Raw genomic sequence first — 60,948 nt, forward strand, 5'->3', positions numbered from 1 at the left:
GCAGATGGGAGAAAAAAGTGATAAATAAAGAGAAAGAAAGAACAAGAGGTTATAGAAGAATGCTTTTCAAAGAAACAGACAGAAGATGTAGAACCGGATGTAGAAGGAGGCAGAGAACATGCTTGATAAAAAGGATAAATATAATATTAATAAATAAAATATTGAAATCATAAAATGTGTGCTGGAAATTGATTGCATGAGAATTGCTGAGAGAGGCATTACAATAAGCAGAAAGTAAATTTTAGATATAATTTTGAAAAACCAAGTTGCGACGTTTACTACTTTAAGAGTAGAGGCTGGGCAATCAAATTTACTTTAGTTTCCAGAATGGTGGAATTCATCTACTAATACAATTGTGTATGCATCTGTAGATGTGTATGTGTACATATGTATTTCCTGATTTCAGATCGCCCTTCGATTGATCTGCGCCATGTTGCAATGAGTTGAGCAATGGCGTTCGTGAATGTTGCGCCATTTTACGTTGCATTCGATTCAAGTTGATCGTAAATGGAATATCGTACGCAATTCAATGAAATTGTTAGCTCAGCCAATCAGCGTGGCGGCAGCCAGCCAGCTAGAAGCAGAAGAAGCAGCAGCAGCAGCAGCAGCACAAGCAGCAGCAGAACAACCACCATTGACAGCAACAGCAGCAGCTAGAGGCAGCACTTTAACTTCATTTTGTGCAAAAATCGAAACGAGTTTCAGTCGCAGCCGCTGAAACTTCATTAAAGATGAGAAACGGATGGACGGACAGGCGAACAGACGGACGAACAGCCGGATGGACGTTTGGCTTAGGGAAAATGCGACAGCTGTGCCAGCTGACCCTCAGTGTGGGCGTCTCGCCTGTCCCCGTCTCTCTAACTGTCTCTCTGTCTGTCTGTCGGTCTGTCTCTCTGTCTGTCTCTCTGTCTCATCTGCTATCCACTCACTCGCTCTTCCGCCCACCCTATGCGAATGGGGCTTGCATTTAATAAATAAATAGACAGCGACAACGCATGGCATTTTCATTATTCGAGAGAGACTCCCACCCCGACCTCGACTCCGACTCCGACTCCTACTCCGACTCTGACCCCGACCCAGATCCAGATTCAGATCCACGTTCATGGCACATTGAAAGGGTTGCGCCTGCTTTGGCTGTTGCTTAATGATAACAAACCGGATGGTCGTGTCATGGTTGGGAAGGGGCTCTGCCGCTGCTGCTGCTGCCTCTGCCGCTGCTGCTGCTATGTAGAGGCTCTGCGCGCAATGCTGACCGCTGTTTTGGTCACTTTTGGCAATTTCCCAACAATTGTTGTCAATTCCCAGCCGCAACCCCTTTATGCATTAAGCCCGCAGCATGCTGCCCATGTGGCGGTGGCTGTGGCGGTGGCTGTGGGTGTGGGTGGTCAGGGCCCGTTACCACTCCAGTGGGCCATCTGCGGAATGGTGAGTAAGATTTTGCGGTTGACCTTTTGTTGTGGCCGGATGGACACAATGCGTACGCATTCATCAATTTGACGCGTTGACACATTTATAGCGCAGACATCTCGTTGAATTAGTTTGCCCAAAATTAGGTTGCCCCCAAGCACTCAGCCAACTAGCCAACTAGCCAACAGGCAACTGGCAACTGGCCCAATCCCCAAGCCCACAATTACGAACCAGAACCAGAGCAGCCGCAGCTGATTTCATGCGCAGACATGTCTGCAGCTGGAGCTAAATAGGAGCCTATTGGGCAGAGGATGAAGCGGGCACAAAACTGGGGCAGCAATAGAATATTTAATATTTATTTATGGCGGAGATATTTTTAGAAACAGAAAGGGGTTTTTTTTTATCCCTATGTATACATATATACGAATTTGTATATATCCTAGTTTGTATATATGTAATGGGCAATAGGAGGTGTGGCAGAGCTTTTAAATCCTATACGCTCTTGAACAACATTAAGAGACGACTCGTTTTTATACCCTGAACCCATTAAAAATGGGAAATCAGGGTATAATGGTTTTGTTTTAGTCACGTCCTTATGTTCATCAACTCCCTCATATAAGCGTAATTGCGAATTGCAACTAGAGACTTGCAATCTTGAATAGCTCCTCCTGCCAACAGCATAAACTCATAAATCTCTTTTCCGATAAAACTTTACTTATCCTGTTTATCGATAATAATCGATCATTTTATTAAATTTTTTTTGCTACAACTACAAAAGCTACAAAAGATGAACATTTAATTCTGTGAATGATGTTCATCCAAAGAATCCGAAATGAGGATAAGATCACCTTATATAAACTGGACAAATAAAATGCCCAACTCCCCAGAAAGAAACCGAGAATATGTATGTATACCGTATGGGGGTTTGTGAAGCCCCGTTTTACATGTTCTCAGTTTCATTTGCAATGGTTTCGGGGATAACTCTTTATTGATACTATTCCTAAAAAAAAGTAATGGAGGCCATATTTCCTAGTTCAAGTCCAACATTCATACATCTAACATGTTTTCCCTTCAATATTGTTTTGATCTGTGGGCTGCAAATGATTAATAGATTTCAACAGAAAACGTTTTGCTAAAGTTATTCTATAATTTTCAGATTTTTTCTAAGCCATTCATATAAGAAACATCTCGAAATGAATTATTTTGAGCAAGCCAACGCCTGAGAAAATTTCATGATTTTCTCAAAAATAGTCGCCTAAGAAATGATAGCCTTCTCAATGAATGAAAAAGAGGTACTACGATGCTCAAGCCCTTTGGCAATGGAAATCGCACTTGTGTGTACAGTGAAACCTGTGTAGATGCGGCCACAAACAATTGCAGTTGTTGCCATTGATAGACGAGGCAGATAGGGCACAAATAGAAATTCGAAATGTCTTGAGAAATATTTGTCAATAAGCTAGAAATTCGAGCACGGTTCGTATTCTTTTTTGTTGTATCTGGCAAATATTATAAGATAATCGATGGCGGGTCAAACCAAAATATTGTGGCCAAGCAAGTGGAATTGATGCGGTTGGACGGACATTGAGTTCCTTATGGCCGGACCTGGGCCCGCACTTCCTGCCCGTTTGGGCCCTTTTATTTATTTTTTGGTTCATTCACTTATCTGGCTGTCATTATCGGGAGAGCAAAGGCATTCAGTTGTTTGCCAAATAGAGCACTGAGGCGTATCAGCTGCTCGACAAACCGAGGCAGACAACAAAAGTCGCTAAAGAAAGAGTTTCGATTTGGTCCATTCAAGATGTTAGAGGCTCTGCAAATGGAGGAACCAAAGCAGCAACGACAATTAGCATCGGGGTTTTCCAGCAAATTATCTGACAAAAGCGCAACTGTACAGGACTGACTACTCGACTAATGATCATTGCCCGTTGATTAATGAACTTTCTTTACTCAAATTCAAATGCAAATGCAAATGCAAATGCCTGGGCTGCGTTTCATGTTGCGAGGCGCTCAACGTTCGATAATTAGTGCAAATGGTTATAGGAATTCAGTTTGAGCCAGGGACCACTCGCTGTGGAATTGTTTGACAAGCACGAGCCAGAGGCATCTCTCTCTCTCTCTCCCTATCCCTCTGTCGCTCTCTGCGTCACTAATTGTTCGGGGGAAATGCAAACTTCAGCCCATAAATGCTGCCAATGTGGCGACTGCAATGATTTTCGTCATATATGCGTCGGCTCATATGACATAGAGAGAGAGGGAGAGAGAGAGAGAGAGAGAGAGAGTGAAAGATGGAGAGAGTGCTACTTGAGGTCCTCATTTATCATTGCGACAAAGCGAAAAGGGCCAACTCATGCTTAAGTGGAATGCAGCGTAATGAGCCCAGTGCCCAATGTCCAGTCTGGTCAGCAGCTGAAAACCGAGTCCATACGGCCGCATGTCAAAGGATTCAGTAGACGCTTGGGCACATTGAATAAACAAATGACGAGCACACACACACACACACACACACACACATTCGCACACACATTCTCATTAATCTCGAGGGGGCGTATTCCGCTGCTCGCTGCCCGCGCACGCGCTCTTCCCTTCTGCCCATTGACCGAGCCGGACATGACCCGAAATCAGCTCTGGGCTGATCTCTGGGCACGGTCCATGTCCACTAATACACAACATATTGCAACTTTATGTAGGGGAAAACGCATAGGCACATCAGATTGACGACGCGACGACTTCTGTTATTCTAAGATGAATGAAACGTTCCACCGATCTGTGCGCCCAGCAACCAAACACACAGAGTCGACTCACTATATAGGGATTGGGTTAGGGAACGGGTACAGTTATTAAGTGGGCACGTGTTTCTTTTACCGATTTGTTTTCCTATGTTGGCCCTTGGGAAATACTAACATACGTACATACATACATATATACATTTCTTTATATGGCCAGCGTTTGTTTTTCAAAATAAATATTTATTATTATTTGCTTAAGCGCAAAATTTGTGTCGTCGTCTATATCTACTTCTGCCTCTTCTTCTCTCTCTCTTCGTCTTCTTCTATTTGGATTTCTTGGTAACACACATGCCACATCCTCGCACAGGCGCCAATGGACATGGCCCCTTGTGGCCTAGTCGCAGCCTCCTAAGCCCTTTCAGCTGCACAGCGGAAGTGGTTAGAGTATTGACTCGAACATATTATTGTTATTATTACGATTATTATTGTTATTGCTGGTCGTAAGGCCTTGCATATGCGAGATCGCTTCTGAGAGCGTGTAGAGAGGCCCTTTATTATCTAAGTCGGAACTGAAATATGTCTGCAATATATATATATATGGCAATGCCAATGAATCTAGCTAAACCAGTTGAGCTGCAGAAATCCTAAGGAATATAATTGAAAATTTATATTTTTTTATTTATCCTACTTTTCAAGATTTGGTATCGAATCTAAAGTCCCTAAATATTAAGCTAAATAAAACCCTCTTAAGTATTGCAAAATAAACTCCTTATAATTATTTATTTTTCAAAAGATAAATTTTTGCACAAAAAATCTTTTTTTTTAAATCATAATAATGTTGAAAGTTAAACCAAAAATTACCAAAAACAAATTTTTTTTTTAATTATATAATTTTTTTCTCTAGGAGGTTTAGATTTAGAACCAGAATCAGTGAATCCTTAGGGCGGAAAAATCATTTCAATTATTCCTTTTCAACAGACTAATATTAGCATAAGAATCAAATTACTCAATAATAATAATAATAATTATAACAAGTAAGAAAGCTCTAGTCGAGACTGCTCGACTACGAGATCCCCTGAACCCTTGGAGCAATAGATATTTCAATACTTTTTCGCGACTTTCAGCTTACACAAAAAACACGCACACACACACACACACACACGCACGTACGCACACACAGGTATACATACACACACACGCATACAGACACACATACACACACACACGCATACAGACACAAACGCATACACACACACACACACACACACACATACACATACAAGCAACCACGCATAAACACGCATGGGCTGCAGTGTGCGCTTACTATGAGAACTTAATTGTTTAATAACTTTTTTTATGGACGTACGATCTTCATGAAACTTTTAGATTATGATTATAACATGAATATGCATGTTATTGCCAAAGCACAAGTCTCTAGTGTTTGAAATACGCTTTTTACAAAAGTGAGGGTGAGGGGGTGAATTTAGAGGTGGGGGGTAAATTTTAACAAAAACCGAAATTGTATAAATTGCATATAAGCATACATTAAAAATTTGGAGACTCTAGCAATAAAGGTGTAGAAGATATAATTTTATAACTGGGTTTCGATAAGGTTTTTTATCGATAAAAAAGATCGAGAGGAGTTATCGATTTTTAATGATAAACTTGATATGCGCGCTGTAATTACGGACATTTTAAAAAAAATTTGAAGTCTCTAGCTCTTATATCTTCTGAAATCGACGCGTTCATACATACGGACAGACGGACAGACGGACAGACGGACAGACAGCCGGACAGGGCCAAATCAACTCAGCTCGTCACCCTGATCAAGAATATATATACTTTGTGGGGTCTGCCACGCCTCCTTCTCCCTGTTACATACATTTCAACAAAACCATTATACCCTGATTTCCCATTGAAAATGGGTTCAGGGTATAAAAACATGTATAAAATTAAAAATATATATTTTAATGTGTAAATTTGATTTTGACGCAGTCAAAGGAAATCGATTCCTGATTAAGACACAAAAAATAGCAGATTCTATCTCAGATCTCTGTAATATTCTACATAACAAGTTGAAGGCGCCAATATAGAATTTATTTTTTATAGAGTAGAATTAATATAAAACTAAAACGAAATTAAGAATCAAAATTCTTATGTAAGTCTTAGGTCCATTAGACCTATCTTAAATTAGAGTTAGTCTTAGATTAATCTGCGAATCTCTAATAAATAAATTATATATATATATGTATCTATTTATTTAGTAGTCTATAATAAACGATCTACGATCATTTAACTTTTATTTAGTATATACTATTCGATATTTATACTAAAAGCGTAACTTTTATTAAGTTGATTGATTAAGCATATATTAGCTATATATACCTTATATTATACAAAATATTGTATTTCACAGATATGTAAATAAATACAAAATTAAATACATTTGTATTCTGGTACTGTCTAAAAGCTAACTCGATTCAAATTTTTAGATTAAAACGCTAGGGTAATGCTCAAACAATAATATTGTATAACAGATGAAGGTAGATATACGATTAATTCCGACTAAAATCAGATGACGAATGTATATTAATATACATTTATTCCCAATGAAATTCTAATAGATTCTTCGCTATTTGCGCAACTATGATCTAACTATGAACAATAAAAAAAAAATGGGGTCAATAAAAAAAAACCGCGCACCTTTTGTGGAGCGAAGGTCCTTTGTAGTGTCTGTGGGTTCTGTGGTTCGAAAGGTACTTGCATAAGCTAATTGCTTTTAAGGGGAATGACAAGAGGCAAACAGGGAAATGCGAGCAATAAAGAGCCGAAGCGAGACAGACAGACAGACAGAGACGGCGCAGGCCAGGTCAGGCGAGTCGTGGCCTGGTCGGCAATTTGATGCACTACTTTCGGTAGTATCTGGCTGTGGATTAGACTAATTTTTAAATAGAATTTCAAGCTGGCCGGTTCACACGTTGCTGGCCTGGTTCATGCTGTGGGCGTGTGCGTGCAATGGATTTCACACAGTGCAGAGGCACGACAAGATCTGCAACAGCAGCGACAAATAGAGATAGAGCTATAGTGTTAGAGAGAGAGAGAGAGAGAGGCAGAGCGATGGGTCGACAGCATGACGAAAGGTAAATTTTGTAAACAATTGTGCTAATTAAGCCAGCCCAATAAAAATCGGCTCACAGGCGGCTCAATGCATTGGCCAAAGGGCCAAGTTTTGTGGGCCTTGTGCGTGGCTCGCTCTTGAACTAAATCCGGTAGCTTAAACGAGTTAAAGGAACTTGAACGGAACTTAATCCCATAAATTTGGGAAAAATACAATTTTAATCAGGTTAATTCGTGTGTAGCGCGCCTGTTGCATGGCCTCGCCGCCCTGGCCCCGGGCACACGGTGAGCGAGAGAGCGCGCGCAGGTAGCTCTAGTCAATTGAGTCGGCGAAAGGATTAGGCCCGGAGACGCTGGATTATGCAGCAGCAAGCAGTGTTTCATGGCCCCGATTATGAATGCGCGCCTGCGACATTTTAATTTAATCTCAGATTACGCTCAAAACTGCAGACGGGGAGAGTGGCCCGGATCAGGCGCGTACTTAAGATTAGGCCACCAGTTTTGCTCGTATATTGCCAAATACACGCAAAATAAGTTCCAATTTATTGTTATGCACTGAGACGATTGCAAAAGTTTCACGTAAATCCTATAGATTACCAGCAACAACAGCAACAGCAGCAGCAGCAGCCTACTCTCTTTCTCTGTTATCTCTGTCTCGTTCTCTAATTGTATAGTACCGTTTTCCCATCGCTTTTGTAGGTCAATTGAAAAATTAGTTGAGCAGCCTGTGACATTTACTTCGATCCGTAAGATTATCTAGCCTCGAGGTTTTAGGCTAGGTAACATTCGCTGATCAAGCCCTCTTAAAGCCTGAACTTTTGTCCTGCTTTTCGGGCGCGATATTTGCCTCTCGTGAACTAGATCAACAAGATTATCAGCTCAGCAAATTGGTCTAAGTAACGATCACCGGGCAAGCACTGATCAAGCCTCTTAAAGTAAGACTTAGTTGTCGGCTCAATAGTTCAAGCTCACCAACGATCGATGCTGGAACGATCATGCCCACATAAAGTTGATCAGCTCAGTTGACTAGAAGATCAGTTGACTATACCAATAAACTGAATTAGTTTACTAGATCAGTTGATATGATCGATTGAGCTGATCATTTGAATCGAAAAGTCGATGATATTAGTTGAATTAATCAGTTAATCTGGATAGTTAATCTGATCAATTAATAAGATCAGTTCGATTGATATGTTAATATGATCAATTATTAAAATCAGTTCAATTGATATGTTGATATGATCAGTTGAACTGATCTGTTGATATGATCAGTTGAACTGATTTGTTGATATGATCAGTTGAACTGATCTGTTGAAATGATGTGTTAATATGATCAGTTGATCTAAATAATGTATCTAATCAATTAATTTGTTGAATTTATAAGTTGATCTAATCATTAGATATGATCAGTTGATATGATTAGTTGATATGATCAGTTGAGCTTATCAGTTGAATTGAAAAGTCTATCTTTTAGGTCACTTAGACGTACGATCAGTACGAGTAATACTCACTCTACCTATGAATAACTCCAGCCAATAGTTAGCCTCGTTTCATAAGAATGTTTACTAATGATCACTGATCTCGCCTTCAGTTTTTATGCAAAATCTCTTCGAAATTGGCCCACACTAAAGGCAGAGGTAAAATTAAAAACTAACTTCATTGATCATGCCAAAGCCCCAAACTTAACCAATTGCGAGTCCTCAGAGTCGAATGCAAATACTAGGCTAGCCAAGACACGTGCTCAGCATACGTTTGGCATGCGATCGAACGAGCGATCGTGCCGCCTCATAAGGATTATGACGATGAGTAAACAAAAATTAAAATCTGTGATTCGCAGTTAACAGTTTTTTTTTTTTTTTGTGATATGTCAACATTGATAAAGGTGGCGAATCGCAGTGTATCAGGATCGGCGGGATCAGCAAAGGGGTTGAAATCGAATTTCAAATACCAGAATTCTCACCTGCCCGGCAGAAGGCACAGCATTGCCATTGGAGTGTGCGCTACACGTGACCAAGAGTACACACACGCACACACCTACACATATATACACAATTGGCTGCTGCTGCTGGTAATGGTGGTGGCGGTGGTGGTGTTGGTGTTGGTGAAGGCACACGATCGACCTTTTGTGTGGTTAACGCCCGCCCGTTGTTTGTTGGCATCTCGAAGATCTCTTGACATTTCAACTGAATGCCAGTTTGATCTCTTTTTTTACAGTGTACTCTTGTAGTTTGGCATTCTTTAGCAAATTGATTACAAGAAAATGATGTTGTTCGTTGCGGATTATCTGTGTTGCCTCATCTCCCTCTCTGTCTCTGCTGTCTATCGCCTTTCTTTTGGCACTTGCCTACCGGGTTATGCATCATTATTTGACTTGACTTGATCCATTCTTCTAGGGAATTCATAGGCATGCGGCAATTAGATCGTTCTGCCGTTGTCTCTGTTGACTCTGTTTTATCCTTTTCTGCTTAACGATCGCTCCCTCTGGACTGGAGCTTAGCGTCTCTCTCTCTCTCTCTCTCTTTCTCGTAATATGCTCAGAGTGAAGAGTACGAATCAAACGCCATTTGCACTAACGTCCCAAATTTGTGCCGTCGACTCCATTTTGTGATTGAGCAAGGGTTGTACAAGCATCGAAGGGGGTTGAAATTGCCGCACGAGCGACGGGGTTGCAATTTTATGTTCATATTCATGCAACCAATCAACCCCAAAGTCCGGCACACGTGTCAAAAATTAAACAAAACTGTTTGACAATCTGCCTCACCGCCCACAGCCAAACGAATCCTTTGTCGCTGACCCCTTTTTAGTAAACCCCTTTAGTAAACCAACGCCAGGGCCAGTCTAACCGCAATTAAAGTTTTTCGAAGGTTCAATCTACTTGTCTATAAAACTGTTCATATCTTACATATACTACCCCTTTAGTTAATTGGTCTTTCCTTAACAAACTTTGTGGATTCAGTTTCATCCTTAAACAGATATCTAGCAAAAGGCACAGTTATATACATAGCTTAGAGAAGTATTGTTTGATTTCTTATACATATTTATGCAGGCAAAGGAAATCGATTATTGTAGTCTCAAAATGATTTTCAGAACGACCATTTCTCAGCATTTAAGTTAGTGGTTTATAAATAGGGGAAATATATGTAGCATTGTGAATCGGAATTTACTATATCTTTTGTAGCGTGATTATTTAATGTTTGAGATTTATAATAGAAAATCCAATATTATAATATCAGTCTCTCTATCGTATATCTATCAACGTTCCAGATAAGCCTATAGCATCTACAGTTTTAGAGATAAAATACTCGAGTTTTGATCAATGAATTTATGTTTTCCTCCTCTTTATAACGACGAAAAATGTTACAAATCGGGTATTAATTTTAGTGCTTAGTATATATACTATACTACTTGTAGTTAAAGACAATAACTAACATACATAAATAATATATATTTAATAAATATATATTATTTATATAAAACAATTAATGTATACTTATATGTGTATTCGTTTAGGAAAACTTTATAAACATACATATTAAAGTTCTATGTTTATAAAAAATGGCGCGCGTCAGTTTTTTATCTGGAAGAGATTTACAGCTATCAAATATGAGGTGATACCATCGATCTTTGCTGCTCGTCATAACCTTAAAGAGTCAGTAATTATGTAATAATTAGGTAATGGAAACTTGAAAAAAAAAGAGATGTTCCAAAATATCAGAATTATGATCTCTTTACATTGTTAACCAACTTCCATATATGGTTATAGAAGTTTATGCATATTTAAATTTACGACTATACGAATACATTTATGTTAGTAATGCTATAAGAAAATATATTTTTCTTTTTAATTTAACAATAGCTTAGTTTGGACAGTAAAGGAATATTACGCTGTTATTACTCGACCGTAATCAAATAATGTATCTTTATATTCGACTACGACTTGAATTCGAATGTCTGAGGCGAAAAATATCCTTTAGATGTACTGAATATCTTTCGAATTCGTTTAATATATACATTAGGTATTTAACTGCTTTATAAAAATATAACGATCTCTATTTGAACTATAATATATGATAATAAATTAATAATAAATACATAAGCTAGTTCTTCGCATTTAAATTGCATTTGAAGCTCATTTTCGTCGCATTTCATTTACAGATTTGTGCCGGACAATTAGCGCGTTTCTTGTACGTTGTGTGAATATGCCGTTATGCAGCTAATCATTTGTCATTTTACTCAAATTTTACAGTTATTATGAAAAAATAATGCGACGTTGCGGTGCGTTTTCAACGGAAGTGCCAACGTGTCCAGCAGGATGATTAGTGCTTATCTCTCTCTCTCTATGTATAGTATATACTATATACATATATAGTCACTCTATGTGTGTGTGTGTGCACAATGGCATTTTTATTGATAAAAATTATGCACGCTTAAGGACAAAGGGATCTGGCAGCATGTTAGCCAACTTGACTCAGCATAAAATCAGCGAACGACGCTAAAACAAAGGCCAAGAGAAACGGCAGAAAGTGTCACTCGCCTTCATCTTCGTCTTGGTCTTGGTCTGAGTCGGTCTACGTTTACGTCTTCGTCATAATGGCTCAATCAGGCAGGACGTTTTGGCCAACGGTTAACGGTAACGCTGCTGTTGCCATTGTTGACCGACAGCCGCCTGCAAGTTTTTGGCCCAAAAGGATTTTCGCCCGGTCAACGCTCAAAATGTCATCGTGGGACCGTCGGCTGATATTAAACGAATGCTGGACGTGTGTTTGCTTAACTGTTGTTGCCGTCTACATGGTTAACGGTTAACCATTCACTATTGCTTTGATGGGCGCCGACACAAAAGGCCCTGAGAATCGACTGACCGCAGGAGACTCGGAGAAAAGAGTTGCAACAGCCAACGCAGAGCTTCCCACAGACGTTTCACTTATCCTAACTCATATGACATTCACATTTATATTTAAACAACAAATTTTACAAAAACGTTCACATACATACACACAGTGGACCGATCCATAAATATATATTTTTAGCATATATGTACGTATGTAAATATGTACCTATTTATATATTTTTATATTTATGTAACAAAACTGAATATGGCCATTCGAACAAGATCGCCGTCTTGATCGCATTACTGTTGCGTAACGTGATGATTAAGCTACTTACGTTTTGTTATTATGAATACAAATATTTTGGCATTTAAGATTAAAAGGAGCACACGTTTATGTTAGTAGCTGAAATTGCATTATTCAATTGAAATGGGCAAAAAATTACAATAAAAAAACTATGTAATAAAATACCTTGCATTTGAGCAGACATTTAAAAGGGCTGTCATATTGACAGATAATATCCAATACGCAACTGTTGCGTAACTAGTGGATCAAACGTATTGTGCGCTGCATTCATACGTATACGATATAGGAAACGTGAGTGCAACGCTTTTCACATTTAAAGTTACGTAACTGTTTCATGAAATGCGTTATGCAGAGTTACGCAAATCGAATAGCGTAAGCAGTTTCAAATTATACGTAACTGTTTCATGAAATACGTTACGCAAATGCAATAACGTAAGTTCTTCGACTATAGCTCTACTGAAGCAGTGCACACAGACACAATAACTTCATTGACTATTCTGTGCTTGTGTGTAATATTACTCTTTATAATTATTAAAAATATAATACTAACATAATAACTTGGCATAGCATATATGACAATAATAATTTAAGAAATATTTTAACAATAATTTACGAACCGGTTGCACAACTGTTCCGCAATGTCTTGTTAGCCATCAACTTACATATGTATGCACATACATACATATGTATATATGCATGCATATGTGCATGTGCATAATGACGTTCATAATTACATGCATATGTACATACACACATTATGGCGGCCATATTTATGAAGTTGCCACACAGTTTGCTGATATTTGAGTAGGCTTGATCATAAAATTGTGTTGCCAGTGCGGCAAAGAAAACGACGTAAGAACAATAAGTACATATTTTGAATTATTGCAAATTAAATTAATAATTATATTTGATATTCATTATTATATTTGATATTTATTTTATGTTCCAGCTGGATGATCATCAGAGAGCTAAGGATTTAAACCGAACCCTCATTGCAAAACTTGCATCTTGACCAAAACGTGCAGCTGTAAATTGTATTAAAAACGTAATTGAGAACTTTGCCCAAAGGCTATTTAAATTTGTCATGTTCCCTCAAAGGATACTCGGTACTGTGAAAATGTGGCGTGGCCGGCTGACGCCCATTTCGGTTAACGATTATTTGGCATAAAATTGGGCACACAAACTCCGTTAAAAAGTAGAGGAACACAGAGCCAGAGAGAGAGAGAGTGAGAGAGAGGGAGAGTTTCTCAAAAAGGGATTTATCTGCGTAAAGCGTAAAAATGCCGTTAAAACTTATTTGGAATGTGCAACAAAAATGCCAGACCCGCCCATTGCCCTTTGGCCTGTTGACTTAAGATTACGACAAGACAAGATGAGTATGTGTATAGACATGTGTGTGTGTGTGTGTTGGGCTACTTACACTAAGCCGGCTGAGCTGCATAATTTTCCATAAAAAAATAATAGTACAGACGACATGGAACAATCCATTGAAAGATTTCCTCATTTGTTTTGGCTATCTTTATTTATACAGACTATATATGTATATATATAGAAAGAGGGAGAGAGAGTAGAAGAGAATTAGATGGTTAGTTTATTGGCCCTTCTTGATGACATGCGCCAGGTCGTAGACACCGCGCACCGCCTTCAGCTTGACGCCGGGCACATCCTGCAGCCGACCGACGCGACACAGGATAATATTGTGCTCCTGCAGATTGTGTCCAATGCCCGGTATATAGGCGACCATCTCCTTGCCGGTGGACAGACGCACCAGCACGCATTTACGATTGGCCGAATTCGGTTTCTTCGGCTTCTTGATCAGCGTCTTGAGGACCACGCCCTTAGCAAAGGGTTTCCCATCCAGCGGCTGACGCGGCGGACGCGTCTTAATGTGAGGTCCCGTGCGATGCATCTGGTTCAACGAGGCCATCCCGCGCAATGCAGCCGTCAAATAGTTGCTCTGCAGTGCTGCAAAACGATTGAGAAGACAAACAAACTGATTATAGTTCACGCAAGCACAACTGTACTAATTAAGATATGGCCATATAGATAGATATGTATGTGCATGCATAGTAGCCGCAGCATGTGCGGGAGGGCGAACGAACGAGCGGCTTAGAGCATTTGACACAAACGAAAGAATAGACAGAAGAACAGAACAGACAAAAAGGGTCAGACGAACTGTTGGACAGTTGGCCAGTTGGTTAACAATGCCCATTGGCCTTTTGTTGTGGCTAATCTCTGTGAAAATCGCAAAATAATTGTTATGCTACACACACACACATACATACATATATGTATACATGCATGCATGCATGCATTTGTGCAAGGATTCATTCTGCTGCCAATAATAATTGCAGCCAAATGACGCGGCCTTTGGGTCAGCTATCAAGCCTTTTATGATTGAAAGCGTGTGACAGATCGCCAGATCGTCAAACGGGGGTTGCACCAGTGACCAAGAGCAAGAGCGAGAGCTAGATCTCATGTAGCCACAGCTTACTGTACTGTACTCTGTGGACACTCGCTGTGCTCTGCATTCACAAAACAAATCGAAAAGCGGCTACAATTTTTAATTAAATGCCACACACACACAGACACACACACTCACACAGGTATACACCCACAGGTAATAATTACCATAACGCTGGACAACAGCATACAATGGGCGCATGTGTCGCGATCCTCGGCGCACCTGTTTTTGTCCTTTTTATCTTATTGTGTACATGTCATGCAAATTCCTATTGTTAGCCACTGCCATGTCCATGTCGATGCCCTTTGACAGCATGTTATGCGCATTTGTGTGTGAATTTTAATTAAAAACCAAAAATACAAAAAAAGGGAAAATATAAACAAGAGCTAGAGATATCCTGAAACCCAACACGGCTTTCCATTTCAGTCAGCTAGTCCAATTGTGACTATTAAATGTATAAATAGATATGTGGGCCCTTGATCCAATACGATATATACATGTAACTATATTCAAATCCAGATATACCTATATATCATATATATAGTGCATATAACTGTTGGACTGAAACAAACAGACCCCTTATAGAACACTATATTAACCTAATATTTGTTTGTATCACTAATTTAATACATTTAAAATTTTCAGCAATCTAAATCATTGTCAATCAATTTAGACTAACAATATTCAAAACAGAACTCTATGTTAAATAAATATCATAAATATGTAACGAAATTGCTGTACCTTGATCTAGTAAGTCTACTTCATAAATCAGGGCATTTCATCTATCGAAACTAACATCAAATACATATTTACTTATGGTTTATAGTCCAGAAAATGTAGTGACAAGGCTATGAAAACATTTGCCTATGGCTGCATTATTAAAAACCGAGGACACATGTGAAAAGGCCTATAAAAATATTCACAGGCAGGACGAGAACGGGGAAGGCTCGCGGACAGAGCGCGTCACAAGCAAGCCGGCCACGCGCCCTTGCAAAAGAGTTGAGATCGTGGGCAAACAATCTATACAAATCATTTGACACACACGCACACAATGAAAAGCAGGATCGTTGGATAAATAGAGAAAATGCGCACAGTCACTTGACAGGGAAGAGGACCCGTTGATTGGCGACTGCAGGCCTAGTCAAATAAAAGGGAGCATGGACGTGGCGGTGCTTAGACAACTGCAATATGGACAAATACCGGAACATATATAAGTTTCGATTAAGCTTGCGGGCCGAACTTACCCTGGGTCGTCAACTGTTTCGTAACGTTGAATGTTTGGCGCAGGAAATTCATGTTGATTGAGTTCGATGCTAGGCGGTATGCTTAGCTATACGCTTTACCAGCGTTAAAAACAACAATTTAGTGGCTGCTTGTGTTAATATTCACACAACAAAAAGAAAAACAATGATAATCAAACTAAGCAGGAAAATGTAAATTGGAACTAGAAAATGCGGCCTGGTGAACAGCTGTTTGCACAAGTAGCGTTGCCACATAACAAAATGAAGAAGATGGTAAACACATGCACCTATACCGATAGCATAAATGATCGAAATATTCGTTTTTTTTTTTTTTCTTTTTTACCAACTATAAAATTACTGCACATATTTCACAGGTTAGTTTTGGTTAAATCTATAGTGGAAGGGGTTGTTGTCAGTAGACCAGAACTCGGGTTGCGTGTGGACATAATGCGGGGCGGGACGATATCTCCGTGCAACTTGGAGCGCTTTGGCAGAGTTGCAGCGCGTAAGTAGGGATTATCTATATTCGGATTTTCCAAAATGGCTTTATTTGTGGTCGAATTGGGTTTGATCTCCAGCTCGAGCTTCTCCTCCTTAGACTTGTCGCCATCCAGCTCCTCATTTTCGCTGTCACCGTCCTCGCCATCCTCTGGAAGGATTAAGTAAGGATAAGTAAAATGTCAATATATATTTAGATGTCTTGTCGACAAACCTTTAGTAGGAGCATCTTCTGTGCGATTAGCCACCAAGTAGTGATACTCCAGTTCCTCAAAGTCAAATATTTGATCCATGGGATTCAGGGCAGCTGCATATGCCGGAAAAGTGGGCTTACAGGCTATTACTGCAAAATTCAAATAAACGCACATTAAATTAAACAAATTAAGGATTTAGTAGACTTGCTCCACTTACGAGGAAACATATTATCTTCGGTGGGAAAGAGATTGTTTGTTTCCATGGTCTTGCAGAGGAACTTGGTAAGAGCCTTCTCAACGTCTCGCTTCTGACTGGCAGCCTTTTCGCGTATAGCCTCATATTCCGTAACCGGCTGCTTGTGCGTCGGTGTTCGTATGTAGGCATGAGGATCGGGCATAGGTGGCAAATAGCTGGGCACATAGTGAGGATGGGGTGCTTTGTTGCCTGCTTGGAGCAGACTTAACTGGCGTTGCTGAGTTTGCTGTGGCGGCAGAGGAATTGGCGTATGGTTGACACGGCGTGCATACGATTCCAAGCTGCTTATATTGATGCCCATGTTAATTAGAGCCAAGCTGACATCGCCCACAGTGGGCATGGTACGTCCACCTAGCTCACAGTAGCTGTGTGCCGAATTGCCAACTTCAAAAAGAACTATAAAAGCAAATATTTACATACGGAAAATTACAAACTTAAAATTAACTTACGCGCCTGCAGCATTTGGGTCAATGTTTCAAGGCATTGATTGCTGGATATGCTGGCGCCTTTGTCCAACAGCAGCTGGGACACCGCCTTGTTCAGCAAACGGCGGTATGGATTAATGTTGGGTGTTGCAATAGCTTCCATGGCCTTATCCATTATAATGCACTTTGTTTCCTTGTGAAAATGCAACTTGATAGCACCAGATTCAAGTGAAATGGCTGATGTCTTATCGATATAACGATACTTAGTATCGATGCAGTCAAAACAAACGAGTACATTGTTGCAGTAAATTTACTTCCGAAATGCATAGCATTGATAAGGCAGTAACATAGAAAAGAGAGAATAAACAAACTAAAAATTAAAAATGAAATAGTAATTTTAAATCTAAACTTAAAAACAAGTAATACTGCTTCTCTGCATATTTAGCATATTCCCCATGCGCGTATTTGAGCTAGTTCGCTCATTGATTTTATATGTTCTAAACGAACCAGCATGGCAAAGGCTAAGAATAGAATGCGGTCACACTGAGTTTAGTTGATTTTAATTATCCACAGCTGACGGAGTGTGCGGGCGTCGGGCGCTAAACAATATCTGTGTATTTTTTTTTCGTTTGTATTATGTCAACTAACAAAAGTGCAATTGTGTATTAAAAATAGCAACTAGGTTATAATAAAGAAAATAATTAAATGCCATTCGTACGCCTGAGCCGCACAGTGCAAAAGGTACGTAACAAATGTGCAAGCAAATACATATTTATTTATTAATTGAAGTTGGCGCAGCGCCGTTGCCGCTGCCGCTGCCACTGCCAATGTTGTGGTTGTGGTTGTTGTTCCACGCGCAGCAAGCTTCTATGCATTGACTTAAACTTCATTTCCCATCTTGTAAGAATGAACAGCAGCAGTGAATGCTAATAATGTGGAGCTATGTATATATGTATATATGCATGTAAGTGTGATGCTGCCGCCAACGATGCCGAATGCTACTGCGACGCTGCCTCTGCTGATGCTGTTGCTGCTGCCTTTTATTTTCAATTGGGCTCCCTACAATTTGACGCCTAAAAATTTGTGTGTGATTTGTGTGTTGCAGAACGGCCGGCACTAAAAACTCTCAACTCAATCAAATCGTTTCTATTTTTTGTGTTATTCCAATTGCGAAACACGACCCAACATTTTTTCTTTTCACTCAAAACCCGTAATTTTGAGTGCGTGTGTGTATGGCGCAGTGGGTGCGAGCGGGTGAACGGGTAATCGTATATGTATGTTGCTTGTTTATATACACATACATATGTACATATATACAGTCATATGTGCACGCGGGCAAGAGTTAGTTAACGGCTGCTGCTTTTGCTCTTTGTCTGCGTCTATTTATTCGCTTGTATTACATTCTGCTTCTAGCCCTTGTCACGTACTGCAGTTTATTCTTCATTTTTTTGCACTTCAGCCGACACTGATATTTGGCGGCGTCTTTTTTGTGCCGTTCATCTGTAACTTTTTAAAGGTTGTTGCTTGCGTGTTTTGTTTTTGCTTTCTCTCTTTTACAATTTCATTGCGATGACTCAAAGTTCCTAAAGCCGATCTATGAATGAGAGAGTATGCGCGTGTGTGTGTGTGTAACTCCTCTGAGTTATCTGCGATTTTATTATCACCTTGACTCTTAAATCTTATCAACAAATGCAATAAAAACCTACGATCGAGCGCTAGACAGCAGCCACAATGCATTGCTTGTTCTTCTTCTTAATTCGACTTTTGTCTTTGTTTTTCTGTTTTACATGTTTGGCTGGTGAGTCAATGCTCTCGTTGGCTATTGCATCAAATTTCCTACCATGGCTATGATTCCCGTTAAGTCCTTCGACATTTGCAATTATGTCACTATTTGATATTTATTATATACTGCTACTAGCAGTCTGTTACTATGTGCGGCAAAGCAACCTTACACATTAGTCCATATTGATCAAATATAAATACTTATCTATGCATTTAGCTTGTTTTTCCTGTTCGGTCATTATCAATGCGATAAAATACATACGTTTTATATGCTTTCCGAATCACGATTTCCGCTATTTATAGCATGTACCATAAAAATACCATAAATTAACATGTCTATAAGGCGAAGACAGTATGTATATAGAAAGAGCTCACTAGTCAATTGTCTTAGGGAAATCTTAATTGTGATTTATAACTATAATTTTTTTTTTTTTTTTAAGAACTGCAAAACCGCAAACCCCCAAAGAATTTGAACATAAACAAAATTGATAATTGTTTACAATTGCAAATATAGACACAGACGTCTGTCTGACTGAATGTTTATTGGCAACAGGGAATACAATTGCAATTGATTCGCATAAGAAATAAATTATGTTTATTTTGTACTTGATCCTATATGCTTTCTACTTTGCTTATTTAAGCGAATCGATAATAAATATTGAATTGATAGCGACAACAAGGGGAAATCTGAAGCAGCACATTGAAAGTTAAATACTCTTTTTATAACAGGAGATAATGTTATTGTTATCTTATATGTAAAAAGCAGTCGGAGGAGCCCCAAGAAGACCCTATATATCGCTGTTTAGATTGACGAGTTGTTTCAGTCATGTCGGCCTGTCCGACCAAGATCTCGTAAACGACAAAAGCTAGAGACTGGAAATTGTATATGAATAGTCAGTCATGTTTACCATACGCAGCACAAGCTCATCTTTTGATTTTCAATAGTTTATCCCATTGCCATAGGATCGATATTAATGTATACAGAAAAAAGCACACAATGAGTGGTATATTAGGGTTTAGGATATCTACTAGCCAAGCATTCCAGATTGGAGCACTTTTGTCCTTTAAATATGTTAGTGTTTTTGGGTCTAATACACTTGATAACAATTCTTGTTTAAATTTGTCGTTTCTTTTCCTCTTTTATTTTAAGTACGTGCTCTGCGAAGCTTTCACGTATTCTCTGTAAAAAGTTTAATGATATATTAGTAATTGAAATAATGAATAGAATTTCAATATTACATTCAGATATTATATTTATTATATTTTAATATTATATTTACAACGAGTATCTGCTTCGGTCATTTTCATTGCTGACGAATCGGAAGCATTGGGAACAGCTCGATAAGAAAGTCGAGGTGAGCACTTAGCGTGGGTTAGGGTATTTAAAAGTGTGCACTTAAGGCCGATAAACCATTTGTTTATTGTTTTCGTTCTGCTGACCGAATTGCGCCCATGTGTGCGCCCTTCTCTGAGTGTGTGCGTGTGTGTGCGTAAAAGAGAAATTTTAGCGTAAGCACAAAGAAAAGTTATTTGTTTTTTAAATTTTTATTTGAGTATGCGAAAAAAGAGAGCCAGTCGCAAGGTGGAAGCTGCAAAAGGCAACGCTTGTTGCTGTTCGATTCGATTATCGTATGAATCAGAGTTGGGGAAATGCCCGTAAATAAGTAACTGCAAATGCTTTTGAAAAATATGTGAGAGAAGTTGGCCGCGGCTACAGGCTGTATGAGTAATTTGACAGCAGCACAAATACGTATTAAAATCTATCAATTTATATATTGTATATACATATATATAGTGTGTGTGTGTGTGTGTGTGTGTGTATGAGTGTGTATAAACGTAGCTATTTTTGTGTCTATTCACAGAGCTCAGAGCGAACCAGCAGCAGCAGCAGCAGCAGCCTCTGGGGCCAGGATTGATTTAGGGATTTGAGCAACGACAGCCGCCTGGACATGAACAAGGCCGGCAAGCAATTCCAGAGCGTTGGCCCAGCTTTGGGTATTGGTCACGCCTCCAACGGACTGCTGGCGCCCACTGCTGGAGCCACGGTCACAGCGAACGGCTCGGCCACCAGCCCCAAAAATGTGTTCAACTCCATAATGAGCTTCCTGCCGGACAATCGGCCAATCACCTCGCTGCACATTGTCGAGGACTTTGAGCGGTAAGTGAAGCATTCAAATCAATAAATAAGTATTATGAAATGTGTGGTTTGCACTTGCGTATATTTAATCGAACAAATTGGGTCAACTACAGGAAAATATATATACAAATGCAAAACTACAAAATATAAATACGGGCATAACCGACTGCATAATGCTCGCTCGTTAATGGACAATATAGTGTATATACAGTAGAAACCGCTTATAACGTCCGTCGTACGGTTATTGCGACGAAAATTCTGGTCCCCAGACGAACTTATATGAGCAAGCTTATATGGGTTTAGTGTCTTCCGGATATAACGTCGGTCCCTTGAATGTCGCTGTAACCGGATTCCACTGTATTTCTTAAAAGTTCTGAGTTCAATAGATCTGTAACTATTGTATGTATTGTATTGTTATACACTGTTATACAACAGCAATTCAATAGACAACGTTTCAGCTATAAATCTGTGGAATATACACTGTATGTCGACTTTTATGTAGGTCATATGAAACTCGACTGCTCTTCCGGTCAAAGTCAAATTACATATATGTACAATTACGTGTTTTAATAGCTCAAATAGTAGTAACAATGCGGTGCATATGTCCAAAGTTGATGGACCATAGCCTAAATATAATATATATGACAAGGTAAAATAGGTTGGGAAATGATATAGAATTTTTATTATTCAATTATTCCATGTTTTATGATTTACTTTTATCGAATCAGAGATTTTAAACTACACAAACAATACTCATATATCACATATGAGTATATGTGATATATGATATCATATGATACATCATAACCGAGCTAACCTTACACAGTTTTAAGTGTGAACTGAACTAGTTCTTTGAACTACTGCAGCATCGCTGTAAGAATGCATAATTTGAACTCTTGAACCCGTTTTAACTCGCCCATTAAGCGAGCAATTCGTAGCCTCAATTATAATCAATTTATGTCTTTCCTTTCTCTTAGTTGCCCCAAGAACTTTAATGCCATACATCGGACGTACGATCAGGATGCTGACGCAGATCTGTGGCGTGAAAACAATATACTCTTTGGACGCCAAACGACGCGCTATCTGTGCCTATCCAAATCGGAGGGACTGCCCGAATACGTTGTCGAGACACTCAAGTAAGTGGAGTCCTGATCATTGAGAGCACAAGTGTAAAGTTAACGTATTTGATTCCCACTTATAGAGTCATCGCCGAGAAGGTGCCGCCGCCGAAAGAGTTCTCGCTGCTCTCTCGCACCGCAGACACCGATCAGAAGGCGTGGCGGAAGCGTCAAATCGCATACAAATTGTCCAAACGCGGCACCGTCACGCAGGCGGTTACAGATATTATACTCTGCTCCAAGCTGAAAATCGCGCCCGATGGGTTTAAGCTAGCCGGCGATATCAACGGCGTCCTAATCTGTTATAAAACTGGTGCCATTCCCGTGCGCCTGCCCCCGCCTGTGCCAGGCAGCAGCTGCGAGGTGGAGCAGGCACTGAATCGTCTCAATTTGCATGGCCAGCGCACAGCACGTGGCCCGGTGAGTGAACTGATATGGATAGACATTGCTATTGATAGAGGGATAGCACTACGACCTTGCCAGCTGTATATAAGCTATCAGAGCTTTACAAGGACAGGACTTCTAGTTGCCCAGTTGCCTCTAGTTGAATATGGAACTCATTTGAGGATAACTCAACTCTGCAGATGATGCGCTATGGACTCCCTAGGGATTAGGTGCAGAGATTCTAGGGATTGATCCTTGGTTCTTGCTATCTTAGACTTATTTTGTTCTTTAGCCATTCTAGCTCTAGCCCTAGTCGGCGACTCAACTTGATCCTCCTCTACTAAATCTAAATTTCATAACAGACAGATCTAATATAGATATAGACTAAAGATCTTCCTCGAATTTGAACTACATTTAGGCTAGCTTTATGCTAGCTTAGTACTTATTATAAGTTAGACTGTTTAATTAATTATGAAGAGCTTAAAGACTTGGAATGACTCTGGCAAATTGCCTTAAGTTAATTTAGCTGAAGGAAATTAGATCTTTAATAAAACGCTGAATCTTCAGGAAGATTGTGTTAATTTCTTAAGCAATTATTAATGCTGCCAAGGCATTGCCATGAAGTGAAGTGTGATTAGCCAAAGAATAGAAATAGCAAATGAGAGCAATATACCTGTAAATATACCCAACTTAATCTCTATAATCAATTTGATTGAATCGTTTGTAATTTCAGCTGCCGCAGTTGCCAGCCTCGAACGAACATCATGACTATGAGGAGATACAGGCGCATTATCAAATCAATTCGCCACAGAGACCAGCGCCACCACGTCCAGCGTCAATGGGCGGAGGCACAGGAGTTGGAGCAGGGGGAGGAGCAGCAGCTAATGAAAACACTGGGCGCTCTAACTATTTCGGCATTGGCACGCTGGGCACCTATACAGAGCTGGAGGGCGTGCCCTTTGCCATGCATGCGATGCTGCAGCGCAGCCAGCCCATGACTGAAGTAAGTCTTACATATATATATATCTATATTGCATATGTATTTGTGTATTAAATATATTGTTTATTCATCCATTTGATAGTTGCCCACACTGCCCGAAATCTCAACGCTGCTAAAAACGCTTGACTATGACTTTCAGCTGGAACGTCAAATCTTATGCACCATGAAATCCTCGGCATCCAAGAATCCATTCTTCAAGTAGTTCAAAAAGCACCAATAGCAAAAACAAAAATGCGTAAATCTAATTAAATCAAATGTTACAATTGGATAATACTAAAAACGAAATGTACTTAGACTTGTATGTGAAGGAATAGCACGAATATATAGCACTCACATTTGTATAATCAGTTCGATTTCCATTCGGTTCAATTCGATACGACTCGATTGATATGATAATAATAATTATATTTGCTTAAAAAGACCTCAGACCCATATGTGTGTATAGATTCCTGTGCCTTTAATATGTATCTAATTTCATGAATGTGTATGCCTATAAATATACATCCCCATTGTTATATCTGAGTCAAACAAACATGCATACAAACACATATATAAATATCTATATACATACAAATCATACTAATATAAATTAGACCCAGCATTGTGATCGTAAAACGAATGTTTGTCATTATTATTTTTAAATTGAATGCCCGAAATCAATTAATCATGATATATATATATATATATATATATATATATATATATATATATATATGTATATCCAAAAAAAATACCATGTACAACCCTCTGATAAAAATACAAATATAAATACACACATCCATATATAGGTATATATACTTATACATATGATATATATTATTTAATAGCTATAGTTAATGTTAAAGCTGATCAAGTCAAAGCGAATCAAATCAGAAAAAAGTATTGCATACAAACATTATATAATTTGATTTACATATATACATATAATACAATACATAAGCACTGTAAAACCAGTTGGTATTTTAATAACTGTATGATGGTACATACTTAGTTTTTAGAGACGCGTAGACTGTACGAATATATTAAAAGAAAACAAATCAGAGTTTCTTCCCACAAACATCATATGAAAATCACCAATGCAGCTGTTTAAAATTAAATATTTATATCAAAATATACAATATATAAACTATATATATATATATATATATATATATATAGAACAATTGTATTGCATGTTATTTACTCAAGGCAAGACAGCTGATATAGCCTCTCTCTTTGATGCTATCTCTGTTGCGTCTATCTCTCTGTCTCTGTCTGCTCTTTGTAAAGCTGTTCACATGCTGTAGATTGAATTGCAAGTGTATTTGTGTATATTTATAGCAAACATTTTATGCAGTTTATCTTTTCAGGTACTGCAGGCTGACATATTTCATTTAGACGCTTTTATCATTAACTGTTATACTGCCTGGACTCTGTTATACTTGTGGCTCATACATATACATTAACTAGATTCGCGCCATACGTTATGCGTCGATTATTGTGGCAGTACGCTTGATTTTGGATGAATTACAGACTTTGCTAATGTCTCAAGTGTTATACAAAGTGTCCTAATTAAGTCTCAATTGTATTATACTACATCTTTTGCGAAAACCATCTCGCTTAACCCAATCGCTTGTGAATATACATAATATGCAAGTAATTTGTAAGCTTCGAAACTCCATTAAGAAAGAAAAGGGAGAGATAGAGTGAGAGAGAGACAGAGAGAGAGACTCGAAGTTGAATCCACATAAAATTTAACTATATTAACTAAATAAAAATACAAACAGATTTCTAAAAAAAATATTTATCAGCATATATTTATATGTATATATTACGAATATTTACAGTATATAAAATCATTTGTGGAATATTTACAATAATTGTTATACGTTTAACATATTTGGGGTCACGTTAAGCTCAAATTGTCCGGTTAATTGGTTTGTCAGAATATATTATGAAATAGTAAATCCGGCTGGGAGAGCGTCTTCTTCAGATTGCGCACGCTGAGACGCTTTAATCCACGATCGGCCGTGCATCTGTGGTATAGAGTAGAAGCAGTGGGAGCGATGCGGAACAGGGACAGGAGCAGTGATTGGGATTGGAATTGGTTTGGGTTGGTTTGGTTTGCGATTTCGGTTTAGTTAATTAGCAACGTTCGAGTGCGAAGCAACTTTAGGATCGAAAGCATCGAAGAGCCTTGAGCTCCGTGGGGATCTGGGAACTGCGAGGGATACCAATACCAACAACACGAACACCAGCACCACATGTACAAAAGCTTTTTGGGGAGTGAGCTTTGGATTAGGCTTGGCTGCCGCTGGAGGCGCTCCACTTACTCGAATATGCGCGCATGGTACTCGATCATCAGGTTCACGCAATCGGCCAGAGTTTCGCCTTCGCGAAGCAGCTCCTGTATGTCATTCATGTGCACACCCTGTGGCACTGTGTGAAATACCGATGGTGTTATCGATATCGATAGCGTTTCGGCGCTTATTTGCTGCAGCGGGACCTTGGTCAATCTAGGTGAGAGGGAGAGAGAAAGATAACGAGATAGATTAGTTATAATCAAAGATTTCTTTTTCACAAATCACATGTATGGAAGGGTAAGGAAATCTTTATAGGGTATACCTAGGAACACCAGGGGCTTATCTAGGGATTTACTAGCTAATAACTCATAGCGGATATATTTTGTAATATATCAACAATTATTTTATTACTATGCATACCAACAGCTTATCTAGGGAATTACTAGATAAAAACTCATAGTTCATCACTTCTTGTCTATAGCGAAAGTTATTTAATTAAAATCGGGGTAATGGATCACGAGATATTATTTTTACAAAATTTCAAAATTTTCAAACCTATTCAAGTGAGCCGCACTGTATATTTGAGAATGATTCAGAGAGTCTTTGTACCATATACCATATCTGATTATTTTTTCAGTTGCCTAGGCCAATAAGCGTCTAGGAAGAACGTATATGAAGCTATGAAGGTCATTAGAAGGCAAAGTCCACATAGGCTATAACTAGGCTATCCACCTATGTCCACCTAGCACTATATTTACTCAGTGTTTGCATCGAAGCTTAGGAAATGTTAGAAAATACCTATATGGTATATTATCCAAAAATAATATAAGAAATCGAATCGAAAGCTATTTTGTGAACTGAAAGATCTGGGGTTTTGTGGAGCTGATCTAAGGCGTTTCTAGATCTGAACTCACCGATTGAAATGGCCAAAGAGATAGTCCAAGGTATCGCGATTAATCTCCGGCAGTGAGCGCATCAGTCTCTTGAGTATCTCCAGCTTCTGGTTCAGATCGGTGAGCACTGCAAGCGAAGGACAAAAGGGTTAGAGAGAGAGAGAGAGAGGAGATAGATTAAGAGGGGGAGGGGGAGGAGAACTCTTTGCTGCGACTTACGCCACTGATTGGGTGGGCCAATAAACGTTTTGGCCTCGTTGACACTGATCAGGGGGCTCTTGATCTCGCGCAGAAATAGCTTTAGTACGCCGGTGAGTGTGTGTATGTCGACGTTGGGCTGACGCAGTGCATCGTAGTCGTTGGCATCGATGTTGAAGCGCAGCGTTTGGATCTTGTTGTAGTCGCCGCACTGCCGATAGATGCCCTCCACGGGCTGGGCGGAGCGTCGATACTTCTGCTCGATCAGGTCACAGCAGTCGATCACAATGCGCGGCACGGTGCGATGATGCTCGTGCTTGAGCACCAGCTCCAGTTCCGTGTCGAAGCAGGGCTCGTCGAAGAAGATGCGCTGTTCGCGCAGCGTCTCAACGCTGGGCCGGCTCTTCCACCAGTTGGCCAGGTTCATCCAGGCGACCAGCCGGGACGGACGGACAGGTGTGCCGCCCTGGCGTTTGCCAGGTGCTCCTGCTGCCGGTGCAGCTGCAGCGGCTGCTGCCTGTCGCTTCTCCTGCTGCTGCTGATGCTGCTGCAGCTCTGCCAGCTGGCGACTCATCTCGGCCAGCTTCTGCTCCAGCTCCTGGCTGTAGCTCGCCTGCGCCTGCAGATCCTGCTCCAGCGTGTGCATGCGCTGCTTCAGATTCTGCCAGCGCTTGCCGCACACCGAGCAGCACTCGCGGTTGCCGTTGCGCGGACTGCCCGCCGAGGAGTTGCTGGAGGAGCACACGTCCAGGCTGCCATTGGACACGAGCACCGCTGTCGTGCCCGCAGACGACTCGTCCAGCAGCAGCCGTGTCAGGTCTCGCGTGCTGCTGCTCTTCAGCAGCGTCAATTTGTTCGGCTTGGTGCGCAGCTCGCGGAGCAGGACGACGGCCTCCGGGCGGCCAGCGCCGACGGCGAGCCCCGCCTGATCCAGCGTACAGTTCGATCCGGCGCTCCCCTCCAGCCGCAGCAGCGCCGTCGATGTGGAGCTGTGCGCGCGCCCATAGTGCGCCGCCGCCGAGGGCGACGACGACGTGGAGGTCGAACGATCTCGAAAGCAGTTCATCAGTCGCTTGGGCTGGTGCCTCCGCTCGTGGGCCACGTAGCCAGCTGCGCCAATCATCAAGTGCGCCGAGTCCGGTGTTCCGGGCGTCACTGGCCTATTACTTGCCCTTGCCTCCATTGCACTGCCTTATCCGAGCTGCAGTTCGACTTCGACTTCGACTTCGACTTCGACTTCCACTTGCAATTCGAGTTCGACTCGTGAGCGTCGATGCTCCGATGCTCTCAGCTTGGCGGCTTATCGTAGCTGAGTCTGTTGTTGGTTCTGTGCGGACAACTGTGACAGTGACTGCCCCTCTCCCACTCTCCCACTCTCCCGCTCTCTCTTTCTCTCACTTCCACTCTCCTCTCTCTTGCTCTGCCTCAGCTCATGCACTCCTTCCGCTGCTGCTTCGACTTTGCCTTGCCGAGCGCGTCGATGACGTCAGTGGTGCGAGCGACTTATCGTCGCGCCGTGGTGCGAACTATGCGAAAAAGAGAAATAAAGGCAGACATATAGTTATATACATACATATATGTATAGACATATACAAAGTGCATATTAAGTGCTTCATTGTGCTGCCAGCTGCCTTAAGTGAAGACTGACTAAATCGAAGGCTGGTTCAATGATATCCGCCTTAATGACGTTTTTATTATCATTTGACTAAAATATTGATATGCATTGCAAACCAATTTTATATTCTAAATACACTAGAATCCGGCTATAACGACCCTCAATGAACCGTCGTTATACCGAAAGGCGCTATAACCGTACAGACGCTATAAGCGGAGTCGTTATAACCGGATTCTACTGTAATGCATATTTAATTTACATTTCAGATATCGCAGATTTCGTTAGTAATCAAAAGTTTTACTGTGCCATATAGTATTTCTCTTAGTTTTCCCAAAAATGCTGATGCCTTTAAATAAAAGCTAAAAATTGTTAACAAACGGTTTCAGTTATGAAATCTATTAGCAATAGCAAATATATAACTCATATATAGAAAAAATAGTGCGACTCGGAACTAAATATATGTAGCAAAAAGCTTAGTGGTAAACCCAATATTAATAACTATATATGTTTACTTCAAATTAATATATTCAGTTACTCATTTAGTTTTTTGTTTAATGTAAAATTTAGTATATTGCACTACTATTTGCATAGCTCGACCTCCACTAGTGGTTCACTCTAGCTAGACATCACTGTTCGTTGCCTTACCTCTGCTCTCTGCTCCTCCGCCAAGTGCCAATTTCCGTTAGCTCTCATCCAGCTCGCATAACTTGCCCCACTGTGCGCTCTGTTCGCCTCTTACTCTTTCCCTGGCTCTTTCTCTGCTTCAGCTTCAGCTTCTGCTTCTGTTTCTGCTTCTTCGCTGTTGCTTGTGACCGCAAGCTCTGCCCGGTCCTTCGGTCGAATGCGCTGACCGTCCGTCGGCCCGTTAGTCCGTGCTGCTCTCCAGTTGGCGAAACTATGACGCAGTGGGATCAGGCAACATTTCCATTCACATGCAGCTCGGATTTCAGCGCGCTCTCCCACTCGAATCGAACTATTGAAATTCTTTTAGTGCTGTGTGCCGCCTTATCGGCAACGCTCGCTCGCCAGCGGCCCGATAAGATAAAAAAAAAATAAATACACACAATATATATAATAAAAACGCACCAAAACAAATGCTCAAATAAATCCAGCACACAGAGTTCTGCATGAGCAGAGCTGAGACGGCGACTGTGAGAGCGACAGCAAGGGCGACGGCGACGGCGACAGCGACGGCGACAGCGACAGCGACGGCGACGTTGATTGGGCGCCCGCAACAAATTGGCGATAAAGCGCTAAACAGTTGACTGCCTGCCGCCTGCTGGCGCCGTTCGCACTGTCCCTCCAGCCACCCTCGCCCCTTCTATCACCGTCCCTCTCTACCCCTCTGTCAATCTCTTCGCAATCGTCTCTTTGTCTCTCTATGGCATTGCACTATCCCTTCAGCCACCCTTGCCAACTCTATTAAGCTCCCTCTCTACAGTCCCTCCAGTCACCCCACCTCCCTATATCACCCTCCCATTCTGTTCCTCTCTCAATCTCTTCGCGATCGTCTCACTTTGGCATTGCATTATCCCTCCAGCCACCCTCGCCTACTCTTTTAACCTCCCACCCTCCCATTCGCCCCCTCTCTCAATCTACTCGCCACCATCGTCTATGGCACTGCCCCTCCAGTCACCCCACCTCCCCATATCACCCTCCCATTTTGTCCCACTCTTACACTGTCTCAATCTCTTCGCGATCGTCTCACTATGGCATTGCACTATCCCTTCAGCCACCCTCTCTCCCTCTATCGCCATCCCACTCATTCATTCTCTCTGTCTCTCATGCACTCACTGTCACTGTAGGCAGCGAGTAGCCCATATCCATTTGCACCCATATCAATGTTTACACTGGCAGCTAAGCAAAGCAACTGCCGCTCCACTGAGCAGCCACTCGGACTAGGCCAGAGTCGTCAGCTACTGCAACGGCTGCCAATCAATGGGTAAGGCATTAGGGTAACGGTAGGGCACTTCTATATGTTCATTCAATTTGAAACATTTAATGAGGACCTAACTTTTTCTAACTTTCCAATCTGCATAATGATGGGAAAGTTAAGTCGGCAAAAAAAAAAGCCAAAGTACACTCCAAGCGTAAATTAAAAATTAATAATAATAATAATAATAAAATTAATAATAATAAGAAAAGAATAATTATAATATGACAATAATATTATTGCTTGATAGATCTTATTTTGCATTGACGTAGTTTTTTTTTAATGATTCTTTTGGCTTTTCTTCAGACTCATCTAATCAGACAGGCCAACAAAATTACATGTTCTTTAAAAATTAATACAAATCATATCGAATTATCATACAGGCCTACAACTTTGCTCCGTCATAACTGATTAATAGTATTATAAATATATATAAAATAATAATGATAAAATATCATAATAATTATAATCTAGACTATGCAAATAATTCTATTAATTCTATTATAAACATACCATATACCATAAACAAGATATTTCATAAAAATACCTGATTTAGTTCTTCAATACTAATAGAAATTTCTTGTTTGTATAAAATGAAACTTTTGCTATTATTGTTTTAATTTTTAACATGTTAAAGTAGATAATACATATGAACAATATCTCTTCTAAAGCATCTTCGATTATATATTACATTATTTCTATATCTAACAGAGTGTATTATATTCGGCTATCGGCATATAATATATATATTTATATCTCTTTTCGTTTTTTGTGTTAGTGGAACGAATTGTCCCTGTCTTATCTGAGAACCTTTAAAAACTAATTTGATCAATTTGATCTTTTTTCCTAACCCTATTCCAAATATATGTGATAATTCGTTCTCTGACGACATACTTATATGCAGGCATTCTCTTTTTTTGTGGAATTTATATATTAGTCTTCTTTACCATAAAAGAGGATTGAAGTTTCTCCGATTTTGACATCTTAGAGAGAAATGGATTCTTCTTTATATGTAGATAGTGAAATTATACTTCGATTACTCTATATCTAAAAAAAAAAAAAAAATTAAACATTTAGTTAATCATAAAAAAAATTATAGACATGGAATACTCCCTAAGAGATTACGTTTCAATCAAGTCCGATGATCAGAGATTTAGTATACATTTATTCGGTTCTCCTTTGCCAATTTGTTTGGAATATTCTGAGGCTTTGTTGCCCGGCTTCTGCTTGGCTAGATTATGTACTTTCGTTTAGTGTGATTTCGGGTAACTGTATATTCCGGCGCATTGGACAAAGCAATGTAGCTCGTGCTACGGGTGTTTAATTAAGGACTTATTACTAAAATGAGATTTTTCGCTGGGCCGCCGACATCACTCAAAGATCATGAATGTGGTAAACCTTCGTTCTCATCCATCCCAGCTATAGCAGATGTTAGTCGCTGCGCCCATATTCTCGTTGGCCCATGCAACAGATGAAGGATAAGCCGCGATCGTAAAGCCGTTCACTCTGTTCAGCATCTTCCCGCAGAGGATTGAAAAATTCTGCTCATGGAAAGACTTGAAGCTTGATCTTTATACATAGTTTTTGCTTGGCGTAGATATGGGGAATGTAATAGACTTTTCCGTTGCAGCTGTGTGGGCTGCAGTTGTTCCTTCAGCTGAAGCTAAAGCTCGCTGCTCCAGGTCATCTGTTGCTCAATTGGCGATATCATATAGAGCCCATCTGGCTGAAACGAATTGTAAAAACAACCTTAAGATTAGAATTTGAAAACAAAATATGACTTACCGGCTGCTCGCTGTCATTGCTGCTCCAACTACAGCAGCCTGGCAATCCACGATCCGCAATTTGCAGCTCTGCATCGTTCCAGTGAAGCTGTCATTGCAGCGCGTTCAGACTTTTCTCAGCTTACTGGCCTGCTCCACTTGCTCATTTGTTCGCGATTCATTGGCAAGTAAACAATAATGCAGTAGCGTTTATTTAGTAGCGACATTTAATAATTACAGAAAATCTGCGCTTCTTTTAAAATACGTATTCGCAATATTTACGATTAAAATTCGACAACAGCCCAACACACAGACTTATCGATGTATCGCTTAAAAGTATGCTACACTCAGTCTTCATTTGTATAGTAATGATTTAGTGTTTTCAAACACTACTCGACAAATAGCCGCGCCTATTTGCATTTCCATTTAAACTGAAATCTTCATAACTGCTACTTAAGACAACGCAGACAAAGTTAAATATTTGTATATATTTGTATATGTATATATATTGTATAACTGTGCACACTGCCTAAATATTGCTATTGACTGTCAATCTGTAATGCATTTTCATTCAATCCAAAGCTCTTGGACTTCAAAATTGCCATATCATGCTAATTAAACATTTCGTTGTTGGTTTTATGTTTACTTTTACAGCATTCGCCTGAAAGTTATAGAAATTTAACTGTATAGCACAGCTGACGTCGACTTTATCTCTTTCACACGCGCTTTGGCGACTTTCGTGCGCAAGGGTCTTCGCTGTGGGTCAACTATGCACACAAACAAAATTATTTCTGTACATGTATATGTGTGCGCGCATATGTTGGATGCGTCGTTGTTGGAGGCGTTGACAGCGACGCGACGTTTTCGGCGCTGACCGTTGCGGTCACCTGTTACTTTCACTGCGTCAAGCGCAGCTGCGAACACGTTTTCTGTGTTTGTCCATTGGCCAAACAATGCAAAGTTATGAAAATTACAAAAAACGCGGCGACAGGGCAGCCGAATTGTTTTTTCTGCTCTTCATTTAATTTTTTTTCTTGCCTTACCAATAATCGCATAAATTAGCGATTCTTTCGGCAATCGCCAGCGGAAGTCTTTTCACTTAGCTCTCACTTTCATTATCGTTGCCTTTGCCATTGTTGTTGCTGTTGCTGTCAAATATTTAATAATTTGTGCTAAAATGTGAATTAAATGCCCCCATCGCATACATAATAACCTAGTGGCAACGACAACAACAAGCCAAAAGTGGCAGCAATCGCAACAACAACAATAACAGCAGCAGCAAAGTTGACGCTGTGGAATGCAAACGGCATGCGAAAAGAAAACGAAATAGTGGACAAATTGACTGACTGACAAGCAGGCAGCGACATGTTTAAGCTAGCCTAACTACAGCAACAACAACAATGGCAGAGACAATAATCAAGAATTGCCTATCCTGGTATTTGGTCACACAAACGCACACATTGAACAGTCGTCGTGCTGTCGACGTCGACGTCCACATCGACGTTGAGAGCGCGCCCAAAAATGCAATTGAGAAAAAAAAACCCACGCAATAACAAAAACCCAAAATAGAAGACAACTACAAAACTGATGAAAACAACAACGAAACGGCATGCCAATGCCAAGACAACACACACACACACATACATCGCACTCATACAAACCCATACCACTTGCTGTGCTGTTGTTTACCTGCGCCGAATGGCAGCGACGTTGGCGTCAACAGCGCAGTCGCAGCATCATTCCAATGCACACAGCTGCAGCGCATTGCATTATTTGGCAGCACACTGAAAACAAATATTAACATGTTCATATGTATGTACACAAATCTTCATAGACATTTAGGAAAGTATTATCAGCTTATTTTAAATTGTACATATGTACATATATTTAATATATGTATGTAGGTACATACGTATTTTATACATAAATTATTAAAGTTTAAATATGAGGCAAGATTTATGTATGTATATTGTAAAAAAAAAACACATTGAGACAATTTAACAGACACAAAACAAAATTTTTAAATTTTAATATTGCTTATATTATACATTCATATGTATGTATGCATATATGTATGTACATTATATTTCGAAATAATTAACTTAAATGTTTTGAAAGGAAAAAAAAAACGAATAATATAACATAAAATACATAGACAACTTAATATATGTATTTTTCTTTAATTAGACAAACTTGTATATCGTAAAAAACAGTAGTTAACATTCATATGTACATGCATAAATAAAATAAAATCACAAATTTTCAAACGTCTTGGACTTTTGATTTGTTTCACTTTATATAATTTAAAAATTTTTATACCTTAAATATTAACCATCATGTAAAATTACATTGATTTAACTTAACAATTTAATATATGTATGTACATACATACATATGTATGTATATGTATATTTTTTTCAGTGTATTCCTTGCCCCAGCCCCTGGTTCCTGTCAACGTCTTCAGCATGCCAAGCAGCAGCAAGTACAAGAAAAAATCAACAGGCTGTTACAAAAACAGCCACGCAAAACACACACAAGTCCAAAAACACAAACAGAAATAAAAACAAAAACAACAAGAGCGATCGCTGAAGCTGTGTTGTTTTTGTTTTTACGATTTTCTTCTCGCTTGTATTGCTGTTGTTGCTGGTCTTATCCAGCAGGTAGACGCGCCGGGTCGGTTGCATTTCAGCGTTGCTGCCGCCGTCTCTGCTTCAGCGTACGTCACCGTCGCCGTCGCCGTCGTCATCGTCGTCTGTTTCGTTTTAGAGCTAGGCTGTTGAAACTTGGCTCAGAGTTTTGGCGTTCAGTCCGCTGGCGAACGTTGTCTTGAGCGCAGTTTGCCGTTGTCGTGTTAGTCGCATTAGTCAACGTCTCAACGTGCGCGTGTGCGTGTGTGTGTTTGTGTTTGTGCCTGAGCTGTGCGTGTGTCGGTTACTGTGCCTGTGTTACTTGGCTGGTCCGTTCCCGTTTGTAAATTATTATACACGTTGATTTTGTTTTTTTGAGTTCTTTTTTTTCTGTGCCGCAGCAGCACAAACTGGTTGCTGCCATAAGAAGCAGAAGCTAGCTGCGAACGTAAGAGCTAGCATCAGCAGCAATAATAACAACAACAATCGCAGTAGTAACAATAACAATAGAAGAACCGTATTTTTTGTTAGTCGTTCGGAAAAACGTCGCAAAAAAAAAAAGATTCGTCTAGCGGCAGCAAAAAGGAGCACAAAAACAGTAACAGTAACAGCAGCCGCAGCAGCAGCAACAACAACTAACAGTAGCAAGCGCTTTAACAGTAGCTGTCGCCAGTATCTCTACACAGAGCTAATTGAAAAAAGATGCCCTGCTCAGCCGTGACGCTATCGATAGCGACAATCTGTGCGATTATCGCCACAGCGCTGCTCGCGATCGCCTTCTCCACAGACAATTGGCTGCACTATGACGTCAGACGCAATCAGATACAGGTTAGTGTAAAAAGCGTTAACAAAACGATGGCAGACGCAGCTCTCATATCATTTCCCATATCTCTATCTACCATCTTCGCATGCAAACAAAGCATATGATGTATGTGTGTGTGTGTGTGAGTGCCCGTCTGTTTGTATATGCATCTGACACCCCCGCAAACTCGACAAACAATAGGCTCAAATCGAGCCAAGGCCTTGTCATAGAAATAACACACAAAAATAAAAACATGCACAGGTCACAATCAAAGTAGAAGCCGAAGCCCAAATAGTAACCGAAGAAGAGCCGAAGTCACAATGCAAGTTGAGATTAAGGCACAGTGGGTAGGCACTTGAGGAATATATAGACAAATATCCAGATGGTAACAAAATGTGCTCAGAACATGATATTTACTATATTTACATTTTGGTACAGCTAGGAACACGAAATAAAAAAGATATGGAAGTATTTGTTTGTTTTCCGTTTCCAAGAGCTTTAAACTCTTAGTTCAGTAACGTCAAGTCAAGCCCAATGAAATATAATTAATTAGTACTTGAAGTCAAGATTAAATATGTATATAAATTTAATTAAAAGTCAAATTTAAGCTAGATCTAATTTAAATAAATTAAATATCCATTTTATTAAATATATAAATAGGTTATTTTAAACAATAATTAAATGAAAAGAATCCCATATATTAAGTTAGAATTATAGGAACAAAAACATATGTATTTCAATTCAACTTTTTCTAGTTCTTATGATTGTGTACCACTGTACCTGTGTCTCTGCAACGGTTAACGTTGGCAGCGACACCAGCAGCGGCATCGTTAACAGTAACAGACGCGCGTGTTGTTGCTTAGCGAGCACAAGAAGAAGAAATAAGGGCATGGCGCAGCGTGTGAGGCATATGAAAAGAAGAAAGGTCGAAAGCGAACAGCAGCAACAGGCAGGCTGGCAGCGACGCGTCGCAACGCAACGGCAGCGCGCATGATCAAAGTGGCGGCCAAGCGGCTGGCTGGGCGGTTGGTTTGCCCGTTAACGCTAAAACTTTCTACGCGAGCGCTTAGCCAAGCCAAGCGACACGACTACTGTGGATAAACAACAGGGATGGGGGAGGCAGCAATGAAAAAGACGATAAAGGAGACGAAGAAGCAGCAGCAGCAGCAGCAGTAATTTCTCATTTTGCATGTAATACACGCGAAGAGCAACAACAAATGGGGCGGGCTTGTAGGTGCAGCTTAGGCAGAGCGCAGAGAGACAATGAGCAAGAGAGAGCGTCAAAACTGTATATTAGTGTATGCCTGTGTGTTTGTGCGCGCATAGTTCGCATACCAAAACAAGCTAATGGCAGCGTGTGCTGAAAATATTTGCACGTTTTTAACATTGGCGCTAGACGACGACGATTGGCTTTGCTTGCGCTCGCTTAAAGGTTAATCCTAACAGTGCGACCAGCTTGCCAAAAGCTATATGCAAAGCCAATGCAGTAGAGTGAGATGGAAATACAATGAATGCAGAATGACTTAGGAAGAGTGCAGAGATGAAGTTACTCTCTGATCATGTGTTTGCGAGTATGTGTGTGTTTGTTTATGTGTATGCATGCATGTATTGCTGCATTTATAAAGCCATTAGAACAAGGTAATAATAACCTTTTTGAGTTTTTTTCCCCCTTTTTTTTTGGGCTGTGCGTCTAGTGGCAGCAATTGGTAATGCTGTGCTGTTGCATTTTAATTGGCCCATAGCAAATTGATTGTAATGCCCCCAAAATACATACATACATACATACACACATAAATAGGTTGGCTAGAGGCAACTCTCTGCGGCATTACATTTCAACGGCTGGCAGCTAGCGTGTCTAATGCTTTCTAATTAGCTGGACAGCAGAGTAATGCATAGCCAGCGCATAAGCAGGGCTGTTCACATTAATTACAGAACAGAAGTTTTTCAGTTTTCTTTTGTTTTTCTTGTTTTTTTTTTTTTTTTTCTTTCGTTAACTCTCATTATCTTCTTAATTTTTCAATTCTTTGAAGTATCTTGACGACTTACAACACTATTTATATATGTAAGAATTTTTCAATTGTTTTCCCACACACTCATACACTTGATTTTCATTCCTTTGCCTTTGCTTTCCACACTGGCTTCGTAGAACCTACGCTTGGCGGATTACTGTTATCAGTTGCTTTTGTTGTTCTGTTCGTGTTTGCTCTCTTTGGCGCTCTCTTTGCTGCTCTTTTGCTTGGTTCTTTGTTCCGCAGGCGAAGCCAAAGTGCCTCATAGAAACACAGCAGCAGCAGCAGCAGCAACAACAACAACAGCAACTTCTGCTGCTGCTGTTGTCCATTTGCCGCTGCTTGTTCTTTCCACTTCCCAACTACTTTAGCTTTACTCTGCTTCTTCTGGTTTCCAGTACCTGTCTGCGTGCCAAAGCAAAAATGTTTATATATGTATGTATATATATATATATTTTTTTTTTCGTTCGTTTCTTGATCGTTAACTTAGCCAAAGCCAAAGCCATTTGGCTAAAGGGGGCTTGGCCAGGGAGGTGAGGAGGGGGGGCTTTGGGTTATACGTACGTACATATGTGGCAAAACCGGTTTTGAGTTTTCACTCGTTTCACGTTTTCAAGTCTCTCAAAATTGGTATGCGATACCCATGGCCCGCCTCAAAGCCCCTCTCCGTCGGTCAGGTTGCCAGATCGCCGGCAGCCCTAAGTCGCCATTGTTGCTGTTGTCGTTGCCGTTGTTGTTGTTGTTGCGTCTTTTTATTGTCGCCAGGTTCGAATTCACGATTCGAACCGATTGCCAATCCAATTGATGAAACTTTGCCAGCTTCGCTTGGCTTGCTTAAAAGAGAAAACCCTTCCTATTAGCTATTGCATTTGAGTTTTCTGTTGCTGTTGTTGTTGTTGTTGTCGTTGTTGTTTCGCTTCTATATCTTTCAGTTCGTTGCGTTTGCTGCATTTGCCTTGTTTTGGTGCCGTCTGGCAACAAAAAAAGAAATGAAAAGCTACAAACTTGTTGTTTTTACCATTTTTCCACATGGGGCTTTAAAGTTTTGGTCTCTGGCGCAATGCTTCATTTTCTTCGTTTCATTTATGTATGTTTCTTTCATTTTAGCTTGTTTTCTTTTATGCTTTTTCTTCTTTTTTTTTTCCTTTTTTCTTTTTTTTCAATGAATGAATTTCGTGTCATATTTTTTACGCTTAGTAAGCGCTTTGATTTGTCAACTTGCAAGGCGAAACACATGTTAATTTGAGACTGCAGATAGTATTAATTAAGCTTTTGCCAAATTACTCATTCGCCATGTGTGACCAGAAGCAGCAGCAGCAGCAGAAACAGCCGCAGCGACCCAAAATTAAATTTCTTTTGTGTTTCTCTTTTTTCTTTTCTTGTGCATACCCTATGCATGCAGAGTCAGCGACTTTCTTGAATTGTATACCCCTAATTTGCATTTACAGGGTATCTAATTACTATAACTTTGCTTATAGGTGTCAAATTAGTGTCTGATTTCTGATTTAATAATTGATATTTAGGGCATTTCTTAGTTCAATTTATCTTATTTCTATTTATCGGCCTACATGTTAGATCTTAAATCTTATTAGTTTATTTACAGCGACTATTGTGATATGTATTTGAAATTGTTTGAATTGAAATACAGTAGAATTCTTCTAGTTCTAATACTTATATTAAAGCCAAAAACTTTGTAACAATATTTTAGATTCAAGTACATATTATATATATGTATATCATATATTGTAGTATAGTAAATGTTAAATTTTGTTCTTAGTCTTTTCGAATTCAGTTTTGATCATTTTTATTTCTCAACCTCTAATGAGAAGATCGGCTCAAGTTATGTAAAAACTGAAATAGAACAAAGAATATGTATCCTATTTATTGCAAATTGTGTTTAAAATATAATCGCTTGCATTAAATTTTTGTTGTTGTACATGGCAGTCCCACTAATATTTTTAGGAACACAGCTGTGTTTAGTCAAGACTTATTATTATTATAATTAATGACTTATTATTATTATAATTTGAGTAAATACACTGTCTCACATAATATGAGGCCTTCGAATGATATCTGTGGTCTGTTTTTGCTAGGGAATAAGTTTGTTTTCACTTTTTTTCAATGAAACATGATATATTAATAATAATTTGATTTGAATTTGATTTTCAATTTGAATTGCTCACTGTTCCCTTATGATCAAAGGCTTTCTCTTAGCAGTTGATTTTCCAGTCATTTTACTATTTATAGCCCGTAAATTATATTGAAGAGTCAGCATTCAGCATTCATCAGTCAGCAGTCATTAGTTTTGGTTAATTTGTATTTTATCGTATTTGCTGACATCATGTGAAATTCCAAATTGGTTTATCACCTCTGGCGACTACCGTAATGGCCGAGAACCCGATGCGATTTGCATAAAGTGAATTGCATTTGGCGTTTGGTTACCAAACAATGCTAGCTTGCTTAATCAGCCAGAGACTCGCTATAGCTGTGGGGATTACGTCTCTGCCTCTTCTTCCCCTTCTTCTTCTGCTTCTTCTTCTTCTTGAACAGAAAGTGTTCGCTAGCTGGCTAGTGTAGAGATCTCGAGTTCTTTAACAGTGTCGTAACTGATCGCCAACAAACTGACTGTTGTGAGAGCTGATCATAGAGATGAGTCAACAGTTAAGTATGTCATGTTCCTGTTAATCTTGACAACCGGTTGTCATTCTGTCCTAATTGTTGAATGAATCTGCTGAACGCATCAATGAGTCTTCGATAAAAGCTTACATAGTTAAGCCGTTGTCAAAATTGACTATCGTATGTTAGTCTCTTTGGCTACTAGCTGCTAAGCTTGACAAGCAGTTTTCGGTCTTCACCTAGCATCTTACTGTCAAATTTGATTGCATCGACATGGACTTAAATGGGCAATTTACATGTGAATGTGAATTATTGACAGTCAGTTTATCTAGCTGTCAAAGTTAAATGGGCAAATGGATGTTTGTCTTCATTTAGCTTATACTTTACAGAAGAAAAGTTGTTAGTTGATAAATGTGTAATGTGGCTGTTAAGTTTGACAGGCACTTAGCTGGTTTTATCTTGAATCTGCGTGTCAAATTTGACCATATTGAACAATATAGATTCTATCAAGTGCCCAGCTGAGTCTGATTGCATTTTATGTCATTGATACTGCTCGTATATTTGAACTAGCTGTACTTTGAGCTTGTAGTTAACTTGACAGCGTTGCCACCTAGCTACAAGTGGTACTGTTATCACAGCAGGTTGACAGCATAAAGCTAAAGACCATCTGATAATCTCTCTTCGGTCTCTGCTGATGCCAGAATGTATTTGCAAATTGTTGGCGTTGTCAGATTGTAAATAAACTCATTCCGCACAAAGATCTTAACTGAATTCTTCACAGCTTTTATTTTTTTTTTATTTTTTTTTTTGGCGCTTTCGCCGTGTTCAGTTATGATAATGCCCGCTAAGTTCTTGGAGCTGAGATTCCAATCTTTCTCACACGACTTTTGTAGCCTACTTAAAACGCAATTATTTTGGCCACTTGAGCGTGCGATTTCAAACGCTTTCGCTTCCTACAAGCTCGATAAGCGCCTCCCTCCCCTCTCTCTCAACCATTCTCTATGTCTCTCTCTGTCTCTGTCTTGCTGAATAATTGAATCGCTCATGTTGAGTTCAATTTGTTGTTTCTTTATTTCAATATGTTTTTCGTGTTTCAAGTTCGATTATATTTTGCTTCTCTTCGTGGGCGAACTTCCGCGTAATTTGTGCTATAATTACAGTTATTATTGTTTCGATCTGTCTAAAGTACAACAGACGAGAATGCATTTAAAGATTGAAGATCTATTGTCAATGTCGCGCTCCCACGACCTTTTTGCCAATAGCAACAACATCAACAAAAATATATATATAAATTCAGAAAGAAAAACTAGAAATACGTTTGGGCCATAAAACAACGTCAAGACGAAACGAGAATTTAGCAAACAAGCCTCAAATGCTCACATGTGTTTGGAGCCATAAAAAACTACGACAAATTGTCACAAGTTTTACTTTTTTTTGCTCTTGTGCATGCCCAACTAATTATACCCTGTAAACGAGTTACTGTGCGAAATTGAAAATATATATTGAGACTTTGTGAAGAGTTTACCAGAGACCAGAGACTCTTACATCTTTTACTAGTGCTCTTTGGGAATATTTGATGACATTTAATTATATGGTCTGTGCCGTTTTTCTTGCCTATAAATAACTATGGACAATAACTGTCAAAATAGTTTCAAATATATCAAATATTTCAAATCAAATATTAGCTATATTATCGAACATATATATCGATTGAGTCTGATAAAGTACATCGAACTCAATCGATATATATCGTTATCTGGGATTCTTATCAGGTAATTAATAAACATAAAAGCTGATCTTGATCAATATGCAATGTAGTTCTATAACGTCGATATATATCGATTGTAAATATGTTAATCTCATATATCTTAATCTTGTGCAAACTCTAGCTAAGACATCTATGTATATCGAAATAGCTTTCTTCATATAATACGAGCCCAAACCACTATTAATTCGAACAGCATGTTTTTTTTGCAGTGCGCAATGTTTAACACACTATATTGTCAATACTACTAAAGATAACACATACCAATTCATTTCGTCTTAAAGATAATTTTATTCTCTTCATGATGAAAAAAAAAATAATGCTCTCTTTCCAACAACAACAAAAATATGAGTAATTTACTAAAACGGTATACTTAAGAGATAAGAAAAAATTGACCACTATTAATTCGAACGCTGCGTAATGTGATTTACTATCATATTCAAAACAATAATTTAATTAATATTAGAATTGTGTAACGTCGCCCTTGGCCTGAATTACACATTTGACTCGTTTTGGCATTGATTTTAACAAAGTTTTGCAATGCTCTTGAGAAATTGAGTCCCACATCTCTTGCAACTTGATTTTCAAGTCTGCAATATTCCGTTGTGGCTCATTTCGAAGCTGGTTTTTCATTAGCCACCAAATATTTTCAATTGGGCTTAGATCTGGACTATTTGCTGGCCAATCTAAAACCTCCATTTGATTATATTGCAGCCAATTTTTGGTTCCCTTAGCTGTGTGCGATGATGCTCCGTCCTGCTGAAAAGTGAATTCACCGCAATCTGATAGTTTTGGTATTGATGGCAACAAACTATCTTGTAAAATATTAATATATTTTTCAGCATTGAGTGTCCCTTCAATGAAATGAAGTCTTCCTAATCCCTTGGCAGACATACATCCCCATACCATAGTGCTCGCAGGAAACTTTGTTGTTCTTTTAAGGCAGTCTTTATGATATGTTTCTGACTTTTTACGGATGACGCGTTTTCTCGTATCGCCGACACTAACATCAAACTTAGCTTCATCGCTAAATATGATGGTATCCCATTGCCTTTGAGTCCAAGACATCCTTTCCCGAGCCCATTGCAAACGCTTCTTTTTGTGACGAAGCGTAAGCAAGGGTTTTTCCTTGGCCTACGAGTTAGATTACGAGTAAGTTATTGGGTACGATGCACAGCTAATAAAAAAACTACTTTATAAAAACCATATCCAATACTTTTTAATTGCAGTCGAGTCCACTCTCGGTGGACAGTTTTGCCAATTGTCTGCGACCACTCAGAAGCCAAATTTCTTAAAGATTGGCGACGATCAGCCTTAACAATTTTGGCCAGTTGTCTTTTGTCGCGAGGTGTTATTGCTGATGTTCGGCCTCTATTCGCAATGTTATTTTCAATATTCCCATTTTTTTTTGAAAATTTGTATCACCCCATGCACAGACGACTTAGGCAAATTTAATTGCTTGCTTATCTCCGTAAGTGTCTTTCCAGATTTAAAATAATCCATAATCAATACTCTGATTTCTTTACAAATTGGTTTACCACGCACCATCGTTGCTAAACTTTCATTGATCTGCAGCAATTCTAAAATTTTTTTGCATGCTGTATTGTGACATTATTTGCAGATCATAACTAGATAGTGATTCCGTTACATTACATTCCGTTACATTAGTTGCTTTTGTTTTGCTCTTCTTGAGATTAAGGTAAGCTTACGCAGCGTTCGAATTAATAGTGGTCAATTTTTTCTTATCTCTTAAGTATACCGTTTTAGTAAATTACTCATATTTTTGTTGTTGTTGGAAAGAGAGCATTATTTTTTTTTCATCATGAAGAGAATAAAATTATCTTTAAGACGAAATGAATTGGTATGTGTTATCTTTAGTAGTATTGACAATATAGTGTGTTAAACATTGCGCACTGCAAAAAAAAACATGATGTTCGAATTAATAGTGGTTTGGGCTCGTATAATCATTGTAAATATATTTATACAACAAACGAATTCCATTAAAACGATAAATATCGTCTGTATTTAATATGCTTTCTCATATGTCAAACGATATTCATATTGCTGCGCTTTAAGCATATATATCTTTAGATTCGTCTTCATATACCATAGTCTACAATATATATCCCTAGTTAGTAGCGCGATAACGATAAATATCGATTATATGTGTAAATTTATAAGTTTTAAGAATGTGCATTTTGTATATCTTCTAAGATATACGTATCGGGCAGTACTTTGCCTTTGAGCTGCTAACCTACATATAGGCCTTTCTGCAGGGTATCCACACGTCGTGCATGCCCATTTGTTTGCTGCGCGACTTAATTTAATTTGCCGCACCCAAAATATGTGTCGCCTGCATTTTGACAGTTTTTTGTTGTTGTTGTTGAGTTATTTGGTCTCTCTCTCTCTGTCTCTCTCTCTCTCTCTCTCTCTGTCTGCCTTTGTCGACTCAGATATCTGTAAACTCGATCGCGGCCTTGGCCAGCTACACAGCTTGAGCGCTTGAGCTCTTTGGCATCCTGCACACGTAGCTCGGATTTAGTTGACGATTGGCTAATCATCAACATCCGCCCATTGAGTGTGCAAAGGGGGCGGGACAGAGGTGTCCAAAGGGGGGCCGGAGGGGGCCTAGACAAAGTAAACTCGTTTTGGCCACGGTCATAAAAATAGTTGGGCCTTAATAATATCTGTGCAACAGCCGCAGCTGGCCCAGCGCCGATCGCCGATCGCCGAGCGTCAAGCGGACCCGGCGCCATCTGTCTATGCTCCACAAACTGGAAACTGGCAATTGGCCATTGGCAACTGGCAATTGGCAACTGCTTGCTAGGGTCTATTTTTCCTCTGCCACGTACGTACAGTACGCAGCTGAGTAGCCAAACGAAATGCACTCGTGTGTCTGGAACAAGTCTAGCTGGGTTTTTTCTTTATTTTCGTTTCGCTTCCTGATCGCGCACAAGCTGTAAGCCGATCGCATTCGCAAATGTGCTAGGCGAACCAACACAGATCGGGTTGGCTTGTGGCAAGTTGACTCCAAAGTCAAATCCATTTGAAAAGCTGTTCTCTTTGTGCTCTGCTTGGCTTTTATTTGCCTATCGAACGTTCAGTTCGCTTTTTGTTTGGTCGCAAATGCAAATCCAAGAATGTCTGCTATGCGGCAAAAAAAAAAAACCTCATTTAAGATCAGCTGCAAGTTAGATGATTGTTTATTCATGTCACATATCATAATGGACTATGGGCATAAAACTTTTAGAGCAGATCAACTGATATGAACCGGATAAGTGGAGCTGATTTGGATATGTAGTATATGTAGTTTTAAGCTTTAACTTGAGCAGCAGTGATCGCCTTGATTACTGATCGAGCTCTCTTTGTTTACTGAAGTTCTTTTATGATAGTGCTCCAATGAGAGTTCAGGCAGCTCCATCCGTTATACGTGTAATAGATAATAATTTAGTGACTTGCCAAGCTCCCCCCTCCCTCCTCCTTCTCTTTCCCTCTCTCTATTTCTCTCTCTCCTTCGGCTTGTCTAGTTGCCTTTTTGTCGTCTCGATCGATCTCGTTCAAAGTCTCGAAAGCTTTTTGTTGCGTTCTCATCAGCCCGGCTAGATCTAATCATCTATTTTACTTTATAATTATTACAATGCGAGCTTTTTGCAGCAGAAGCTCATTTGAAGATCACCTTAGTGTAGCCCAGTGAACTAAGTATGTGATCTGCAAGTGATCTCAGCGTAAAGTTGAGTTGTGGCTAAGATCATATCTTAAATTGGTTCTAAGATCGTCCCTAGGAATATTTTCAGATTAGCTGTATTGATCAAATAGGTGCATGAGCTTTATTAGATATTAGCAAAAGTTTCTTTAGGACTCAACTGCCAAAGAGATCAACTGTGATCGGTGATTCCTAAGATCATGTCTTGAATCGTTCCGAAGATGGTTCCCAAGTTCATTACCAAATCAGTTCTGAACATTTCGAGTGATATATTAGATATAGACTTCATAGGGCTCAGCTGTCAGAGAGATCAGCTGCGATCGATGACTTCTAGATCATTTGCAGATCAGTTCAGTTATATCAGATTGATCAGATAGATATATTAGCTACAGTCTAGCTAGATATTAGCAAAAGACTTCTTAGCGTTCACCTGTCAGAGAGATCTGCTGCGATCGATGACTTCTAAGATCATGTCCTAAGATCGGCTCTAAGATCGTCTTTAAGATCATTTCCAAATCAGATCGATTGATCAGATATATATATTATATCTTATATATATATAGATATTAGTAAAAGACTTATTAGAGATAAACTGCCAGAGAGATCAGCTGCGGTCAATGAGAGTCTGTTAATGCCTCCAACATTTAACCTATGGCTTTCTAAGTTCATTCACTCGCAGCTAGATCCATTGAGTAGCTTTTAAGCTGGCACTTCGGTTCAGTTGTAGACCATATCTGATCGCATTGCTCTATGAAGTGCCCACTACGTTCAGTTGGCTGTCATCTCGATTAGCTGCAGTTATCAGTTGAGTCGCTCCGTGGCCGCTCTTAGGTAATGCGAATGGCCGCAGACTTGTCAGGTGTCACATGCTAATCGCACACTTTGCATTTGGGAGCACGTAGCTGTCTGTTAGACGCAGCCGAGACGAGCCATATATGTATGTATGTGTGTGTGTATATAGGGCCGAATGTGCCTGAATGCTCTACACACACACACACACACACACGCAAGCCGAAAATTTGAAATGGCATCACGTTCTGCACGTTTGCCACATCAAATTCTACATTTTTGGATACCAAATTGTTAAGCACAATGCAGAGGCTACCCTCCCCTCTCATCGCTACTACTCTGCTCTCCCTTTCCCCTCTCACACATCAAAAAAGAGAAAAGCATTTCGTTGGCTACCAAAAAAGAAAGAAAGAAAGAAAAAAAGAAAAAAGCAAAATCCAAACGTGTTTTACCTGATGTCCGGTACTTAAATAACAATGCGACAGGCCAAAAGAAAACTTAACAAATTTTTATCGACAAGGCAGAGAAAGAGTGAAAAAGAGCGAGAGGGGGAGAGAGAGGAATGGGTGCTCTCCATATTGAGCTGCAGAATTGGAATTATGTAAATAAAAATTTTTTTTTTTTTGATGCTTGTGAAAAGTGTTTTTCGCTTACGCAACAGCACGAAATGAAACGAAATGAAGAGAAATAAAAAAGAAATGGAAAAATAAACAACAATTCACAAAGTGGAACTGGGACGGGAACGGGAGACGGGAGACGGGGAACGTTGGAGTGGGGGAACTGGACGACTGGGCAACTGGGAACTGAGAAGGTGCTGCCCGCCCCAAAACTCTTATGAAATGCTTTTCGCTTTTCGCTTCGCTTGTCTCGGAGCCGGTTGAACGTTTTGGCTTTTAGGTCTCTCGCTCGAGTCTCGAGTCTCGTATTGGCGCTTGGCCTCTGCTCCCCATACCCGATGCTCCATGCACCATGCCCCATGGCCCATGCTCCACACCCAAGCGGATTAATTTTGTAACTTTCTTATGAAAGTCTAGTAGTGCATTGCAATTAAGGGCTACTGTGGCACCGCCCCTCCCCCTCCACCGTCCCCATGTCTGTCACAGGTTTTCGAGTCGTTTAATTTATATCATATGCGAGCTAAGCTTGCTCCAAATGGGTGGGCGGTGGGCGTGGCTGGGCTTGCATTAGAAAATTCATTCAGGTGTAAAGCGCCTCGAGAAATCAGTGGTGTGCACCAGGCCGCAGAGCTTGGACTGCCGCCGAACGAGAGCATCAATTGGGCATAGCCACATAGACAGCACACAGATGCATACACATATACATACACACATAACTGGCCGAGCTAATTGTTTAGTTACGCCCAAGTGGGCAAGTCGAATAGCGGCGAGTCGAGGAAAGCTCGAAGGTCGCATCGAAAGTGGGGAAAAGCTAATGGATTATAGCTTGCGGCTTATCCCTAATTGGCCTCAAAAAGAGTAATAGAGGAAGACAGAGGGGGAGGGAGAGAGTGAGAGTGAGAGGGGAAATACCTCATAGATCTACCAAGATTTGGTTCTACTACAACTTTATTGAGCAATCATCCCTAATTATGTTTGGTTCACAGCTCGAACTAGTTTTTATTTTGTTTTGTTATTATATTATATTGAAACTTTGTGATACTTAAGTAGCACAGAGAAAGACTTTAAAGATCTAACACGATTTGGTAATTCTGCATTCATTATTCGTGATAGGTTCACAGCCGGAACTAGCTTAAATTGTTAATCTGATATATTGACAGAGAGAAACAGAGATATATCCTAGAGGTCTTTAGTTTTATGAAGCCATCATTATTCACTGTAATTGACTACGAGTCGGAACTAGTTTTATTTGCATTTAGTTCTAATTTTTACTATCATTAGTAATTATGATTCGTTCACAGGTGGAACTAGCTTTTTGGTAGTTATATATAGTAATATTATGAATTTAAGATAAAGAGAGAGAGAGAGAGAGAGAGAGAGAGAGAGAGAAAAGAGAGAGAGAGAGAAAGAGAGAGAGAGATAGACAGAAAGACAGATATGCTTTAAATATCTATCACGATTAACCTCTAATACTCAAGGTCAGAGGTTCACAGTTGGAACCACTTATATATGTATATGAGTGAATCCAGTTCCTCACTTTGTTGTTAGAATGAAACTTAAGATGTAACTGTAAGAGCTTTATATATTTAACGGTTTAATCTGAGCTAGATTTGTACATAGAGCAATATCTGCTATGAATGGTTCATTGGAGTTCATTTCAGTTCATTTTTGAATAGTTTAGAGAATCTTTTCTTTATTTAGATACTCATTTTTGCATTCTCCGGAGTTTATGTACTAGTTAAGCTATATAAAGTTGTTTAGTTCGTAGTCAGAACTAGTTGGGGATTCGAAACTTTGTAGATTGAGTGTAAGTTAGATCTAATCTAGTCTAGGCTTTTACAAATTACAACAGTAGTTGTTATTGTTTGTACAATTTCAGTTCATTTGAGTTCACTTCGGCTCATTTTGTTGAAGATTTTTCGTGCACTTCTTAGAAGTTGAAGCCTATTCTGATACTCTTCCTGGCATACTCTTGAGCTTATCTATTAGTATTAACTGTGCCTATAGCCATCTGCAACTGGCGCTGATTTGACCTCGACTAATGATTAGCAGAGCCAACAGTCGGATTGACAATGGAAGACCTTCAATTGTAAGACTCGAGACTTTTTTCATTCCACAATTCACAATTCGCAATGAATCGCTCGAAATGACGTATGGGAACTGCGGAACGTGTTCAACGGCAACGGCAATAGCAACGGCACTTGATCTGATAAATACGTATGTATGGAAAGACAAATACAAAACACGCAGCTCGCTGAACGCCCATTGTCAGATCTCAATATATGTACAAACGAGCGAGCATAGGTACATTTAGACATGTAGCTATATTTATGTACATCCGCGTCTTATTTCAATACGAAGCGAAAGATGACCGGATGATGATCGAGCAATGGCAGCAATCAAAACTGACTTCAGATTGAGCTACAAAAATCATAAGCGGAATCATTTTGATTTGTAACTCGTGTTCCTCGCTTTGTTCAGAACGCCCACACTGGAACTGGTTCTCGGAGCGGCTGTGCGTAGACTCGCTCCAACATTTCTGGCTTGGATTTGCATTTTAAAGCCTTTGTCTTGTTATTTTGATTTGTTGTTGCTCGACGCTTTATTTGATGGGGAAGCGTTGATCAATTGTTTGGATCATTGTAGATTCAAGGCTCTTCAAATAAGGTTTATACTGCCGGTCTGCATTCCAGTAGATGTGCTAATGCTTGGAATATTTTTCGACTTGCTATGATTTGTTAAACTATAGAATCTTATGAGAAGTAAATAGAAATTTGGGGCTTACGATTAATTATCGATTCCTAGGGTTTGAGTACAGTTATCGTTTAATTGAAAACTTGTTTACCTGGATCCAAGTATTTAGAGTTTTGTGAAAGCTTATACTAAGATTGTTATACTTCTTGTTCTTCTTACATTGTACACTCGTATTTCCACATATACACCTACATTGCTATTATTTTGTATTGTATTCTCGTGGATAGATATAACTATCTATCTATTTTTCTATTTATATGTCCTTCGATCTATCTATCTATCGATATATTTGTTAAGCTGTCTATCAATATATGTATCCATCTATTTGTCCATCTGTCTATCGATTCATCTATCTATAATCTGTCAATCTATCGATCTCTATATCATTTTATCCATCTATCTTGCTATCTACCTATCGATCTATCTATTAAGTTGTCCATCTATCTGTCTATTTATCTATCTATTTTTTTTTATATTCATCTACATATTCATCTACCTTGCTGTCTATCTATCGATGTTTTCTATTCATCTGTCTGCTCGTCCATCTATCCAACTATCTGTGGTCTCTCTATACATCTATTTATATTTTCTATTTATGGATATATCTATCTACACTATCTATCCATCTATTTATTTAACGAATTATTCATCTCTCTATATATAAATTCACCCATCTGTCTATCTATCAATCCATCTAACATGTTTCTATCTATCTGTCATTGCTATCTTTAAATAAACTATAAATAAATAAATACAATATCAATCGGAAATTTCAAATGACAATTACCAATAAGATTAGATGATGATGGTGTTTCATAAAGGAATACATATACATAATATAATATATATAATATAATGTGTGCATATAATAGTTCATATATTTAATATATATGCATAATAATAATTTATAATCTATAGCTCAACATTCCTTTATAAACACTCACTCAACAAGATCCTTCCTTAACTTGTTATTAATTGAGATTCCTTCTTCTTTTCAGGCCTTTGCCGCCAAGCATTCGGATGCGGAGTCGCTGCTGCATAACTTGAATGTGAAATATTATTATTATACGAGAACTCGTGGCCTGTTCAGAATATGTTATCCCAAGGAGCGTCCGCCGGTAACGGCAGGTAAGATCCATAAATAACAACAGCTTAAGCTAGAAATAAATGCTAAACTGAGTTGCATTTCCATTTCATTCCGTTTAGTGCCCACTTATCTGTCCCCCATTGAGACGCACTGCTCGAACATTGATTACTTCCCGCAAGTAGAGGATGATAAGATATCGAATGAGGATGCCACGTCCCGGTTGCATTTGGCCCGCTCCTGCATTGCGCTCTTCATCATTAGCTTTGTGACCATCTTCTGTGCCTTCTGGACGGGCCTGTCCGGCTGCTGGAAGCGTTCGTCGGGCGCCATAACCGCCACATCGATCCTGTTGCTGGTCACCTGTTTGCTGGCCGCTGGCGCCATGGGTATTTGGCACACGGTCGAGTTCTTTGAGAAGGAGAAAGTCGTTGGAGAGGATTACTACCAGCAATGGAATACGGTGAGTGCACAGAGCAACGCCTGAACTATTTGGATGGTTTTTCATGGCAACATTTATTATGGACTGCAGGTGCTGCGCGATAACACGAAGATTGTCTACGATTGGTCCTACATTGTGGCCTGGACAGGCATTGCCACCTGTCTGCTGGCTGCCATCCTGCTATCGGGCGCTGCCATATGTCTGCGCAACGAGCGCGAGAAGGAGGAGCAGCTCAATCTGCAGTACCTGATGCCAGGTGAGTGACGCAAGCGAAGCAAAGGTGAAAGTGCCCACTCTAAACTGTTTCCATTTCCGTTTCCATTTCAGTTTACTCGCAGAAGCAGCCACCCTATCCGCCCTACGCTAACTACGCCCAGCCGCAGATCTATCCGGGTCCCTACTATCATGGCTCCCAATACGGACCCTATAATTATTAACTTGGCTAACGAAATTCACAACGAATATGCGAATGAAAGCAGTAAACAAAACAAGCAAACAACAACCAACAACAAATTACAAAATGCAAACAACAAAAGCTTAAAAACTTAAATCAAACATTTGAAACGTTTTGGGAAGAGAAAGAGACAGAGCTATAGAAATTTTACTTCGAATTTGTCAGTCTCCATTGTCTCCACATGCGCATATATGTACATATATATGTATGTGTGTAATGCACTTCAAATAAACATATTTACAATCTTTTTTTTTTAAATATTATTTACATAAATCTAGTGTGTAGCTTCTATCTATTTTGTATAGAATTCGTGGGTCTTCAGTCAATATGCGTCGAAAGTATTTGGTGCGTAGATTTCGCAAAGAACGAAAACGGAGCAAAAATTAAGTGAAACAAAATAATAATGGAAAATGTAATGAGAAGAAAAGTACTTACAGCAAATCTATAAAGACAGAACAATAAAGATTTAATTTATTGTAGCATGTAACGTACATGTAGCTTATAATTATGTGTAATAATTACAATAATAATGATAATAATATTGTGTAAGCATCAACTTTTTTGTATATGTATATGAATGTAATGAGTATAACTTTACAAATGCGCTGCTAAGCGTTAATTTGTCTTCCAAGTACATTAAATGCTTGCGCATGTGTTAAGCTGTACTTTTAATAAATAAAAGTTTCTTACGTTAAATGATATTTGAATTTGTTTTTCTGATTACTGTATATATCGATAATTGTTAAGTCTGTCAGCCAAAGATGTGACGTCAGAAACCAGAATTCTGTGTTGGCTAATTCGTGTAGTATATCGATATGAAATTAATCGATAGCGTGACTCTTTTTAGTATATTTAATACTGCATGCCTACTCAACCACTTGCCGCACGCGGTCACACACTATTAGCCATTACTGCTCATACACGAAACATCGCGCAACTGGTCACATCGAATTCCGTAAAATCGTCACTCAAAAGTAAAAAAAAAAGGAAGGAAACCGATAGACCAGGCGAAAAAGTCGCAAAAACCGTTTGCCCAAAATTTAGCACACCAACAAAAAGGAACAGCACTAGCAGCAAACAGAACGACAAAATGTCCGGCAACGGTTTTGATGAAAATCCATTTGGCGAGCCCAATCTGGATAACCCATTTGCGGTAAGCCTGACAACAAAAATGCTGTGCACGAAAACCACACACACACACAGGCACACATATTTGTATACGTGTGTGTAGGTGCAACGACGACAGCTCATAGGCCAATGTCTATGTGTGGTTGTGTGTGTGTGTGTGTGTGTGTGTGTTTATGTGACTGTGTTCCGCCTACGCTGTGCTCAGCAGTTGCTTTGATGTGTATGTTTTACGTTACTTGATTTACATATTTATTTTTTTTTTTTTGCATTTGATTGATTTTAGGATCCCGCCATACAGCAGGCAACACGCATGTCCACCAATGTCTCACTGGAGGACTACAATCCGTTCGAGGAGCAGGCGAAGCCCCAGCTGCAAATCAACTCCACCAATACGGCGGCCGTTGTGCAGCCCCTCTCACAGAACATTCCGGCACCGCAGCCGCGTCTGGCCAGCGGCACAACACCCAGCACCAGCATACAAATCACATCCGAGGAGCTGCAGGTTAAATGATAATGAATTCTAGCCAGTTGTGTGCTCCAGTTACCAGGCGACTCGCATTACAACAATTGTTATTGTCGCTGCATTGCTGTGGCTGCAGTTGTGCTCAGCTATCTCTGTTTGTATGTGTGTGTTTATTTGTTTGTTTTTCATTCAATAGACATCCACACACACACAGTCACACACATGTAGATAGACCGCATTACAGATAGCTGATTGTCTTCTCAATTTACAGCGCCGCCAGGAGGAACTCGATCGCAAGGCTGCCGAACTAGATCGCCGTGAACAGCAGCTGCAGGGCAACGTCCCACAGCTGAATAATTGGCCTCCCCTGCCGGATAACTTTTGCGTGAAGGCGTGCTTCTATCAGGACATTGAGGTGGAAATACCGCCCGAATTTCAAAAGCTGGTCAAGCATTTGTACTACATCTGGATTTGTAAGCATTTCGTTTATTATCGCCGCAGTTTATTGTTTTCAATTGAGACGCCCCAAGGCTGATAAGAGTCGAATCGCATTACTCATGCCATAAGCTAATAAACGTCGATTATTAGTCCATTTCGCAAATGCCGACAGGCATCCGTATGACTGCCAAACAAAGAGCCTTAAAATAGCAACTATATAGTTCTATATGTACATAGATGATGTCGTTGGCTTTGAGCTTATCATTAGGCAAACAAGCTTATCTATTTATATTTAAAGGATTTCTCAGCTGTGATCTATACGATTCGAATGTATATAGTATATATATTTTTAGATTATATGCTTGCAATTATGTAGAAGATAAGCAATTCCTATTGATGAATTGAAAGTCTAGATTGTTGGCTGAATATTTGATATGTTTGTCTGCCTCTCATTTTGTCAATTTAACAATTTATATTCCAGTTAAGCAGTTTTTTAGAGATATATGAGTTTGGCAATATTTTGAGTTAGCGCATCAGTTTTTATTCCATTTGGTCAATCACTTTATGTGATTCATTCTCCCTTGCACGCAGTCAGCCAATTAGTCAATCAATCACTCTTAAAGTCTGTTTGCATGCCGTTTAGTCAATTAGTCCGTAACTCATTCTTATAATGAGTCAATCAATCAGCAGTGCTCTGAATTTTCCGTCGATTAGTTCGTAGGTGTTTTAGTGTTTGAATCAATTGTCGATCCATTTGATTTGCATTTGATTCATTGTGTTTATTCGTTTGTCCTTCACTTAGTCAACCAACCATTCAACTAAGTAGTCAGGCTTTCAATTCGATTGAGCACATTTAATCAGCTAAATGATTTTTTCTTTCAATCAATTGCCAGTCAATCAGATTTACTTCTAAACATTTGTCTTTCACTTAGTTAATCTGCATGATTAGCTCGTCTGTTTATCAATAAAACTGTTTTCTGTTTGTCTAACGTCTGTTTTTCACCAAGTCAATCTGTCAATTAGTTCGTTAGTGATTTAGTCTTTTAATTAATTGTTGATCAGTTTGATAAACAAATCAACATTTGCTAGTCTTTCACTTAGTCAACTTATTAGTCAGCCTAGTTCCTCAGTCCTTGAGTCAGTCTGTGTATCAGTCGATCTCTTACTTAGTCAATCCATTAGACAATCAGTCTTGAGCTAGTCAGTCAAAGTCTTAGTCTTTTTTCTTCTCTTCTTCTTTCAATAGTTTCTTTTCAGTAATGCCCTCAGTTAGTCAAAGTCTCTGTCTTTCATCAAGCTTATTTGGCCTTTATATAGTCGTTCATCAAGAATTTAATGACAACTATTGATTAATTGGATAATTCTTTGCAGTCTACACCATGACGCTGGTCGCCAATATTCTCGGAGGTCTCATCTTGCTGTTCCACGCAGGCTTATTGTCCAATCTGTTTTTGGCCATCTTCTATACGCTGTTGTTTACGCCCGCCTCATATGTGTGCTGGTATGTATATAGCTCTATGTCGCGCCGTCTCAATCGCTAACCATATTGTCTCTCTTTCTCTCTCTCTCTCTCTCTCCTTCGCTCTCTGCTTGTGTTGTCTCGGTCTGTTTGGTGCTTTGAAGGTTTCGGCCCGCTTATAAGGCATTCCGCAACGATTCGAGCTTCAATTTTATGGTCTTCTTCTTTGTGTATTTCTTTCAAACGGTCTACACAGTCATCCAGGCCATTGGCTTTAAGGATTTGGGCTACTGCGGCTTTATAACGGCCATCTCACAATTCGATAGCAGTGCCTGGGGCATTGTCGTCGGCCTGTTGCTGCTGATAATCGCCTTCTGTTTCGCCATCACCGCCGGCGCCAATGTCCTGATGATCATGAAGATACATAGCATCTATCGCAGCACCGGTGCCAGCATGGACAAGGCCAAGGCCGAGTTTACCACAGAGTTTTTGCGCAATCAGCATGTGCAGGAGGCGACCTCATCGGTCGTTAGCTCGGCGGTTAATTCACAGTTCAACAACAGCAGATACTAAACACAATCAAACAATCAAATCCAATTCAATCCAATCCAATCAGTAATCAGTAACAACAACAATTTACCAATCAACAACCAAAAGCACAGCAAAGCAACATAAAACATAAAGCCAGGGCCAGGGCAAGTTGGATTAAGTCAAGGAGCAGCAGAAGCAGCAGAAGAAGCAGCACTAAATTATAAAACAATATGCTATAGTTAGCACACATGCACAGATGTATCTATATATGTATATGCATATGTTTATGTACATGTATTTGCATATATGTATATGTATGTATATATATATTCTATTTATGCATATGTTTTATATATGATCTATATACATATTTCTGCATGTGCATATATACATACGTACACATATATATTATACATATGCACAAATACATGTATATATATATATATATATGTATAGATATAGCAAGGCTTGTAGCGCGCGTTGAAGCGCATAATTAATAACAAATTGCTTTTGTGCATAACAAAATAATAATATAAACAATATTAATAATGCAATTCCTAAAATGCCGTCGTCCTTATTACAATTAACTACTGTAATAATCTATAAATATATACATATATATACTTATATATATATATATATATATACTTACATTTATGGAATCTGATAGAAATGCAAACATTTTTCTATGTGGCACACGTTGCCTTCATACACACATTCTGGCCTAAACAATTTAAGCACACACACACACATATATATATATCTGCTATATATAATATATATATATACATATACATGTATATATATTTATAATATTTTATATAATACTTGAGAAGTAGGCAAATGAGATGCTTCTTCTTCTGGCTATTGTGTTTCGCAAAAGTGTCCTAAGAAATTACTAAGCTATGAATTTATAAACAAAGAAGAAAAATAATATATTAAGTAAATGCCTAATGCAATTTCTTATTAAACGGGAAAATTGTTCAACTATTGCAATTCCTGTCCAGCATAAAGTCAAAGCAAAAGAAAAAAAAACACGAAAGCTATGTGTATGTAAAATGAAATTGATAACGATAAAGATAATGATAATGATAATGATAATGCTAATGCTAATGCTAATGATGATGATGCAGATAAGATAAATGCTGCTGATAATATGATGTTTTTTAGTTCTTTAAGTCGAAACATTTACGATATGCATATATCTTAATACACACACACACACACACACCCATACACACATACATGCATACATTAATACATATGTACATCTCTACATCTAAATGTATTAAAACAAAAAACAAAAGCTGGCAAAACTTATACATATATAACTTTTATCATTGCTGCTGAGCATTGTGCGCGATAACTCGCCCATATGAGTTATACTAATTATTATGATTATTATGATTATTATTATTACCATGATTATTGTCATTGCTGTTGTTTCATCACGCCTACTCCGCCCTACCCCTCTTAAGGTCTGCGTAGCCACATTTAATGTCGTGTCGTGTATTTTTTTATAATTGTAATTGTTAAATATAATTATATATGTATATATATGTATACATATATATACGTATATATATATATATGTATATATAGTAATATATTCCATCATATACAACATATATATATACATAGATCTATATATATTAATGAGTATCGATCGTGGTGTTCCTTTCATTTTGTTATCCATTCATTGTTTAGTTGCTTCTCTATTAAAGCAGCCCACTTTGTCGATTTCCCTCTATAAATTAATTCAAATAAACAACAATAAGTATTTATAGATGCAACTTTATTTTCATTCTTTGGGAGGATATCGGGGATATCTTAGTTCTTAAGCTATTTGCTTTTCTCAATTCTTCTCAATTTTAATTTTTAAAAGTTGTCTGGAATTTGTAGATTTTTTCAATGTCTACTGATAAATCTCTATTTTTGCTGGATATGTGAGGGGCTCTTACATTTACTTGCCTGTAATGTATACCCTATAATAGAGTTTATTATAATATATTACATTATATCTATGTATTTATCTATTATATATATTACAATATATCACTATTTTATTAATTACCAGAGTTGTCTTGGAAGCTGAGTATAAATTAAACAGACTTTAGAATTTATACCCTGTAATCTTCTCACGTTTCATTTGCAGAGAAAGTGGAGCCTATATAACCTCTTTTTTTCTATAACTAACAGACTTAAAATATTCGATGAATATCTTGATTATTGGTTAACAATATGATAAATAATGCAATTTCTACACGCCTGGGAATGAAGGAAGTGCTTTAATAATAATAATATACATATTTATAGATATGTATGGTAAAAGGTGCGCTCCAAAATAAACCAGGCTGAGCTTAAATAGAAACGACAGGCGCTTTGTATTCCTAAACTAAGGTTGATTTATTCAAAATACTACTTTCAGCCTCGATATACTATTTTGCGCGATCTTAATGTTTTTCGTTAAAGGATCTCGGATCATTGACCGGACTGTACTTCGGAATGTCGGTACAAACCTTTCGGATGACCTCGACAGACGAAAACGTTTTCCGTTCATGCCTAGTCAATTTTCCGAAAAGGTAGAGCTCATAGGGAGCCATAGCAAGCGCCACCAATATAAGAATTGTATTGCAAAAGTCTCTTTTATTTTTGTACTAATTATATATTTATTTTAATACTTTACACATTTTCCATTTTTTTTTTTCAAAGCTTCAACAATTTTCATACCTTAAGCACTCTCTCTGCCTTATTTTCCTACACTTTATAGCTTACAGATGTTTCTATACCTTTTACACTTCCAATAGTGTTCCACAGTTTCCACAGCCTCAACACGTTTCACTTTTTCTATGCCTCTCACATTTTTTTTTTGTAATTTCCTGCTTTCTCAGGAATCATAACCATAATAAGATAGCCGAAGGGGCTGGCAGCATTCCGGATATTCCTCTGACTCAGACCAAACAAAATTGAGGCAATAATGTCCATATATAAACATATGCATATGTGTAGCTTCTGTGAGGCTTTCTCATTATTTTCTCGACTGCGGGGTAATGAGGCTTATCAGTTGTAAAAAATTGTCTCTGGCATAAAGTTGGATGCGTTGGGATTGAAATGTAAATGCTAGTTGACATAGAGTCGCACTAGCGTCACGTACGGCTCGACGTGGATGGCGGGGAGGGCGGGGAATGGGGGTTCGGGTTGCCGGTACATAGATTGGCATATTCAGAAGTTGAACGTACGTACGCTAAAGACGTTTCCTCATATGAAATGTAAATTTCATTTTGTGTGCGAATGCGAAATTAAATCAACGGCAAATGATTTGGCTACACACACCCTCAACGTGTCACAGTCACCCGTCCTACCCACTGACTACGCATTCCCTGCCCCTCCACAAGGCTTAATCTTCCAGTCTGCCTTGGCGTCTAACCCCATTTACAGTACTTTTTCTTCTACTTCTTATACTCATTCATGAAAGTGAATTGAGTATATTGGTTTTGTGCAATGTTCGTTTGAGATTTTGGTACTATACGGGGTCAAGATATTTCCGATCCGTCCACAAAGGGCGTGGCAAAACGGTAAATGCCTTTTCAGGTTGCTAGAAATCCTATAATTTGAAGTGCTAAGGAGTTAAAATTTGGAATATATATTCGCGTTGACAATACAAAAATGAAAAGGGGATGTATGTATGTATCTGTGCTCGTAGGGAGCGTGACAAATCGGCTAGAACTGTATTCTGATACAGCTTTAGAGCTACAAACTCAAACGACAAAATTACGCTTGGTATCCTCTATTGATTGATTGAAAATAATATATACAGCAGAATCCGTTTATAACGACTCTGCCTATAGCATTCATACGGTTATTGGTACGAAAAGTCTGGTACCCAGATAAACTTACTTAAGCAAATTTATATCCTTATAGCGGCTACCGTGGCAAGTCACAAGTTGGATCTAAAAAATCAGAAGCTGGCCTGTGAATGAGTATTCGGCGGTCGATAAAGTCCGACTGCAATGTTCTTCTATTTGTTTTTTTTTTTTTTTTTTTTTTGTAAAGAGCTGTCATAAAACGTTAAGCAGCTGTGTCTCTGTGTGTGTGTGTGTGTGTGTGTGTGTGCTTGTATATGCATTTCTATCTCTGCAGCTGCTGACAGCTAAATCTCTTAGATACCAGCGATTGGCATGAGCTGCAGCTGCTGCAAATGTTGCGCATACGCCACGTTGCGCGCTGTGAAGCAGATTGTGGTTTGAAGCCAGCAGCCATTGGGGCGACTGATGCAGTCAAATATTCATCTGCTGAATAAGTGTTGAGCAAATAGAAAACCACGCACTCAAACAACCAACCACCCAACCACCCACCCACCCACACACACATGCACCCACACCCATACACACACACAGGTGGTAGATGGGCACATCGATTGTCGCTAATTGCCGATGATGATTTGGTATTGATTGCATGCGCCACGCAGTCAAAGGGACAGAAAGACAAGGACAAGGACCTGGTGCAGGACTTTAATCACCGCACTGGCCAGCCGTGAGCCATGTCCTCCATATCGATTTCGTGTCCAACCCCATCAGAAAAAAAAGGTAAATGCCAAGAATAGCCGCGCTGACCTGGGCCAAGACGGAGCTCAGCTAAAAAAAAATTGTCACGGCCCCAACCGAAAAAAAAAGAAAACAACAACTCGGCTCTCATTTATTAT

At 39.2% G+C, this 60,948-nt stretch overlaps 6 protein-coding genes and 2 long non-coding RNA genes across 10 annotated transcripts; 4 read left to right on the forward strand and 4 right to left on the reverse strand.

The window, feature by feature from the left end:
- Positions 1 to 13,885: 13,885 nt before the first annotated feature.
- On the reverse strand, positions 13,886 to 16,324 carry LOC6583875 (40S ribosomal protein S12, mitochondrial). Of its 2 annotated transcripts, none has more exons than XM_002009501.4 (2): positions 16,091 to 16,324; positions 13,886 to 14,347 (listed from the first exon to the last, which is right to left on the reverse strand). In XM_002009501.4, the coding sequence occupies exons 1-2, from the start codon at positions 16,140 to 16,142 to the stop codon at positions 13,974 to 13,976; spliced, it is 426 nt and encodes a 141-aa protein (XP_002009537.1). In that variant the 5' UTR covers positions 16,143 to 16,324; the 3' UTR covers positions 13,886 to 13,973. The 2 variants fall into 2 exon arrangements, with proteins under 2 accessions (XP_002009537.1, XP_015016851.1); XM_015161365.3 differs by lacking the exon at positions 16,091 to 16,324 and adding an exon at positions 15,014 to 15,104.
- A 131-nt stretch (positions 16,325 to 16,455) lies between these two features.
- On the reverse strand, positions 16,456 to 17,713 carry LOC6583876 (transcription initiation factor TFIID subunit 8). The gene is made up of 4 exons (XM_002009502.4): positions 17,485 to 17,713; positions 16,997 to 17,431; positions 16,800 to 16,928; positions 16,456 to 16,736 (listed from the first exon to the last, which is right to left on the reverse strand). The coding sequence occupies exons 1-4, from the start codon at positions 17,633 to 17,635 to the stop codon at positions 16,456 to 16,458; spliced, it is 996 nt and encodes a 331-aa protein (XP_002009538.1). The 5' UTR covers positions 17,636 to 17,713.
- LOC116804458 lies at positions 16,501 to 16,966 on the forward strand. The gene is made up of 2 exons (XR_004364424.2): positions 16,501 to 16,592; positions 16,686 to 16,966. It is a non-coding gene; the product is annotated as an uncharacterized LOC116804458 (long non-coding RNA).
- A 297-nt stretch (positions 17,714 to 18,010) lies between the features above and the next one.
- On the forward strand, positions 18,011 to 24,684 carry LOC6583877 (multivesicular body subunit 12A). The gene is made up of 6 exons (XM_015161441.3): positions 18,011 to 18,201; positions 21,105 to 21,400; positions 22,357 to 22,515; positions 22,581 to 22,917; positions 23,615 to 23,884; positions 23,964 to 24,684. The coding sequence occupies exons 2-6, from the start codon at positions 21,192 to 21,194 to the stop codon at positions 24,081 to 24,083; spliced, it is 1,095 nt and encodes a 364-aa protein (XP_015016927.1). The 5' UTR covers positions 18,011 to 18,201; positions 21,105 to 21,191; the 3' UTR covers positions 24,084 to 24,684.
- Positions 24,685 to 25,571: 887 nt separating this feature from the next.
- On the reverse strand, positions 25,572 to 30,385 carry LOC6583878. Of its 2 annotated transcripts, XM_002009504.4 has the most exons (5): positions 29,515 to 30,385; positions 27,276 to 28,780; positions 27,078 to 27,183; positions 26,194 to 26,376; positions 25,572 to 25,896 (listed from the first exon to the last, which is right to left on the reverse strand). In XM_002009504.4, the coding sequence occupies exons 2-5, from the start codon at positions 28,435 to 28,437 to the stop codon at positions 25,803 to 25,805; spliced, it is 1,545 nt and encodes a 514-aa protein (XP_002009540.1). In that variant the 5' UTR covers positions 28,438 to 28,780; positions 29,515 to 30,385; the 3' UTR covers positions 25,572 to 25,802. The 2 variants fall into 2 exon arrangements, with proteins under 2 accessions (XP_002009540.1, XP_015016850.1); XM_015161364.3 differs by having other exon boundaries at positions 25,811 to 26,376.
- A 648-nt stretch (positions 30,386 to 31,033) lies between these two features.
- LOC116804520 lies at positions 31,034 to 33,039 on the reverse strand. Its single transcript, XR_004364507.2, has 3 exons — positions 32,588 to 33,039; positions 31,928 to 32,528; positions 31,034 to 31,849 (listed from the first exon to the last, which is right to left on the reverse strand). It is a non-coding gene; the product is annotated as an uncharacterized LOC116804520 (long non-coding RNA).
- Positions 33,040 to 35,350: 2,311 nt separating this feature from the next.
- Positions 35,351 to 52,928, forward strand: LOC6583879. Its single transcript, XM_002009505.4, has 5 exons — positions 35,351 to 36,020; positions 51,246 to 51,375; positions 51,454 to 51,794; positions 51,864 to 52,029; positions 52,101 to 52,928. The coding sequence occupies exons 1-5, from the start codon at positions 35,895 to 35,897 to the stop codon at positions 52,208 to 52,210; spliced, it is 873 nt and encodes a 290-aa protein (XP_002009541.1). The 5' UTR covers positions 35,351 to 35,894; the 3' UTR covers positions 52,211 to 52,928.
- Positions 52,929 to 53,134: 206 nt separating this feature from the next.
- Positions 53,135 to 56,338, forward strand: LOC6583880 (secretory carrier-associated membrane protein 1). The gene is made up of 5 exons (XM_002009506.4): positions 53,135 to 53,380; positions 53,639 to 53,857; positions 54,090 to 54,291; positions 55,628 to 55,757; positions 55,880 to 56,338. The coding sequence occupies exons 1-5, from the start codon at positions 53,318 to 53,320 to the stop codon at positions 56,286 to 56,288; spliced, it is 1,023 nt and encodes a 340-aa protein (XP_002009542.1). The 5' UTR covers positions 53,135 to 53,317; the 3' UTR covers positions 56,289 to 56,338.
- The last annotated feature ends 4,610 nt before the right edge of the window (positions 56,339 to 60,948 follow it).

Source organism: Drosophila mojavensis, unplaced genomic scaffold (assembly GCF_018153725.1).
Source record: "Drosophila mojavensis isolate 15081-1352.22 unplaced genomic scaffold, ASM1815372v1 contig_136, whole genome shotgun sequence".
Lineage (NCBI taxonomy): Eukaryota > Metazoa > Arthropoda > Insecta > Diptera > Drosophilidae > Drosophila > Drosophila mojavensis.

What these genes read in the sequence shown, in the direction of transcription:
- LOC6583875 (XM_002009501.4), bottom strand. Translation starts at nt 16,142, where the DNA reads ATGAATTTCCTGCGCCAAACATTCAACGTTACGAAACAGTTGACGACC. An exon ending in GAAACAGTTGACGACCCAGG is followed by an intron (nt 14,348 to 16,090) that starts GTAAGTTCGGCC and finishes ATCGTTTTGCAG; the next exon opens with CACTGCAGAGCAACTATTTG.
- LOC6583879 (XM_002009505.4), top strand. Translation starts at nt 35,895, where the DNA reads ATGCCCTGCTCAGCCGTGACGCTATCGATAGCGACAATCTGTGCGATT. An exon ending in GCGTCCGCCGGTAACGGCAG is followed by an intron (nt 51,376 to 51,453) that starts GTAAGATCCATA and finishes CATTCCGTTTAG; the next exon opens with TGCCCACTTATCTGTCCCCC. An exon ending in ACTACCAGCAATGGAATACG is followed by an intron (nt 51,795 to 51,863) that starts GTGAGTGCACAG and finishes TATGGACTGCAG; the next exon opens with GTGCTGCGCGATAACACGAA.
- LOC6583877 (XM_015161441.3), top strand. Translation starts at nt 21,192, where the DNA reads ATGAACAAGGCCGGCAAGCAATTCCAGAGCGTTGGCCCAGCTTTGGGT. An exon ending in ATTGTCGAGGACTTTGAGCG is followed by an intron (nt 21,401 to 22,356) that starts GTAAGTGAAGCA and finishes CCTTTCTCTTAG; the next exon opens with TTGCCCCAAGAACTTTAATG. An exon ending in GCAGCCAGCCCATGACTGAA is followed by an intron (nt 23,885 to 23,963) that starts GTAAGTCTTACA and finishes TCCATTTGATAG; the next exon opens with TTGCCCACACTGCCCGAAAT.
- LOC6583876 (XM_002009502.4), bottom strand. Translation starts at nt 17,635, where the DNA reads ATGGATAAGGCCATGGAAGCTATTGCAACACCCAACATTAATCCATAC. An exon ending in GACCCAAATGCTGCAGGCGC is followed by an intron (nt 17,432 to 17,484) that starts GTAAGTTAATTT and finishes TTGCTTTTATAG; the next exon opens with TTCTTTTTGAAGTTGGCAAT. An exon ending in AGAAGATGCTCCTACTAAAG is followed by an intron (nt 16,737 to 16,799) that starts GTTTGTCGACAA and finishes TAATCCTTCCAG; the next exon opens with AGGATGGCGAGGACGGTGAC.
- LOC6583878 (XM_002009504.4), bottom strand. Translation starts at nt 28,437, where the DNA reads ATGGAGGCAAGGGCAAGTAATAGGCCAGTGACGCCCGGAACACCGGAC. An exon ending in TGGCCCACCCAATCAGTGGC is followed by an intron (nt 27,184 to 27,275) that starts GTAAGTCGCAGC and finishes CTTCGCTTGCAG; the next exon opens with TGCTCACCGATCTGAACCAG. An exon ending in CTCTTTGGCCATTTCAATCG is followed by an intron (nt 26,377 to 27,077) that starts GTGAGTTCAGAT and finishes CCTCTCACCTAG; the next exon opens with ATTGACCAAGGTCCCGCTGC.
- LOC6583880 (XM_002009506.4), top strand. Translation starts at nt 53,318, where the DNA reads ATGTCCGGCAACGGTTTTGATGAAAATCCATTTGGCGAGCCCAATCTG. An exon ending in ATCTGGATAACCCATTTGCG is followed by an intron (nt 53,381 to 53,638) that starts GTAAGCCTGACA and finishes GATTGATTTTAG; the next exon opens with GATCCCGCCATACAGCAGGC. An exon ending in CCCGCCTCATATGTGTGCTG is followed by an intron (nt 55,758 to 55,879) that starts GTATGTATATAG and finishes GGTGCTTTGAAG; the next exon opens with GTTTCGGCCCGCTTATAAGG.